The sequence below is a fragment of the Pinus tabuliformis genome, chromosome 9 (genome assembly GCF_031772625.1).
Source record: "Pinus tabuliformis cultivar Carrire ecotype Pingquan chromosome 9, CPIR1, whole genome shotgun sequence".
Taxonomy (NCBI): Eukaryota; Viridiplantae; Streptophyta; class Pinopsida; order Pinales; family Pinaceae; genus Pinus; species Pinus tabuliformis.
Genome location: NC_142307.1, coordinates 1668304098 through 1668376186, shown reverse-complemented (window position 1 = coordinate 1668376186; position 72089 = coordinate 1668304098). Strand labels below are relative to the sequence as shown.

The following is a 72089-nucleotide window of genomic DNA, read 5'->3' as shown; positions in this document are numbered from 1 at the left end:
CAACCTAGTCAGCCCATACAGCATTGTGATCATGTATACAGCCTTTGTATAATTAAATACTATGCGTATATGGCGTGGAAGTTTGCACATCAATTTGTCTAATTACAAATGCTTGTATGTTTTATTTCGTGCACTCCTCTCAATCAACTAGAGGAGTTTTTACTAGTAGTTTTTTTTAATGTTTAAATCCATGTTTAAACGATATTTTAATCAAAGATAAGCAAAAATTTACATTTCTCCCCATGTGTGTTAGCTGGGTGGAGGATAAAGGTTGGGTGGAGGATAAAGGTTAGGTTTCTTCAGTAAGGATTTTTTTTAAATATGGATTTAACACTAGTTAATTTTTTTATTTGCAATTTCTTTTATGAGTCTAATTTTTTTATTTGCAATTTCTTTTATGAGTCTAATGTTCTGTATAGTTATTTTTTTTTTTTTTAATTTTTAGATTTTAATTTTTGTTTATTTTGGTAGATAATCACAATTTCAACTTACTTTGATCACTGACGCACATCCTTACACATCATAATGGGTTGTCTCTCATCTCTATAATTATAATATGTATTGATTTCTTTGATGAGTATATTATTTTGAATTATTTTTTATGTACTGATATAATTTTGATATTTATTGTAATTACTAGTAAATTAAATGGCAAGTAAATGCTTGTAAAAATTCAAAATTAAATATCAAAACAGTTCTTTCATCATATATTTTAATCTTGTTAAAATTTAAAAAACTATAAAAAATAATTAAATTCTAGTTTTATTATTATATTTATTTAAAAAAATTATTTGCCAATATTATGGCTTATTAATGCTACATGCTCAAAAAATCATAACTATCTTCACTTCATATTACACTTATTCATATGGCATTTTCTTTTTAATTAATTAATTTAATTAAAAAAAGAAAATTGGACAAAACTACTTTGAAGATAAATCTTAAATATTTGAGGTTAAACTATCACCATCACTAAATTAAAATTATATAAACCCTATTCCAAAATAAACATGCCTATAACCTTAAATATTAATATTAATATTAACATTAAATTATTATTTTAGTATTAATTTTAAATTTTAATATTGATAAATAGTTTTAGTATTAAATTATAATATCAATTATATTAATTGTATTACTAATATTAATGCTACCCTTAATAATATAAAAAATATAAAATTAAAACTCACTAAAACTTAAGAATTTTGATATATAAAACTCATAAAATTAAGGATGTTAAGCTTAATAACAACGATACATTATTAGTGACCTTAATGACATTTATTAATGCAATAAGGATATATAGTAGCATTTTAATATAATGATGTTATTATAATATAGTATTTCTCTTATTAATGTTATACTATTAATTTTAAATTTTAATATGCATCAGTATTTTTAGTATTAAGTTATAGTATTAATAATATTAATAGTGTAACTAATATTAATGATAGCATTAATAATATAAAAATATAAAAATTTAAAATTCATTAAAATTTATGAGTTTAATTATATAGAACTCATAAAATTAATGATATTCGAATACAAACTTTTGTGATTCTTATCATTATGTATAAAATATTTTTCGGAAGAAGTCATATTGGAGATTTAGGTCGATGCTTTCGAACCAACAAGTGTGGTTCATCTTCAGGACACGATGAAGAAATAGATCTAGGAAGAAGGTTAAACAGGGAGACACGTCAACCTAACACCTAGAAAAAAAATGGCTAAATTTGACGAGGGAAGGAAAAAGGAAAAGTTTGATATTATTTAAATAGATTCTATTAATTTACTTATTTTTTATTTATTTTTATTAACTCAACGGTTATATTTGACTAGGATTTTAATAATATTTATTTATTTATTAAGCTATTTATTTTTATCTTATTTAAATATATATTAATATATTATCTTATATCAATATATTTAAATAAGGTAAAAATAAATAGCTTTATAAATAAATAAATAAATAAATATTATTAAAACCTAGTCAAATATAACCGTTGAGTTAATAAAAATAAATAAACAATTAATAAATTAATAAAATTTATTTAAATAATATCAAACTTTTCTTTTTCCTCCCCTGGTCAAATTTAACCATTTTCTTCTAGCTGTTAGGTTGACCTATCTCCCTATTTAACCTTCTTCCTAGATGTGTTTCTTCATCATGTCCTGAAGATGAACCACACTTGTTGATTCGAAACATGTCGACCTAAATCTCAAATGTGACTTCTTCTGAAAAATATTTTATACAAAATTAATGATGTTAAGGTTAATACCAACTTCAATACATTATTAGTAACCTTAATAACATTTATTAATGTAATAATGATATATAGTAGCATTTTATCACTCTATATTAATATTATTATATAACCACTTATAATTTTAATAATATTAATAATAGCACCATTATTATTATTAATTTTAATTAAATTAATATTAAAATTAATGTAACTAATATTAAAATTAATACTAATATCAATAATAGTAATATTATGAATATTATTAACATCGTTAAAATATTAACAATATTACTCTGCAATGAACATTCCCAAGAGTCGGCATTCACTCACCTCGATATGATGCCAGCTCAAATGAACGGAGGTTGTGGATCACATTATTTTTGGCACAATGTTCATACTTCCATCACTTCACCAATCATGCCATGAAGTCGGCACAAGGTTAAATGCTAATTGAATATTGTTGATGACATAGGGAGGTATAGGAGGACTCAACATGAGAATTCTATCAGATTGGCAAAGGTGGAGGAAAATGTTGACAGTATACACCACAAGATGACCATTTTAGTTAGGAGATGAACCAACATCTCCTTCTCCTCAGATGAGGGTAGTGACCAACCGATGTTGGTGCTTGGGTATTTTTCCCAAAAGCTATTATGACTCACTCACTTTTTGCTTTTAGCACTAGTAATTTGTTTTTTCTTCTCGTGTCGATGTATGTCAAGACCTGGCACAACCAACCTAATTTTATAATTTTTTATTTACAAGATGCTCTAATTAGATGAGGCCTTAACAACCTCAAGACTCTAAAATTCTATTATTGTTCTATTTTCCCTTCAAGAAGACCATTAGCAAAAACTTTTTGGTTTATGTAATCCTCATTTGTATAATGCAAAATGTCTAACTTTCAAAAAGGAAAAAGAAAAAACATTGAAATATTACGTTATTTAATGTAATATATTAATTATTACATAAAACCAATATTAATATCACTAATATATTATTATTATTATATGAACCAAATCATCTTATTCTTAGTATTAGTAGTAGTAGTTCTAATGGGAATTATATTAAAATCATAATATTAACATTAAATAACAATAACTTTAATATTAATAATAATTTTAGTAGTAACATCATTAATAACACTAACAATGTTACATTATTAAATGTAATACATTAACTATAATATAAAAGCACTATTAATATCATTAATGCAATAATAATATTATATATAAAAATTCATCGAATTATAGTATAATAATGTTTTTTTTGAACTAAGGTTCACGATCACTTAGAGGCTACTACATCCACGGGTAGTAATCTCAGAAGATCCACATGAAAGGATCTACTGAGCAATTTATCTATTCAGGCATAACCCCAAGGGTAATGAGGAGATTTGACCTCGTCACCTCCCAAATTGGCAAGGTACTTAGCAACAAGAACTACCAATTGAGCTATCCCTTGGGGCTTTTGATATAATAATGTTATTCTTATCATCAATGTTATTATCAATATTAATGTTACTAATAAACAATGTTGTGTGTGGACAAACATTGTCAAGCAGAGTTAATTTCAAAAAACATGGTCAACCATGATCAATAGGTCAACTATGGACAATTCATCAACCGCGATTAAATGTTGCCAAAAGTTGACATACCTAATTTGGATGGTCAATGTGTTAGTGGTTAATTATGTTGACTGATGTTAACTATTCTTTATAATGGTTATCCATACATGAACATGTTTTCTTATTTTTGGTTATGTTGTTCAATTGTTGAACATAGTTGACATCACAATACCGCCATTTCTTGTTCATAAAAAATGACATCACAATATGTTGAAAAACTACTATTATCACAATGTAATGAACAACAAATGCCATAAACATGACAAAAATAAGTCATTGCAATGTGAAAGACAATAAGTTCTAGTGAAATGCAAGAATAATATCCATCATTGCAATGTGATGAATGGTATATTCCATTGTAGTGGGAAGAACTATGAACAACGTCAAAATGTGACAAAGAGTGTCACAATCTAATGAATAATAAAGATTATTCAGATGTGTGGAATAACAAATGACATCACAACATGATCAACAATAAATGTCATTGTTGCAATGTAACCTCCATTAAACACCATTACAATGTATCCAACAACATATGGCATATGCATCATACTATGGGTTGATCATGGTTCATATACATTAACATGGTGTTAATTGTCAAACACGTTCAACCATGGTCAACAATTGTCAACATGGTCATACATGGTCACAAAATATCAATGTTACAATAGAAAATCATGATCGTAATGCTCAACCATTGTAACATGGCTGACCCTAGTCAAGATCACCACATAGTCAATGTAGTCAAGCATTGTAATCACTTTCCACACAACCAATCATAGCCAACATATCTAGTATAGAAAACATGATCGAAAGTAATCAACCATTGCCAATTTGGTCAAACATATTCAACCTTCTTCAACCATGCTTGTAACAACTCAACAATAGTTAATGAAGGTCACCTTTGTTAACCATGGCCACCATGATCATCCATTGTCATTTGTGGTCAACCACTTTGTCAAGCATACTTAACATACTCAACCATATTCATATATTGCTAAATATTACCAACCATAGTCAACCATGTTTACTCATAGTCAGCGATAATTGGCCATAGTCAAGTTGTCAACCATACCCTTATAATCACATCCATGCTCGAATAGGATCACCATGTTTAGACATGGTCAAGAAGTTAAAACCTATTTAATTATGGTCAATCTAGTTCAAAAATGGTCAACTATGATTAGCATGGTCATTACTTATCAACCATATTTCTAACCCTTGTCGAACCATTGTCAATCCTCTTCAACCTTGTCAACCATGGTTAGCCATCAACAACAATTTTCAACCATGGTTGACCCTCTTCAAACATCGTTAATCATGGTCAACCATAGTCAACAATGGTAAACCTAAGTAAACTATATACCAACTATAGTTAATCTTAGTTAACCATAGTTAACCACATTCAACCATATGTTTGACATAATCAACCATATTTATTGTTAGTTAGAAAGAGTTAACCATGGTAATCCATAGACAACCTAGGAAACCATGGTCGACTATGGTCAAACTTGGTCATCCCATTTCTGATAGGTGTCTACTCAATCATGATGGTTATTACTACTCAAGCATGGAAACATGGCTGAAAAAGGTTAACCATTATTAATATCAGCATCATGTGTGGAATAATAAATGACATCACACATGTTATTTCACATGATGCCATGATTGTTGAACATGGTCAACCATTGTCAATATGAGCATGCTGCATCATGTGTAGAATAACAAATGACATCACACTGTTATGAAAAATAAATGTCATTGTTGCAATGTCACCAACAATAATCATCATTATAATGTCCCCAACAACATATAGTGTATGCATCATACTATGGGTTGGCCATGGTTAATATCTACTAACATAGTATTAATTGTCAAATATGTTGAAACGTGGTCAATTTTTGTTAGTATGGTCAAACATGGTCACAAAATATCAATGTTACAGTGGTTAATTGTGTTCACAATGGCGAACCATTACAACATGGTTGACCATAGTGAACATAATCACATAGTCAACCATAGTCGACCACAGTCAACATATCTAGCATAGAAAACATGATGAACAATGATCAACCATTGCCATTTTTGTCAAACCTATTCAACCATTCTTGAAACAAGTCAACAATTGTTAACAAGGGTTAGCATAGTCAACCATGACCATCATGATCATCCATGGTCAACCACATTATCAAGCATATGCTATATGCTTAACCATATTCGTTTATTGCTAAACATTTCCAACCATGGTAATTCATGTTCACTCATAGTCAACCATACTTGACCATAGTTAACCATGTTCTCTCATACTCAACCATTCTTGTCCATAGTCAACCTTCCTCATATAACTATATCCATGGTCGAACAAGCTCACCATGATCAAACATGGACAAGAAGTCAACCATATTCTACCATGGTTAAACGTGCTCAGCAATGGTTAACATGGTCGTTAATGGTCAATTTTATTTAACCACAACCAAATATTGCTAATCCTTATCACGACAACAATAGTACGGGGGAAAGTGTTGGCTTGATTTGGGCTAACCCAGGTTTAATCTATACTACGCATCAACAAAACCCTTGATCACTAGCACTTTCGGAAATGGCATGCAAGCATATCGTACTCTCACCCGAAGTGACTATGGGACGATGGAGAACCATGTTTTTGTAGTCTTGAGGGACTAGGAGATGTGGTATTATTATGTTATCTTATCCTTAACATATATAAATCACTTTGCCACACTATATTAATCACTTAAACATGCCATATAAAATCATAAGCTATCATTGTGCTGAAGTAAAGCTAAACTATAATAAATGCTACTCTACAATATATAATAAGAAAATATACACATAAGAAAATCAAATTAACGTGGTTCACCCTAGTGTAGGGCTATGTCCACAAGAATTGTTGCTTAATATAATGAATCTTTGAATAAAAACTAGTTCTTGGCCTGCACACTAAGTTTCAGGCTATCTACACAATCAGATGAAAGCTCTTCCCTAGGCCTCTATGCACTCAGCAGCAGAGCCTCTCCTTTTCTACCAAATTACATATCACAATAATTCACCCATAACACTGATATGGATCAAGACTAGTTGATATCTCTTCTTATAATCTTACCCAATATATACTATTACATTGTAGGGTTATTTCAGAAAAATACCATGGACTCCTTAAAACAAGCAACTATGGCCTGAAAACCCTTTTATTCCTTACAAAATCGCGCACTTTTACGAAAAGGAGGGGCTTCTATCCACCCTTACGACACCGCACGATATAAATGTGCTCCATTGCATGCTCTATTGTGTGCTCCGTTGAGCGCTCCATTGCACACTCTGCCCCACAAAATGTAGAGTCTTTGCCAAAATCTAAGCCAAGTTGGGTTATGCCCAACAAGCCCCCAACACTCACATATGACTCGTCCCAAGTCAATTAGTCGATTTTCCTCTTATCTTCATTGCAATGTTGTTGTAGGCATTGTTGAACTCCTAGAGAATGTCTGTGACCTGCTTCTCTTCGCTGCACACTTCCTTTAATAGTGCTTTTGTCACCGGTCTTGTAGCCTTCTGCATCACTGCTTCCTCTCTCTGTCGATGATCTAGAAGATTTTCATCCACTGCTTGGGACATTTGGAGAGCCTCATCCCGTCGTGGTTGAGTTCTCTCTGTCAAATTCTACTCTTCCTTCCTCAGCTCCTTAGTCTTCTTCTACAGGGAATTTCCCTCATTGACTTTTGGGAGCTTCTGTGAGATTTGTAACATTCTCATAGTTGCTCGAATCTCATCCAACTATAGCTACTTCTACTAAATTTCCTCTTGTAATTTTTGTGCATTTGGATTTTCCTGCAGCAAATTCCAAATATGTAACCTCTCATCCAATAGCTTCCCACAATGTGCCAGTGCTGCGGAGATGCCGACCATTGACCCCTTCAGGTCGGCCTCTCTCTGCTCTCACACTTCCTTTGGTGCGGATGGTTGTAGCTGCATCTGTAGCTCATTGATCTTCATCTCATATGTAAATTCCACATTCGTGATCTTATCCTTGTATCCTTTTACTGCAAGGTTGAGCTTCACGACCTTGTCGTCCACTAGTTCCTCTTATCGGACATCAATGTCTGGAACCTCACGACATGTTTCTTTGACCACCTCCTTCACATTTTTGTTGTTGTTGTACTGCCTGATCCCTCTCCTAGATCACCTCATCGAGCTTCTACTTCAGCGAATCTCGCTCTCCCTCTACTTGAATGTTTAACTACAAAGTGACTTTTTCGCACTGCTTCAGCTCATCTATGATCTCTAGATGCAGCTTGTCTAATCTCTGAAGTGGGACTGCAGTGATGTTCATGTTCACGTACCTCCACTCTTCAGTCTGCTACTCAACTTCGATGGAGTCAAACTGCAGGGCTCTAGTAGGTATCGGTGTTATCCACGCCCCAATTGTAGGCTTTACTAGTGTTTCCTCTCCAAGCTTCTCCTCTACCTGCACTAGCTGTCTAACTGTCTGTGCTAATGTCTTCATTTCTGCAATGCGGTTCGCAACACTTGTTAGAAGTGTGACGTAGTGATCCTCTAGTTTGTTCCATGATTCTGTTGTTGCTTCATGAATTATGTCCCCAATCTGGTCTATGTCCCCATCAGTAAGGACCGATGACGTTATTTCCTTTGTCTTGTCTACATTTTGCTTGTTTTTTCTTGTTGTGGCAGCTTCAGCGTGTCCCTTCCTCTTCTCTGCAATAGATGGGTTTGTCTTTGTATTTTCAATCTCTCTGTTTTGCTCATCACCTCGAGGAGGATCCTAGAGACCCTCTTCGTATTACTCCTCTTGTTCTGACTCTTTCTCATCCTTAGCCTTCCCACTCTCTTCCCCAAACTACATCGTGTCCTCCTCTGTCGTAGTATCCTTTGTATGTGTCTCCAACGCATTGATTCACTTCACAGGCCACTGTTTTATCTGTGCTAGGATATTTTCCTTTGTCACTAAATATGGCAGGGGATACATGTATTCCTTGTGTCCCTGCGATCTTGTATGTAAATATTGTGGAAGTCAACCTTAAACTTCGCGACACAAATATACTGCTTGTATAGGTTTAGTGAAAGTGAGGGTGTTGGTTCACCAACATGTTTATATCTATCGCTAGATTCATGCAACCTATCCTCATAAATGCATCACTTTGCATGTTTTAATGGAAACTTTTCTTTTTAACAGGTCATATTTTCCCGAAAAACTTCGACGCATCCCATATTGTAGCGAAGAAACCCCTCTTACGTCGAGGCTCCTACAAACTTCGACATAACCTAGAATGTAGCAAAGTAACTTCCTAAGTCAAATCTCTCTCTGTAATGTAGTTTATAGTCCAATGCCCACTTTCAACTAAAGGTGGCACTAAGACTTTTCTCCTTTCCTTAGAGCGAAGTTCTAGGGGTAGGGTTGTCGCTGTGCAACTTCACATCAGGCTTAAGGGGAATCTTCATGACTCCAAGATCTCCTATTATATCCTTCATCTCTGAAAACTTGGTGGGAAACAGTTCTTGATATTCATGAAGTAACTATGTAAATTTACTTACTGTCTCCTCATCCCAGTGGTCTCCTATTGTTGTAAACTTGGGTTCCTTCTTTGATCCTAAGCTTACCTTATTGGTCTTCAGTGGCTTTGTTATATCTAGTATCTCTAGCTTAGGTCCAGTTACTTTGCAATATCCTTCTGACTCTTCTATGTTGATGTTACGAGGATCTTCTTCTTCATATGAAGTAAGGTTATAGCACTCCAGTGACTTTTCCATCTACAGAACCCAATCAGGTTGCTGCCATGTCAGTGGCGTTACATTCTCAAATATCCTCTTCCTGACTATTTGGAGGGCCAAATCTATGTATGGGACATCGTCCTCAAAGTTGAATGTTAATATGCATCCATTAACCATGTCTTCCCAGTTCATAGTACCATGTAAAAGCTCCATTTCTACATACTAGTTCTTAGGGATTGTCTCTAATGTATGAATGAATCCATGTACCCATTCTTGATGTGGAATATCCTTCCATGCTATAGTGCATAGCTAGATATGCTTCCTAGGATTAGTTTCACCATCATATTTTATCTCCATATATGTATCTATCTTTCCAAACCTTATCCCTCTCAGTCTTTGACATTCCTACCAACCTCCTATATTCTTCTTGTGTGCATTCCACCATCTAGCAAGGGTAGCTTTCAAGGCTATATCCAATGCTTACAACCTTTGATTTTCTAGAACTTATTCTTCATAATTATTAAGAAAAGAATTTACATCACCTAAGACATCATAAGAAGGTAGGCTACATACCTCAAATATCATACAACAAATAGATTTGGTAATTCTTTCACAACGCCTTATGAATACTTCATGCAGCCTATTCTACTAGTTCTCCACCTCTTCTTCTAAGTTTGAGGTACAAAATTGATCATGCTCTCAATTCAAATTTCCCTCTGCAGTAGGGTTAACACAATCTTGTTCTTTGACTATCATTCGATAGATATTGTCCATGCCAACTGCGCATTATTCTTCTTTGATTGGCTCTCTATATCTCACTCCTTTTGATGGATCCAAGGGAACAATTACTCTCATATTTTTTCCTTCAAATATCATCTATCTCTCCTTCAAATTAAATATTTCCATATTGTCTAATGCCTAGTAAATTATGAGAAATGCAGGATAAGGATTACTATCATCAACGATCTCTATTACTTCAAAATCAACAGTAGTGGGAACTCCTTCAATATCCACTGTGACACCTGGTAGTCTTCCAAGAGGGAAGATATTTTGCTGATTTTGCACCCTTAGCTAAATAGGGAAGCATTGTGGCTTCAGCTTACCCATTAATTCCCATGTGTGCTTCGTCAAGACATTAGCATCAGTTCTCAGATCCAGAATAATTTGATCCATCTCATACTCTCTTATCTGCACACTAAGCCTCATCTCTCTAGTGGTTCTCTTCTGTCTATGAAAATTATTGACTGCACACATATCACTTCATAGTGTTTCCTTGGATGCACAGGAATCTATCATCTCCCGACGCCATTCTACAACCTTTTGATCTCTTAACAATTTCATGCAATTCTTCAGAAAAGAATTTTAAATACCTACTTGATTTGTTGAATCTCGGTATTGTGTTGGAGCTCGATTCTGTGTCAGGGCTTGGTTCTGTATCGAATTTGATGACACATCACGGTTACTTTTATGATCGGGCTTTGGTTCTGAAATAGAGGTAAAAGCTCTAAAATACATAAAACTTCGCTTTGCTTCCATAAATACTTCTTTTTCTTTCTGAACATAAAAAAGAAAAACTTTCTCCACAGTATTTCTGACCCATGCAATCTCAGATTCTTTCTTTTCATCCACTTTATCACTACTACTGGCAACTCCAATTCTAGTGACAATACTAATTCGAGCTTCGTTGGCCCTCCTTTTAGCAGTCATCATTTGGATATTCTTTGTCGACTGTTGATTCGTTTTTTATTGCATCTTTTCCATAAGCACAAGACATTATTAAATTACATGGTCAAAGGTTTTACAGTACTTACATGTCGTTGCGGGGTTCTAGAAGTCTTTCCAAAAATGACCTGGTTGGCCGCAGTTACATTAGATGATCTGTCCACGTCCTCGACCACAACGTTGACCATTTTTCTCATGTTCATGCTCTTCTGCTTATATCTCATAAGTGTCAACACCACTCTCCATCATTAGTTTGTAGGCACGACAATTATTCTCATCGTGTCCTACTGATTTACAGAATTTGCAATATAGATTCTTCAGAGTCTGTAGATATTTTTGTAACAAGTAATAGTCTTTTGAATGATGTGGGCATGTATGTAGGAATTTACAGGGTAAGTTCCACAGAAAGAATACCAAAAGGACATCGCTCACAACCAGATCTCAAATCAATACACCAGTATTTTTGACGTGGTTAAAACCCTCAGAGTGCAAGGAGGGAAACAGTCCACGACCTGTCCCAACGTGGGTACTACAGGCAATTTATTAATCAAAGAATGAAAATTTACATAAGCTTCTCTCATACACGGATTACCCGAACAATGACCCTCCATGCGCTTTAAATAGAACTCATGGACCAATCGGGTGTCAAGCCACGGATCAAGTGTCGGTAATACCGAGGTGAGAGTCAACCGTCGGATCACTACATATCGTGACCGTCGGATTGTAAGTTACAAAATGTACAATGGTAAAGAAACACACTTTACCTAACTCTAACCTAACTCTATACTAGACCAAGTTGAACTTAACTATATCCTATGTGTCGGAATATCCTAACATCCCCCCTTAAGAACAACTTGGGATAGGATTGAAGGATTTACAAATATGACACAATAGGAGAAGGAAGGAGGCACTAGAGCCTATCCCCCCTTAGTGACAACTTCCTGAACTCCAAGCATATATCGAAGTTTAGTGAACTTCGCCTCTGTGAGAGCCTTTGTGAAGATGTCTGCAACCTGATCATCTGTTGGACAATATTGCACTTCAAGAACATGGTCATGAATGAGCTTTCTGATGAAGTGCATGTGTAGTTCAATGTGTTTGCTGCGCTGATGCTGGATTGGATCTTTGCATAGCTGAATGGCACTTTGATTATCACACCAAAGTGTGGTTGGATGCTGCTGCTCAAAGCCAAACTCTGATAGGATCTGACGAAGCCACAAGGCTTCCTTACTAGCTTCCACGGCACCACGATACTCTGCTTCTGCTGACGAAAGAGAAATGGCAGCCTGTTTCTTACAAGCCCATGTAATAGGTCCTGAACCAAGAGTGAAGACATAGCCGGCAGTAGACTTCCGATCATCAGGGTCACCAGCCCAATCAGAATCAGTGAAACCAACTAACAGAGGAGCTGCTTTGGCACTGTAATGAATCCCAAACTGTATTGTACCTCGAACATAACGAAGTATTCTTTTAGCTGCTTTCCAATGACTTTCACGGGGGTTTTGCATAAAACGAGCAACAAGGCCAACAGCAAAGGAAAGATCAGGACGAGTATGGGTTAAATACAAGAGTTTTCCGACAAGTTGACGGTATAAGGTAGCATCAACTTTAGGAGAAGTACAAGAGACTGAAAGTTTGACTCCAAACTGAAAGGGAGAAGGGGCTGGCTTACAGTCTTCCATGTGAAAATGACGAAGAATATCACAAGCATACTTGGACTGGGAAAGGAAAATACCCTCTTGGGATTGCAAGACTTGAAGACCGAGAAAATAGTGTAAATGTCCTAAGTCTGTCATTTCAAATTTCTTTTTAAGGCTGGACTTCACATGGTTTATTGAATAAAAACTAGTTCTCGGCCTCCGCACTAAGCTACAGGCTATTTGCACACTTAGTTGCAGACTCATCTTCACGCCCCTGCACACTCAATTTCAAAGCCTTTCCTTTCCTACCAAATTACAGATCACAATAATTCACCCATAACACTGATCTGGATAAAAATTTATTGATATATCTTCTTATTATCTCACCCTATATAATATTACATTGTAGGGTTACATCATCAAAATACCATGGAATCCTTAAAACAAGCAACTATGGCCCCAAATCCCTTTGATCCCTTACGAAATTGCACACTTTTACAAAAAGGAGGGGCTTCGACCCACCCCAAAGCCCTTAGGACACCACATGGTATAAATGTGCTCCGCTGCATGCACCACTCTGCTACACGCTCCACTCCATTGCACACTCCACTGCGTGATCCACCCCACAAAATGTGGAGTCTTTACCAAAATCTAGGCCAAGTTGGGTTGTGCCCAACAGAAAGACCATCTACCCCCTATGATAAACTGGGGTCCAAACATGGCTAGAAAAAATACCCCCAATTCAAGAAGAAAATCAAGCTTAATAACCAACAAAGGAGCTGACTCTCTCATTATAGTAGGTTGATCCAAGTAGATCCACTAGGTTACACTTAGGGGTATATCTTAATTTTATAGTCAAGGAAACTCTTTCTCGTTCTTGATAGGGCAATAGGCACAAGAGGAAAGTTACAAGGAGTTAGTTGGATACCAATGTAAATGTGTTACTTATGAAACTAAAACACAAAGTCTCGCCAAAAACCTCTCTTTTATAAGACAAAATATAGTTCACATTAGTTGGCAAGAGAAATCATGACCATACAATTTTATGATTCAAGATTTAACCTAAGGATTGTGCATGAATAGTTCTAGAGTCACTTATAGGAATAACTTCAAATAAAAATTTTAAGATTTTCTCTTAGGATAATGGTGGAACATATATTTTCGAATTTTCTCTAAGGAAAAATTACAAATAAATTAATTTTAAATTTAAATTTGACTTGAGAGGATACTCCTTGATTTATTTTATAATTATAATGGATCAACTCTTGTCAAATAATTTGGAGTACCAATTCTGAGAGTAGGTCCAAACCATTGTCTTAATATCCCTACCATGTGGATTTATAGCTTTGAATATTCTACCGTTAGTAGAAAAAGGTGGATTAGAGAAGAAATCATGATTCATTCCCAGAAGTGTGTCTTCCTCACTATATCACTAACCAAGATACAAAATCTATACTAATAAGGCTAGATACATCTTCCAACAATGATGGAGAAATTAACAAGGGGTCGAATATAGTTTAATTATGCAAATAATTTCCTCCTTTATCATTAGAAAGATCTTGAAAATTTTGTGAGGGTCACCAGAGATATTGAGAATATGTAATTTAATATAATAGTCATGCCTATTCCTAGAAATTGTGTTTCTTTAATGGGATGATAATGTCCTTAAACTGTGTATTCTACATGGAGTAAGTGAGAAAAGGTGGAATGATGAATTACTAAGTACTAATGGTTTGACATTGACATATGTTGTATGAATCCATGTGGAGGAGTATAGATGGGAGGAAACCCCAATATGTTAGTGCAATATGAGCATAATGTATGCAATGAAACCACACAATGTTGTCAATAATAATAATAATAATAATAATTGTTGATTTCATTCCATTATAATGATATAGATATAAAGAAAATGTTTAGGACCATTGGATTCCTCCTCCAAGGTCTCCTAGACTCCTCGTGTTGATTTGTATTCCAACCCATAACCTTTGTTGGTTATGTGTCAAACAATCCACCCCCCACCTTGCCCCTCTAATTTGAATGGGTGTATGTGAGTCCTAGTAGATAAAAAAATGATGGCAATTACTAACCTTGGATGCGATCTTTGGATCTCATGGGTTAAGGAAGACCTAAACCAAATGGGTAATAAGAGTAGAATTATTTTAATAAATGGTTGTTTAAGTGTGACCACCAACTCTACAGCTTAGCTATAACACTTAGTTCTTTAGCAGAATTTCCAAATTTGGCTAGAAGTTGATCTATTTTTTTTATGAGAAGTCCTCACAAATGGAGATTTGAATATGACTACAAACTATTGGAGGATATTTTTAGGGCTCAAAAATTCCCAAACTATTTCCTAATTTAGCTTGGATATTGTCTCTTATGTTAAGTGGAAGTTCTCTTAATTTGAATATGACCGTAAACTAATCTCGCTTCAAAAATAATTGAAAAATGAAACACACTAATGGCTTTTCTTTTGTCTACAACATTAATTCTAACTTGAGGTTTGAGACACCAGTTTTGCTTGTGGATTAGGTTCGCTTGTACATGTTTGATTCATAGGTATTCAAAAAACTAGAAGCCTTTTTGTTAATGGCTTGTATAATTCCTCCACATGATTCTTGATTATGCATGACACATGCATCTATCCTTTGAATAGTAGCTAAGAAAGGGAGAGTCAAAATCGATGCAATTGTATTATGGAGCACTATCAAAATAATTTGATAATATATGTGCATATATTGTTGTAAATATTATGATAATCCTCAAATCTAGTCTCTTGATAAAGCATCTTTTGAGACATGAAAAAATAAAGTATATTCTTAAGCCATGCTTGTGCTTGTATTTTTCAGTTAAAAGACAATACCATGTTTTACATACAATCCTAGAGAGAGTGGTCATGAAAGTACGTTATTTTTTATTCAATTGATCATTCAAATTTTTTGGTGGTAGGGAATAATTGTCATCCTTTATAACACTTTTCAAGGTTGCTTTTTTTAAGAAGGAAAAGACATATCAATCCCGTGCAGTTTTCCATGAGTCTCCTTGAATTTCACCATCGTGAGATTAATAATAAACATTTTCGTAGCGTTATTCTTGGTTGTTTCACTATGGAAGTCAAAATATCGATAAACTATTGACCATGGCTGAGAATGGGAGCACACTATGTCGTAGAGAATGCCACTAATTCCATATATAACTAAAAAATAGTTAGTGGCCCTTATAGTTAATGTTTGTTTGGGATTATTTTTCAGAAGAAATTCATAATTATGTGATTTGTCTCCAAAATGATGCCAAATTCGACTCCATTTCTCCAGGGAGAAGCCAAATTCCTTCTATAGTAGTAGAGACCATTAGCTATAGAAAACACTATGCTTGAATTATGGATGTAAGTGATGTCCAAGCGATATAGAAAGTGGCTACTGTAACAAGAAAACCAATTGGTTAAGAATGTAGAGAATGGATATGATAATGAGAATTCCTCGAATGATAAAGAGAAACCTTCTATTATCTTTGTCAATCACGACAAGGGAAATGAAATTCCCTTTGCCACTCATGAGCTACATCGATAAGGTAGAAAATGATGCATTTTTATCGAATCTAGCCATCTCGAATAGAATGGTTGCATAGAAGGTGATGACATTGATAGCGGAGAGCCACTAGAAGATATTACTAGAAAAATAAACACATTGAGACAAGTACCTTAGAACTATGCACATACAAACAAATGATTGTGGATAAAGATAAGCACATTTCAAATATGTAGACAAATGTAACCATGGAGGTGAGGTGCAATAAATAGCAATAAACACATAATAGTAGACAAAATGCCAAAACTGGTAGGGAAGATGTGAAACTATCTAAAGAGAGCCCAAGTCTAAGGCTAGTGACTTAAATCGATGAATTTGATTCCTATGTCTCATTGTAAACCAAAAATAAAGAATATAAATCCATTGCATTTGATTAGACTAATATAGATATAAGTACAATGTATACAACCATTGACTTTCTCTTTCAAGGTCTCTTTAAATCCTCATAATGGTTCATATTATACACCATAATCTTTGCAGATTAAGTGTTTAACATAATTTAATTTTAAAATCATAACCAAAACAATTACCAAATTAATATACATACTCTAATTCATTCAAAAGATATTTTATAAACTCCTAAAAAATACACATTCTTAATATTATTTAATCACAATTACACTATATAATAACATCACACTAATAAATATATATAGATAGATATATATATATATATATTATTTTTTATAATAATAACAATATTCAATCCTAATAAAGTAAATGAATTTTAAAACTAGCTTTCAAAAACTTACCATTAAAAAAAGAAAACCAAAACTTGTAATTTTTCACACAAACATAAAGCTTATTAAAATAAAAACAGCCTTAATGCTACAAATATGGATATATGATGCTTTTGAAATTACAATATATGCATACGGTATAGAGTTGTATGCATAAATGTATTGCGAACCTTCTATAAAACACTTTGAAGGGATGTCACTCACAAGGTTTATGGGGAGATGGTTTGTGAAAAAAGTGGGTGATTCTCAAAATCCATTTACAAATAACAAATTTATGCAATCATGCTTATGCCGCTTTGTTGGAAGTCATGTGCTCCATATTATTATGTTTCTTTCTTCATTTATTGGAATTATAGAATGCTTCCCTTATCTCCGTATTATTAGTCACACTGAGGGTTATTATAATTTGATATCGGGGATTTTGATCTTATTATTAGTCTGTGTCATTTGGCAATGGCATGGGACTATAGTAATCGAAATCACGATTTTTAGCATTAAGTCCTTTAACGAGTATGCAATTTATACACTGAGTTTGCAGCGGAATGCAGTTTATACACTGAGTTTGCAGCGTATACAACCAGTTCCATCTGTTAACTATATGGAAATTTATTTCATCATCTTAATTGGCCTCTTCCCAAGGAGGAGAGGCCAAAAGCATATGTTATTTTCGACTTCTGTTGTTTTTATTATTTGGGAAGTGGAGAGTAATGTTAGCATCAGTTTTACCATTATTAAATGTTATGAAATGTTGTATTATCGTATTATAAGTTAAAGTCTTTTGCGAGTTGAAGTTGCCAGGTGGGCTGAAGTTGGGAGGTGGTAAACTGTTGAAGTTGCCCAATGGCAAATGCATGTTGTTTTTGTGTCTGTTTAATGGTTGAAGTTGCTTGCCGTGGTGTCTGGTTTACTTGCGCACTCTTATCAGGTCGAAGAGAAGTAAGATGGTTGGCTTTGCCCGATCGAGTGGTATTGTATCCTGGAATTTGGCGTACGTTCCTATGGGGGCAACCCCCTTACATATGGATGCATTCATGGGCATCTACTGATGCTGGTGCTAGTGGACAACTTGCCATCACACTTCTTTCTGCATGTATGTTCTTACTCATTCCTCAGTTGCTCTTAGTCCTTAAGCCGACTTCCCTGGTTTGGTTTCTTTCTTCTTCCCTAGTTTCCTTTTGCATGTAGGTTCTTAATGTTAATAAATTTACTGCATAACATAAATAATTACTGAGAGGAATAAATATAAAAATAACCAGCAACAACCATAAACACATAAACACAAATGTTTATCCGGGAAAACCCCAAATCCGGGAAAAAACCCAACCTAATAAGATCTCATTAGCATTGGCCAAAACCCTAGCCAATCCAACCAAGTGAGCCTTCACCGCTCACCTCCAGGTCTTGCTTTACAATGAAGGCCTTCCAGCCTTTTATAAGATCCATTACATATAATACCACGGGCAGAATACTATGGGTGCACAATACCATGTGCCCCAAAACCATCACTGTTTAACCTGGTCAACTTTGACTCTATCCTGAGTCAAGTTTACGTAACAATTCCCCCCTTAAACTTGACTTGGGGTTCCTTGACTAACTCCAGCCAAACCTGTTAAGTGAGACAATCCTACTCACTCTAGCTCTTACCCCCCTCAGAGTTTTTACCCGGGGTATTGTTAACCCGACATCCCCCCTATCACCTAGGTTTAACCCAGAATTTACCGGCGATCACCAAGGGGCACACATGCCTTACCGGGTCTTACAGTAGTATGCCCATTTACATGCAATACACTACAACAAAACCAACGATTTGCGCCAGATTTAGCGCCAGATTTTAGTGCATTTTTTTTGTAATTGTGATGAGCAACCTGGCGCTAAATCTGGCTCTATTGTACAATTTTTAAAGCGTCCTTTTTTGCACATGATTTTGCATCCCTTTTCACGCTAGATTTTGCATCATTTTTTACACCAAACTATGCATCATTTTTTGCGTCAAATTTTGAACCAAGATTTGCATCTTATTTTATGACAGGTTTTGCTTCTAGTTTTGTGTCATTTTTTGCATCTATTTTTCATTCTCTTTTGCTTCCTATTTTGTGTCATTCTTTGCTTCCATTTTTGCACCATCATTTGCATCAAGTTTACACTGTATTTTGAATCCAATTTAACGTCTTTTTATGCATCCATTTTGTGTCAGTTTTTGCATCTAGTCTTACGCCAGGTTTTGTATCTAGTCTTACACTAGTTTTTGCTTCTATTTTTGCACCAGCTTTGGTGCCTATCTTTGCACCATGTGTTGAATTTGATTTAGCACCAAATTTTGCATCCATTTTTGTGCCCATTTTTGCATCTTTTTTTGGACCATTTTTTACATCCACATTTACGTTTGATTTGTCTCCATTTTTCCCATCTCATTTTGCACCATATTTTGCGTCATTTGTTTCATCCAATTTTGCATCATTTTTAACACCATCTCTTGCATATAATGTTACATCATTTTGAGCATCGAAATTTGCATTTATATTTGCATCTTATGTTGAGTCATGTGTTGTGTCCACCTTTGCATCTTATTTTGTGTCTAATGGTACATTCAATTTAGAGCCATTTTTTACATCTACTTTTTTATTTGTTTTTGCACCAAGTTTTGCATCCAATTTTAAGCTATTTTATGCCCCTTTTTGCACCATTTTTTTGTGTCTACTTGTGTCCAATGTTGCACCATTATTTACACCGACTTTTTCATCCAATTTTGCATTTTTTTGGTGCCTAGTTTTACATCGTTTTCACCATCCAAATTTGCATCTTTTTTTGCCTCATTTTGTGTCCACATTTGCATATAATTTTGTGTCTGAGTTCGAGCCTAAATTTGCATGTGATTAGGAATCATTTTTTACATCCAATATGGCATCCTTGGTTTCACCTTTTTTCAGCCCCATTTTGCATCTTGTTTTATGTCTTTTCTTACATCTTTTTTTTTTCCTTTTTTGCACCCACGTTTGCATCCCAAATTTACACCATTATTTGCATCATCATTTGGCATATTAATTTGTAACGTTTTTTGTTTCTTTTTAACGCTCAACTTTGCATCTTATTTTACATCTAGTTGTTGTCTTTTTTTGCATCTAATTTGGTGCCCATTTATGTGTCCTTGTTTTTGCCCAATTTGATATCCTTTTGTATGCCATGTTTTGTTCCCTTCTTTGTGTCAACTATTGCACAATTTTTCACTTCTAATTTAAAACACTTTGTATGTCAATTGTTTGCATTTTGTATTAATTCCTAGTTTAACATCCAATTTTACTTTCAATTTTGCATCCATGGTTACATCCGCATTTGACTTCTTATATAGAGTATATTTTTCTTTACATATATGACCCCCTTTATAGATTCATAGTGAAATATATGATAGTTTCTAAATATCATTAAGGCAGATATCACAATTCAAAATTATTTGTAAAGAAATTTAAGAGAAATTGACAACATCCATCCAAAAAAATAACAATGTGCCATTAACAATTTTCAAAACATGTATAAAATAGCAACATAATACTAATAAAATCAGTATTATTTTTAATCAAAACAACTAAAATTCAAATATGATTAACAAATCAAAATATTTCATGAATATCGTTACGATAAATTAACAACATACATAAATCAAACTCATCGTATGATTACAAAATCAAAATGTCTCATTGATATAGGGTAAATTCACAACACCCATCTAAACATAACAATGTCATTCTACACAATAATTTCTTCATAAAAAACAATGCATGTGCATGCCTAGCTACCACCACCAAGATCATCCTCATGATCATCTTGACCATCCTCATTACTCTGATCCACATCATCACCAACACCGCAACTATCATCATCATCTCCTCCTTCACCACCATCATCCTCATCCTCATCCTCATCATCTCCTGATATATGTTGAACATAATTTGGATCATCGTCTTGGCAATCATTACCTATAGCATTCTGACAAAAAAAATCAATATTACATGTTAGTATTAATTACATAACACAACGCATGTTTTTGTTATACAATGTTAACCATAAAATGAGGTAAGATATAATATCTAATAGTACTAAAAAATAAAATGAAAATATGGTTTAAAAGTATATTGGAAATCCAACTAAGATTACATACCATAGAGTCCATCCAAACAACAAATTCAACCCATCTCTTTTGCTGCAGCACCTCCTTTTCCAAATGATTTGGAGGTCTTCAGGGTAAAAATATATATCCCATGGTTTATATTTGGCCTTAAAAAACAGTAGAAAAAAAAAATTTGAGAACATAGGAGCAAGATGAAAAAGGAATTGCATGTCTAAACATTTTGAAGTCTCAAAAAGCATTCATCAACATAGAGAAGACTACAACACTACTCTTCACTTCCAAGTTTTCAACTAATGGATTTAACTGACTAGCAATGTTTTTTGCATGAACCATGCTCAAATGCTCAAGATGAGGTAATGAATGGATGTTATGCACCTATCTGTGAATTGCAACCACAGGCATACATGTAAGTGCAAATTTGTAAATCTCATACCCAGATTTACCCATCATCAAGCACACAACTTTTGCGGGATCCATTTGACATATCTTATGTTTAAGAAGGAATAACATCCTTGAAGAGACTCATGGCTTTTCTTAGGGAAGGATCTTTGCATGCAGAATCTAGATTAACTCTGAACATTTCAATCAAACTAAGGTAAATGAAAGGCAACAATCCATCGGTCAAACCTCACAGGTTAAAAGAACCCGCTGAGTTTCACACAAATGAGAAAGCCTAAGGGAAAAGATTTGAGACATGCATGCTACATGATTTCATGTAGGATAAGTACCTAAGCTTAAGGCAAAAGATTTGAGACATGCAAATGTATGAAGTACAAGATTCAGATAAAGAGAAAGAAGCTCCTTCATGCCATATTCTCACTGACAGTGAATCTCAGATTAGGTACTTATCAAGCATGAAATAATGTTGCATGCCAAGCATGAAATAATGAAGCACACACCATGATAAGATTATCTGACTCCAACTACTGCATCAAGATGAAAAATTCAGCACTCTAGACAGTCACATAAGAATAAAAAAACATTCAAAAGATATGAATGCATATTAGCCACTATAGAGGACCAAAACATAAAATTACGCCATAGACAGTGTGGTTGAACCTTTCCCTGCTTTTGCTTCAGCAACTTTAGTTCCTCCATCCTGTGTGCGCTTTGTCAAGGCTTTAATGTCCTCCTCAGATAATACAGAGTTTGGCTTTGGTGTTGCCTAAAAAAATTTATCAAAACAAAAAAGTGTATGTTCCCTTTTTAACTGTATTGAAGGGTAGGTAATTATGATCTCATTTTATCTTTGATAAATTAATCTTCTAATATCCAAGAGTAAAGAACAAACTCAAGATGAGGATCCAACAAATTCATATACATGTGAAAAAAGTGGAAGAATTGTAACACCCGCATGTCCACGTACAACATGAACATCAACTTCTGCAGACAGCATAGGATGACATCAACAACAAACATAAAACTGAGAATTGTATCTAATGTTAAAAAAAACATGATGTTGGTAAGATCCTGCAGCATATCATGTATTGGGTCTAGCCCAGATGGTTGTGTGCAAAGACTGTTATCCTTCCCACCCGGGTTCAATTCCCTCAAGTGACATCTTGAGCGGACTATATTTCTGATGGCCTTGAGCCCTATGATACCATCCTTGAAATGAGGAGAAGTGCCTGGCATGTTTGCCCAGGATGCATATTTCATGATTAAATTATAAAAAATAAAAATATTTTACAGAATACTAAATATTTGAGAGTAGCTAAGCATAACAAGCCATAATTTTAAATACCTTCAACAGGAACCCCTGCTTTTGAAGCATAGAACGTCTTTGCACGGACAACATCAAGAGTAGTAACACCAAAGAGTTTCTTTTCATTATAGGTCCCTGCCTTCTTAAAAACCTCAGCAACTATTGGTACAGTAGAATTTACAGGATTGCTGATCATATTTACAATTTCCTTCCATGGATATCAAGTCCTCAGCAATGCCATAAAAACCAATTCTAGATGATTTCTTGAATCCAAATATACCATTCCTGATAGAAGGAAAACATTATCCAGTACACTCTCCCCCCTCTCCATATCTCTATCTATATAATATGTAACAATATACTATACATACTGTACACACACACCAGTACATGAACAAAACAAATAATTGTGAAACATACTTCTTTATCTATTAACTTGCCACACTAATGGTAGTACATACTGATTGTATGTAATATATAATGTTATAGAGGATACCTCGTGATCAGTGGATTTGTGCACAGTTAAATAGAAGACCAAGGATATTTCTTATATTGATATTCATATGCCAATTTTCTCAAAAGTCCAAAATCTAAGTTACTAACTACAAGAGGAGAAACAAGAATAACAGGGCTTTAACAGTGGCTGCAAACTTGCATTGGACTACACAGCTAATTACTCTTAAGTTCATTTCAATTAGTATTTCCTTCTTATGGGCAAAAGTTAGCTGCAATTTGTCTAAATAAAGAGTCAATAATGAGTCAATCACCTATTCGTTTGACTCAAAGAAGTCTTAAAGCTTCGTTAACCTCTCCAGTAGAATTGATTATATACAAGAACAATATGTAAATCTAGATCAACAACTTGCTTAAAGATTCCTGCAAATATGTATTTGTATATATTGCCATCTCTATATATCTCAAACATACAAAGCCTTCGACAAAGCAACTTACAATGAATGTCATGCTTATTCCTATGAAATAGTCAATAAGAAAATCGCATGAAAACAAAAACTTCAAAGAAGATCATAAATCATGACAACTTACCTCTGGGCAGTATTTTGCAATTGCAGAGCAAAGAGATTTAACAATCCCTGCATTGATGTTGAAAAGATCATCACGGGTCATGCCAAGTTTTCGAGGCACACCAGCAGGAATGATCACAACATCTGTATTCTCCAATGCCGTGCCAAGTTGTTCCTCTCCCATATATCCTGCAACCTGCACCCAGGTCACACTGCTGTGAATTACTGACAAGGTCGTGACACAAGCATGATAAAATCAATATGGCAGTACCAAATTAAATGATAAATATGTAGACCAAAAAATAAGAAAAGAAATTATTATCGCAAAGTTCCAAAAGAAGTAAAACTTGTTATCCTTGTTCCATGACCCAAGCAATGGTATGTCCTCCTCATAGTGAACAAGAATAGGATTATTTGTATTCTATAGTAAAATCCACCTTTTGGCTTTTACTGAGGAGATAGAGCACCAAAAGCAATGATTATGCTCGTAGGAGATTGAAGACCTATACTAACCCACGTTTCAATCAGGGTATAATCTTGTCCAATCCAGGTATAAGACATTTCAATCAGGGTATAGTCTTATCCAATCCAGGTATAAAAGTGATGCTGTGATAAATAATTAGCATCTCACAAGCCACTTTAGGGAGTTTATTCAACCTTAGTTTAATTTACGCTGCGAAGACTATTTTGATTTAATCTACTCATGGATAAAGAGGCAAATCTAAACGACCCCAAAAAAGGTTGGATATAGAGGCAAATCCAATATGCAGAGGGTCATCAATTCAATCCTCACAAAATAACAAATTGACAATGCAATGAGACTATTCTAACTTCTAAGTAGTCATTAGGCCAAGTATGACTTAGATCCATCAGATCAAAAAGTCCTATTAAGCAGAGGCATATGATCCAGCCGTGGATTCTGCTAAAAATATAGATGCACTTTTCATCAAAAAAATATGAACTACCTCGTCCATTGGGCTGTGGTTGAGTGGCAAGTTGTAGGGTGCTTGTCATGAGGATGACCCAGGTTCAAAACCCAGGAGGCATATTCCCATGATAATGTGGCTGCCCATGTCATTCCAAAATATGAAGTCGGGTTAACGTGATAAACACCAGTTCAATGATAATGCAAAGGTGTTGTTAATGATGACCCCTGTGCTATTGAGCTTTGCACAGATGAGCCCATCTGCAAGTCATGCGTGACTTTGATGAATAGATGCAATTAAGGTGTTTCACCCACGCCAGTCAAAAGGCCTTGACCAAACAAAAACAATAATAGTGTGAGCCCAACCTCAATTTCAACCTTCTCCTATCAATAGCAAATACTACTACTGCTAATAATAATAATAAGCAAACCCAAATTTCAATCTAGCCATAAATGTCAGGCAGATTGTAGTCAAGTAGTTAAATCATAGCACTTTCAGTGCCCTCTTAGAAGTATGTTGCGACATTATCTCACCATCGGAGTTAACTACCATATTGAGATTCAACAGACAAGATCTGGTGCAAATCCTGCATGAAATTGGTGGAATAGAGATTCTATGTTTGTAGCATCTACAATGAGGGCAAAACCCACTATGTTAACAGAAAGACATTTGCCACACCTTCAATAGCCTGTCCAGGACATTTCAAGTTGCTAGATTCAATGAGACTTGAATAAATTGTAAGATGCCTTAATAACATATGCTGCATTAGCAAACATTAATCATATACCTGGAAGTACTCTATGACATGGATTGAATGGCAACCTAGTGGACCGCCATATATAATTTGACCACCTTGTTTCATCAACAGCAGCTGCAAAAAAAGAAAGAATGCTATTATAGTTGGGATTGTTTGGGAAAGTAAGCATCATTAAATATTTGCAAGGTTTTGTTCAATAAGCATTGCTTTACACACATGATTATCAGGTTTTACCTAGGTGTCCAAATGCATTGCCCTTCAGAGTGGGCAGTGAAAATTGTTTTAAATATTGATATTGGTGGGCTTCTAAAAGATCTTCCTTTCTAGAAATTTACAGAACCATCTACTTCTTCCTACAATCCTTCTTATAACCTTTTCAAAACTAGCCATTTTGCTGAAGACCTTTGATATTAAATATTTTACTCCATGGCCTTGGATTTGAAATTTAAATATAGCTCTCCGAACTCTAGATACATCACTACCAATTGGCACCCTATGATTATTGTCAGTGGTTTGGATTTCTAGTGAAAAATATTTTTCCTTCCATGACATGTGGTCTCATGCATGCTTTCATATTTTTTTTGTGGGTGTCTGATCACAATTTCAGATTTGGCTATATTAACAACCTGTAAGGAGTTAGAGATGTATCTTACCTCATCAAATCCTTCAAAAATATCTATACTTGGCTGATGGATAGTACAGACTACAATTCGGCCTGTGTCCATTCTATTCCTAACTGTATGCATCGCGATAGTTGCAGCTCTGTCATCCAGACCAGATGTCGGCTCATCCATGAATATGATTGAAGGATTTGCAACAAGTTCTACAGCAATGGTTAGTCTCTTCCATTACTCAGTTGATAGACCAGTCACACCAGGAAGACCCACCAATGTGTCTCTCAAGCTATCAAGCTCTACAAGCTCCAGCACTTCATCCACAAACATCTGTTAAATAGAACAATCTCAATCTTAGGAAACCCAATATTAAGAATGAAAGAAAGAAACTATATTAAAGTCCACAGGTGGTTCATAAGCGGCTCTCCAGTAAATAATTATTGAATAAAAACAATAAATTGAATCTAAAGGGAAATTCCAGTCCTTTACTATACATCTGTAACAATTTTTACGTGTATTCAATGTTTATGTGTATTTTGTCATATATTTTTCATACCAGCATTTTGAACCATACATTACAATGAATCAAAATAGTTGAATTTTATCATTACTATGAGAAAAAGCAGTGATGAAAGAACAAGGTTGGAAAGCGCTGTGGGCTGGCAATGGCAAGACCTAAGGGTCTAGATTCATCCTCTCCTCTCCTCACCAAGTCTATATAATGAAGCCACTCCAGAGAGAGATAATTACATGCTGCTGAAAAATCTTAGAGAGAGCTTTCTTTCTGTCCCTTAGGAGTGACTTCATTATATAGACTTGGTGAGGAGAGGAGAGGAGGATGATTCCAGACCCTTTGTCCTAGTGAATTCAAAGTTTAGTACGAGTTCCCAAGCGATTAGATGAGGTAATTGAAAATTCAAACCTCTTCAAAGTGATCCCCTAAAAAATGAACAAATCTAAAAGCTTGACCAGGTCATTGCTGCTGAAGGGCATTAGGCAATCATTGCTCCTTGCAGTAAGGACAAGGGCGATGCATTGCTCCTTGTCAGTGTACAGGGAGCAATGAACCTGCTAATCTTTGCTTTTAAGGGAAGAAAAGTGGTGCTTCAGCAAAGTGACATCGTGGGACCCATTTTAAAACAAATGAACCATATTAAATTTAATCCAAAAGAAAATCGAAAAATCTAACCTTAGATTACATCTTCAGAAGCTTACCTTGCATCATTTGTCAGTCGTTGCTCTCGTGGAGAGAGCTTGCAGTTGAGATGTTAAGTAAACCTTCCCTGCTGTTGTAGCTGATTTGGAGATGATTTCATAGGGGAAACCATTTCTATCTGAAAATGACATATACATACTTGTACAGTTATCAGCAGAAACCCGGGATCCAATTTATAATTTTAGCATATGACCCTGGAAATTATGCTCTACTGCGGTGTAACCTGAGGATCAAAATTGCAAAGCTCAATGCCTGTTAAATGACATTACAGGTGTCATGATGAAAGGTTCCAGATATTTTATCCTTAAAATGTAAAACTATCTTTAAATGTTTTCTGTTTTAAATGCCTTAAGAGGACCGAATCTGCAGAAATAAATATTATAGTTCTCCTCTCTTGAACAACCCACAATCTAAAGAAAAGCATTGTTCTTGTTTTAGCAATTGACAGAGTGCATTCAAAGCAATCTTGGATTTCAACTGTTCTCTTCTCCCATCTGAATTCTTGTTGATGATTTCTAGATCAACATTTCCTAGCAAGCAATTTAATCTGGGTTGAACTTTAGTGGTGAAATTTTAATTCGTTGATTGGATATTTAAGCGTCATTTTCCATTTTGATTCCCTAGAAGGAGGTCTTGTCATCTATATCTGTACCTTTCTTCAGACTGTTATTAACTTTATCTAGCATGCAGGGCATTGGCATTGTGTTTTGGCATTTTCAGGCAACAGTTGTAAGCAACATGATGGGAAAGGCACACCTTCTGTCTGCATTCCTTGACTACAAGATTTGGACAAGTGATTAGACCCCTTTGGGCTCATTAAGAGGATCCATAAAAGAATCTGCAACTGTATCAAAGGTAGTTGCATCCATGAACAAACTTGCAGACCTTTGAGAGATCTACAAACTTTTGAGAGGGGTGCCAGTCTCTTAGGGATATATATTAATAATCAAACTTTTAAGGTCACAGCCAACCGAGACATCAAATTCATGTATAAGATCTTTTTGTTTGTATGACAAGGGACCTACCTTTAAGTAGCCATTGGATCCTTCAGGCAGCCATTGTACTACTAAAATATACAAAAGCATACATAATCCACACTACTCTGTATTTTAACAGGAAGAAACGCATGTTCTTAAGTTCTCACTGATCTTCTTCTAGAGCTGTACGTGGTGTCAAGTTGGCAGTCGCAGCAATCAACCGCATTTTGTACACAAGTCACCAAAAAAGAAGCCAGAGTCCCAGATAGAGAAAGTAGGTTGGCAAGCAGTCCCTGAAGCATTTTCTCAGGGAAACGGTTAATTTCCTGTTTTCTTGTTTCACACAAAATGTAATACTCAACCGTTAACCCTTTACATGCTTAATGACTCTTAACCAGTTTGTCTACCAATGTTTTGTACTTTCATCTTCGAAGTTCGAACTACAACATCTGGAAAATTTTACAAGCTAGGAATCAAACCCAACCCAAGACCAAAGCTGCTCTTTGACCGTGCTACGCGCCATTTTCATGAAGACACGCTTAATAGTTAGTTGTAGGAATGTGAATTGCATATTCAAAAATACCATCTTCCTTGCAATTTGAAGGCAGAGGAAAAGGGCCAACTTTTATAAAATAATATTAAAGAAGGGACTCAAGACACCAAACTTGATCATTGACAACCACTCTTTCAATAAAAGGACCATGGCATAAAACCATAAAGTTCAAAAAAGTTCTTGCTTTACTAAACTTTATTAATCCCTTTTGCATGATGAATCGTTTCTGCTCTTAAGACATTACATAGTTTACACTACCCCGTAGCAACAATAACATGTTGCACAAGCTAGTAGCCATGGAGCTTCAAAGCCTACGATGGAGACTCTTTTTCGACAGCCAGGGTCAACACTTGGTCTAAAGACGATCTCCCGTACATAGTCAGGGATGCTTACTCAAAGCATTTAAATAAGAAGCCATCTCTTACAGTTCTAGCTGTATTGTGTCTATTTCCCTCTTACATAGACAGCCTGAACCTTTCTAGCTGTATTGTGTCTATGACTATTTCCCTCTTTCTTAGAGGCTGTAAAGCTCAGCTCATTGGATTTCGAGTAAAATTGACAAAAGCCAAAACACTATGTTATTTGGATAAACTGGAAATATGCATTTGGGATTTCTGAAGCTAAACTGGAAATATGTATTTTGGATTTCTGAAGCTGCACACTGAGTCCAGTATCCATATTAAATCATAAATGTACCAAATGCATGGATTTGATTCAATACATGCTTGGTGGGAGCAGGGGGCGTGGGGCAGTGGACACAACTCAGGTTGTAGAATACACCTCCATTTTGTTCTTGGAACTATCAAGGGATTCAGGAACCTACTTAGCTTAATGGGTATTTTCTTTTCAAATCAAAGAGGTTTTAACTACTTCAGTAGGATTCCTTTGGTTCATAGGTCTAACACATGGAATTCAGGCATGTAAAATCAGCCAGGAATCACACCATCATTAAACACAATACCATAACCAAGCTCAGGCAAACAAAATTAACTTGGTATGAAGGAGAAGAAAGAGGAACCAGGACGAGTATTACCAACAGTTGAAAATATACAAAAGCATACATAATCCACACTACTCTGGATTTTAACCGGAAGAAACACATGTTCTTAAGCTCTCACTGATCTTCTTCTAGAGCTGTACGTGGTGTCAAGTTGGCAGTCGCAGCAATCAAACGCATTTTGTACACAAGTCACCAAAAAAGAAGCCAGAGTCCTGGATAGAGAAAGTAGGTTGGCAAGCAGTCCCTGAAGCATTTTCTCAGGGAAACGGTTAATTTCCTGTTTTCTTGTTTCACACAAAATATAATACTCAGCCGTTAACCCTTTACATGCTTAATGACTCTTAAGCAGTTTGTCTACCAATGTTTTGTACTTTCATCTTCGAAGTTCGAACTACAACATCTGGAAAATTTTACAAGCTAGGAATCAAACCCAACCCAAGACCAAAGCTGCTCTTTGACCGTGCTACGTGCCATTTTCATGAAGACACGCTTAAGAGTTCGTTGTAGGAATGTGAATTGCATATTCAAAAATACCATCTTCCCAACTTTCAGGTGATGACTCTGATATGCAAAATGATGAAGAAGCTATTGTCTATAGAGGGAGCTTCAAGAATGGATACAACATTGGAAATACTCCAAACCAAATTTATTGTAAAAATCCAAAGCATGTTTCGATGGATTTGACAAAAACTTCTCATGTGGTTGGAGAATATAACCCAAATTCTTTCATAAGAAATGATAATAATGTTATAGTGCATTCATGGTCAACACAATATCCAGCTCCTATTTCAAGGACTCTACCCACTCATGTAGGTAAATCTTCCTCATTGCAAAGGATTCAAACAACTAGTGTCATATTGTCTGCACTTGATAAGCCTATGCAGACATTATCTGTCAGAGATTCTGGTCAACATGGAATGCCTTCTAATGAAACAAATGCAGGACAAACTTCATATTTTTGGGTGCAACCTAGCGATATTCAAGGTTTAAAAAGACAACTTGTCCACATTCTCAATATATATAGAGGAAGTATGCTTCTTGTACATGTTCCATCTGAATATTAAAAGGTCTTTGGCAGACCTCTATATTTATTGGAGTATGGTTCTTATAATCTAGTTAATTTGATAGAAAAGATGCATGATGTCTTCACCACATCATTGAAAGAAAAGGAAACAATAAGTTTGTGTCTTTAAGAGAGTTATCAAACAAGTCCATACAAGGTAATATAAAAATGAACTCTTCTACCAATGATTCAAGAGATGTGCTTAGGAAGAAAGAACATACTGGAAAGTTAGAGAAGGGAAAAGTTTAAAGGAGTCCAAGAATTCACAGATTTAGGTGCTTGTAATGACCTATGTGATGACTTTGATGCATATGGCATAGAAGTGAAAATGGCTTCACATTGAGATGGAGGTTCAGATGATGGAAGTTGAAGTGAACAAGATGACGAAGATGGGGATGGAGAGATGATCCTCCAAGGAGATTTGAATGTTGATGAATATGCAGCAGAAGCAAGCCTAGAAATATTCAAACGAGAACTGCATGGGATTTTGGTAAGCCATTCCTGTGCAATTCTGCTGCCAAATTTTTCAACACTGGACTAACAAAGATACACCGAAGATCTTGATTACAATGTATTTAGTGTTTAATAACTTGAAGCACTAATTCAAAAATTTATAGATGTTGCAATTGTGATGGAGGAACGCGGCATTAAAAGGAAATTCGTTGTTGCTGACGGTGGTTCTAAAGTTTATTAAAATTAAAAATCCACCGATGTTGCAGTCACCATTCTTTGTCTAGATGTAAGTATCAAATCTTAATGTCTCAGGATAGATGATTTCAAACTATTTAGAGCATTGTCAAAATACATTTTTTAAAGAGTTAACTAAACAAGTAATTGACATCTTGATTCTCAACAGCATTTTGAAGTTCTTGGCTTCTCAAGAGTTTGAAGCTGTTTCTAAAAAGAAAATGCTAGAGTTATGGAACAAAGCTCTAAATGATATTGAGAATTACAGGTTTGTAATTTATCTATAGCGACATATAAATATGCAGAGTAGAGGTTATGGTTTGCATTTTGGAAGATGTAATTTATATATTGTATTGAGGAATTCTTATTACAAATATATAAGATGAAATGAGAGCTTTTATATTGTGAGAAAGTTGAAGGCTGACATAATGATTTTGTTTTTTAGTCTCTTGTGATGTGATTCTAGAAACATGACTTGTTTGATTACTGATCAATTTTATTTCATGACTTGTTATTAACTAATGCAGGATGTACAGGACATGTGACCCCATAAAGATGATATTTCCCATTTTCTGAACAGATTATATAAACGTATTTGAAAGGAACAGAATTTCCTGATTTCCAAATAAACCTGGACTTTGACCTTCTGAGGATATATTTGGGGATTTTCTGTTTCAGGTCTCCGCAACATGGTTTCGGTTTCCTCTCAGTGCATAGGTCCACATTAGTATTGTTCTAGTAGTGGGCATGTGTTCATGAGACAAAATTGTCTGGGGTCAGCTTGTTTAAATGCATCTTTCGGGCAATGGCATTTTTGAATGTGCAAGATGCGTAAAAGTTATATTGCAAAATAGATATGGCTCGTCTTTCAAGCTTGATGAAGTTCCTTAAGAAAATTGCAAATAATACTATCCCATGTGTTACTGGTCACTGAATAAGTACTGGTTAATAAAGTCGGAGGATATTTCTAAATTGGGATATTGAAAATTGCCTTATTCCTGGGGAAGTCCATCCAGAGGATGTAGCAGGTAATATTAGGATGGCTTTTGGGTTGCATCCAATGGTTATAGGTGTTGTCACTATGCTCTCGGCATTATGGAGATTTTAATAATTTTCCTCCAAGACTGAGAGAAGGCTGTCAAAAGACTGGAGTCAACCTCATTGACCTTCCCAATGGAAGGAAAGATGCAGCATATAAATCGATTTTAGTGTATATGTTTTCATTTTCTCTTGATAATCATCTTCCCTCTACCATTTTATTGATTTCATGAGATGTTTATTTTTCTCTTGCTTTGCACAAACTAGGGAAATGGGGGTATACAATTGTTCTTGCATTTCCAGATGGAGTTGGTGTCTCTTCTTCACTACACAATGATGGTCGATTTGTGTGGGATTAACCATGTTTGGCTTGAGGTGAAGGTCTTGTTCCAGCAAAATCCTTGTCTCTAGCACCCGATTTCACTTTTTATCATGTTGGTTGTCTTTCAGGTGATGACTCTGTTATGCAAAATGATGAAGAATCTGACCATGGACAATATCAGAAACGTAAAATCAAAGAACTAATAACAGGTAAAACACTAACGAAAAGTAGATCCTACCAAGTGGGTCGTCGTACGATCGATCCCAATGGAGATCCCTTGAAACTAAAATCAAAACATCTCTATCGTTCGCAGAGAGAACAGATCCAGCATACAGAGAACGAAAAAAACGCGGTAGGAAAAGAGGAACCCACCTCAGCACGGCTGTTGATGTGGTCGACATCTGCAGCCACACCTGGAGTGCCAGCGATATCATAGAGCGCCAACTTTGACACCAGAGGATTGAGTTTCATCAGAAGAGCCAATGGCTGCCCGATACCCCCAGCAGCTCCCAACACAACAACCTTGCGTGGCGGACTTCCACCACTCGAATAAAACCTTCTCGGCATAACATTAGTTTTGAAAGAAGAAGATGATGCATTCTTCAGTGCAGATCCCACCAATCGTCGCATTGCAGAACTCATTTTTGCCGCTGGTAACACTAAAAGAATGCAAGCTGAAGGCAGATGAAGAAGAAGCGGGAGATTCCAGAGCTTAAAGGCCGAATCAATGGAGATGTGTGGATACGACTTTGTTAAAAGGGATTTTAAAGCCTCACGGTACTATGCAGGGCTTTGGTTTAATCTATTTTATTGCGAAATTCTTAGTTATTGACAATCAGACAGCTCGTGATAGAAATCCCTCTTTTGGGGGGACGAGGTTCGGGAATGGAACATCATGTGATCGAAATTTTCAGTTGGTCAAATGTTAATTAAGTTATTATAAAATAGAGATATTTTTTATTTTATTTTTTTAAATAAATTTAATAATATTAGGAGATTTTTATCAAACTCTGGTTAGGGGTCACAATAGTTTACAATGTATTTAAACATTGCAAATCTCGGTGTGTTTAAAAGGAAAGTGTTTTTTTTTTTCAGGGGTGTTAGTTATTTATGGAATATGTCATATTGTGGATATTTTGATTGATATTGGACCATTTTAGTTGTTTGTTATGTATGTCGAATAGTCCAATCCCAAGGAATCCTCGAAAGTGGTGAATCTTTGCAAAGAATCTTTAAAAGTGGTGAATATGATGTTAGGGTGTTTTTTAAAAGGGAGTGATAATTGAGATAGCTATATATTTTAAAAGAATATGTTTTTAGGGGTTATAAGAGTGCGAAGGACCATTTTCCATTCTAGGGAAAGGGAAAGGTTTATATTTAGGGATTAGGATAGTTTTTAATTTTTATTTCAAAGTAATAAGATCATTGAGGAAAGATATTATAAAAATATAATTGTTGATGGAGATTTATAATGATAATTAAATCTTTTTATAAAGGTATAAGGTAGGGTTAAAGAATGTTGTTATAAATAGTTTACAGGATAAATAAAGAGATAGAATTGTTTGAAAGAATGGAGTTATTTCATGCGCTTAGCGCAGTAAATAACAAGGTAGTTGGGTTAATGTAGCAAGTAAGTTAGATAAACGAGTATTTTAAAATAAAATCTCGTAAGTAAGGGTATTAATCCCATAAGAGTTCAGCCTTGAGCTAATAATGACATATTTTTGTAAGATTAGAGGATTTAGATTATATTACTGCGAGAAAAAACGTGATTATAACATAGATGGATTGGTTTGGTCTATCGTTAGGGAGGTCAAAGCAATAGCACATAAACAAAATTTTCATATTGCTCGCATTCTTTCTGACCTGCGAGTCTGGGAATTTAAACCAAAAACAAGGATATACATAGACAAAATTACATAAACTAAGAGACCAAAATACATTCTGAAACAAGTAGAAGAATAGAGACGGTATAGAGAGAGTTATCATTTTTCCTAGAGTTGCACTTGAGTTGTCATTCTACAGGGTATTAAGTATGAGCTCGAGGGTGAGAGTCATCTCCTGTGGTTGATGGAGGCTGGGTAGTAGATAGAATTTGGTTGAGGTTGTCATCCATGTCATTCAGCATGTTCTCCATGTTGTTCATTCTATCCAAGAGTTCTAACATCAAATAAGGAGCTCTTGTTAGGTGTCAACCCTGTCAGTAAGTACCCGGCCCATGAGTGTCTCAGTATGCCATTACAGGTTAATATTCTTAAGCAGAGGCCCTCGCCCTGGTGGAGTTTCTGTTATCATGAATATAATCTTGTGTTTCTCGCTCCACGTGATGATTTGGCACGTATCTTCTAGCCTAGCGAACTTGCCCTTTGATGTAAGCGATAGCTCACTACATGACCTCAAGAACGAGACATTGATAATGGTCCACGATGGCTCCGGTGGAATCCTAAGCATGGGAGGCATGCAGGGAGGGAGGAGTAGGAGAGGGGAGTTGACTCGATCTGCCCTTATGTTCTGCCTCTGTGGAGATGGTGGTGCAACATCGAACCATGACTGAGTGAGAGGTAGGGGCGGCAGAAAGTCGATTGAAAGGAGGAACAAGTCGATGGTGGGTAAAAATAAACTAGATAAAGGTTAACCTTTCTAACTGAAAGTGGGGGGGGGGGGTTTAAAATTGTGAGGAGGCTCAGGTGAGGAAACCTGCAACAAAAATAAAGTCAAGCATGGGGACAGAGACAAGATCCGAAATTCCAAATCGGAGCAAGAAGAGAGGTTGTGGAAAAGAACCAATCTTGAAGTGAGTTGCAAGGGGAGTAAAGGAGAATACCAAACTTGATTGATAGAGATCCTTGTAAAGGAGAGGCATGGATGATAACCGAAAGTGGAGATCCTAAGGGGTTGATTGCAAGTGCAAACGTCGGGGATTACATGGCGCTTGCAAGCTAGATTCATGGATAGAGTGTTGCAGGACCCCATGACCATATGCCCTATTTTAAAGGCTTCGAGAATTGGCTGTATTTTTCTCTTAATGATCCAACATGATATGCTTTGCTTCTTTAAATGACAGTGGTGTACTCACCTACACAAAACCATGAATGTGTGCTCGATTCGAAGAGTGTGAGATCTATGAAATGATAGTAGCCCACCTCCTTTCGTACAAATGCCTCTAATACCATAAATATCATCCTCTACTGAGAATTGCGATGGTGGTGGCAGATATGCCATGCAGGTCGCTGGGTGTGGGCATCTTGCCTCCCTCTCATATGATTACTACAGATCATGGTCAATCAGGAAAATTAATGTTGTGCACCCACCTTAGGGAACTTTGTCTTGTTCAACAATGTCCTGACATTCATGCTTCCATTGAGCAACAAAAATTTGTTCCCATAGAGATTCCATGACCTCTAAAGTGAAGTTGAGTCCTTCATTGGCAAGCATGTTTACCAACTTGTTGCCCTTTCTTAGTATGTGTTGGAAAGCGAGTGCATTGAAGTTTAGGAGTTGTTTTGTGATATTCTCTAGACTAGCCAAAAGTCTCCAACTCCTTTAGCTCGAGTAGCCCCGCCTACCACCATCTATTTGATCTCTGCAAAGAAATGTAGTAAGATCATTTCACAGACTAGGAAATTTGTTTTCCTTATGATTCACCCTCAGGACAAGAAGAAGATTGTGGCCACAAATTCCAAACATGGCTCCTCCGCACAGTAGTAGCAGATGGACAAGGTCATGGAGGAGTACAAGGACATTTTCACCTCACCTGCGGGGGTACCTCTCCATTGTCAGGTCAAGCACTCCATCGATCTGACCCCAAGCGCGTCATTCCCAATGGATCAATATATCGACGTTGTGTTCTGGATAAGAATGAGATCAAGAGGAAAATTCAGGAGTTTTTGCAGAAAGGGCACATTAGGAAAAGCTCATCACCCTGTGGGAGTCTGATTGTATTGGTACATAAGAAGGATGGGACCTGGAGACTCTATATTGACTATCGGGTGCCAAACAAAATCATTGTCTATAATAGGTACCCAATCCCATGGATTGATGACCTTCTGGACCAGCTCAAGGGGGCCAAATATTCCAGCAATATTAACTTGAAGTTTGGTTAATTCTGATGTGTGGAAGACTGCCTTCAAATCCAAGGAGGGAATTTTCGAATGGTTGGTCATGCCTTTCAAGTTGACGAATGTTACTGCAACCTTCATGAAGTTGATGGATGACATCTTGTGACCCTTCACCAATGAATTTGTGGTGGTGTATTTAGATGACATCTTAATCTTCAACCAAAGTTGGGAATGAACAAGAGGTTAGTCATGATGATAATACATGGAATGAATACTTTGATACAATTGTTATACTTTGTGGGTGTTATAAATAAGTTCAGTTATAAATTAATGGACGATATAAGTACATCATATAGTCTAATCTCTAACCTTGGAAAAAACAATGCATGTATCAATTATTTTAGGTTGGCAATGGAATCAGAACAAATGAGGAGTTTAATCATTTTGATAGACCAATAAAAATACCTGCATATGGACGTGGCCTATGCCGTACAATTAAATCACGCAAAAAGAAATGGGTGGAAGAGGATATGACAATGGAGTTTGTAAATGAAATAGAAAATCAACACAATGAACAAGAGGTTGGTCATGATGATACTACATGCATAGATGAATAATTTGAGACAATTGTTGTTTTTGGATGTTCCTAAGGTAGAAAATCTAAGAATATGAAATTAATGTGGCTTGTTTTTAAAATAATGTGTTCAAAAATAATATTTTTAATTTATTGTATACATGTATAATGTTGTTTTGTTGAGTAATTTATTGTGTATATCTTTGAAATGGATCCATGTTCTATACAGTAATTGCTATCTAACATTAAATAATGGTTGCATTTAATTATAGGTAAACGATGTTGATGATACACCTATTAATGATCAAGATCCAACTAGACCATTAAGAATTCAACGAGATGATCCAATTCATCCTTTAAACCATACTAGGAGAAGAAGAGAAGCATTGAAGAGAGCACTACCACGTGAAAAATTTGAGGAATTGATGAAATTAGCATACATTGATGACATGCCATCCACTACTCAAAGTAGAGATGTCGATGGAAATGTAATGCATGAAGAATGATAGTAATACGTATCCAGAAGATGGTATTGAAACTAGTAATTGTTCACGAATCCATAAGATTGTAAGGTCATTCTCATTATCATAATCATTGTCATCATCATCACCATCATCCTTGTCATTGTTATTGCCATCATTACATTATCATCATAATCACCATTCATGCCATCATCATCATCATTATGGACATTGTTTGCAATTGTTCATAATTGTAGATGTTGTAAGAAATATCATCAACCCAAAAAATGTGATCAGTGCTAGAAAAGGGTTGTTTAGGACACATTGATATACGTAAGATAAATAACAACTCTATTTTTGACAGATGATCGATGATGATCATCATCACCACCATTATCATCGTCATTGTCATTTTTATCATCCCCATCATCATCATTAATGTAATTTCTATCGACATTGTTGTAATCATGCATCATCATCATTCATGCCATTATTGTTTTTGATGATGACCTAGATGAAAATTATGATCATGACACCAAAGATAATTCTTATGATTATGACAATGACAACATCTAAAATTGGGAAGATTCGCCAACGTCATTAGCATCGTCATCATCATAATCATTGCCATCATCATCATTGTCATTGTAACCACTATCGTCTTTATCATCATAATCACAATTCATGTCATCGCCATCATCTTCATTTTCATCATTGTCAATATTATTGACATTGTCATCAATTGTTCATAATTGTCAATGCCATAAGGAATATCATCAATGCAGAAAATATGATGAGTGTTGGAAAAGGGATGCAAAAGCGAACATAGAAATGGGGGCAACAATAGAAGTAAAATTGGATGAAAAGTGGATACAACATAAGTAGATGCACAACAACATGAAAAACCTGACACAAAAGTGGATGCAAAAGTAGATGCAGTTGTCAATGCAAACTTGGATGCAACCATGAAGGCAAAAGTGGAAGTAAACATGGGTCCAATGGTAGGTGTAAAACTTGGCACAAATTGTGGTGAAACAAATGTGGATGCAACAACGGAAACAAAAGTATATGCAAAAATGGATGAAACAAAAGTGGATGCAAACGTGGAAGCAAATGTGGTTGCAATGGTAGGCGTAAGATATGGTGCAACAAAAGTGGATGTAACAATAGACAAAAAATATGCAAAATAAGATGCAAAAATGGATGTAAAAGTGGAAGCAAACATTGATGCAACAGGCAAAACAAAATTGGATGCAAAAAATGGATATAATGTAAGTAGATGCAAAAGTATATACAAAACGAGATGCAAAACCCAATGCATAAACCTGACATAAAAGTGGATGCAAAAATAGATGCAATATTTGATGCAAAAGAGGATGTGAACATGGATGCAAAATTGGAAGCAAACGTGGATACAACAGTGAGTGCAAAACATGGTGCAAATTGTGGCATAACAAAAGTGGATGTAATGATAGATGCAAAAAAAGAATCAAAGTATGATGCAAATGAAGATGTAAAAAGGGATGCAAAAAGTGAAATTTAAAATGGGTGCAACAGTGGATGCAAAATTGTGTGCAAAAGTGGATGCAATAGAAGTCGATGCAAAAGTAGATGCAAAACGAGACACAAAACCCGATGCAAATCCCGGTCCAAAATTGGATACAAAAAGGGATGCAAAAATAGATGTAGTAGTTGATGAAAACCTAGATGTAAATGAGGATGCAAACGTGGATGCAAAATTATAATCAAAAGTGGGTGCAAAAGGAGGTGCCAAACTAGGCGCTAATTGTGGCACAAAAATATTAGATGCAATAGTGGGTACAATAATAGATGCAAAAGAGGATGTAAATATGGATGCCAAACAAGAGGGAAAAGTGGATGCAACAAAAGTAGATGCAAAATTTTATGCAAAACTAGACACAAAACTCGATGTAAAACTTGGCGCAAAAGGGATGCACAAATGGATGAAAAAATGGATGCAAAAAATGATTTAAAAAAGGATGCAAAAGTCGATGCAAAAGTTGATGCAAGTGTAGGTGCAAAAAGTGGATGCAAAAGTATGTCAAACAAAATTAGGTGCCAAACTTGATGCAAAACCTGGAACAAAACCTGGTGTAAAGGATGACACAAAACTTGGCATAAAATTTGGTGCAAAACGTGGTGCAAAACCTATTGCAATACCTGGTGCTAAACTTGGTGTAAGATTTGGTGCAAAACTTGATGCAAATTTTGTGTCAAGTTTTGCACCATATTTGATAAATGGATGCAAATAGCACCAAAAATGGGCTCTAGATGCAAAAAAAGAAGTAAAAATGGACGCTAATCACTGGTTTTGTTGTAGTGAATAATTTTGACTTTATTAATTTTTTTTTTTGTTTATTGCTGCTGCGATTCTAATCTATCCTCTCTCAATTTGATTTGCTCAAGAACTTCTATCAAATTGCCCCAACTGCAAGCTCGACGAGAACCTTGTAGATTCCAGCATCGGTGGCCTCACGTAGCAAAAAATGAACAATTTTTGAAGCCGCATGAATCCCGAACAATTCGTCAGCATGTTCCAAACCGGTAAATATCGCAAATGCACTACGATCCTTGGCAGTTACGGCACTATCTTCTGCACATTATCCTCGAGGTTCTTCCGCGTACGATTGTTCCACCATTATTTTCCAGACCCAGATTTGAAAAAATGCTGCATTGATCTCATCAGGCACTATAAACCCCTAGCATCAAGGAATCCCTTTGAAACCAATATCTGGCTCTGATACCAGTTGTTAAGAAATTTACTACATAACATAAATAATTACTGAGAGGAATAAATATAAAAATAACTAGCAACAACCATAAACACATAAACGCAAATGTTTATCTAGGAAAACCCCAAATCCGGGGAAAAACCCAACCTAACAAGATCTCATTAGCATTGGCCAAAACCCTGGCCAATCCGACCAAGTGAGCCTTCACCGCTCACCTCCAGGTCTTGTTTTACAATGAAGTCCTTCCAACCTTTTATAAGCTCCATTACATATAATACCACGGGCATAATATTATGGGTGCACAATACCATGTGCCCCAAAACCATCACTCTTTAACCTAGTCAACTTTAACTCTATCCTGAGTCAAGTTTACCTAACACTTAATCACACAGAGAGAAAGCAGGTCAGTGTGCATTGAATGAATGATGAAAGTAAACAATTCAGTGTGTATTAGCAGGTATTTATTAATGAAAACCTATGTATGCATAAGAACTGGAAAGATTACTCAGTGCTCACAAGCTTGCATATATATAAATATATATAAAGAGTGCATAAATAATCACTTCATTTATATATCAATAATTTGGGTTGATTTGTAAACTCAGAGAAATAGGCAATGCTACAATTATATATCAATAATTTGGGCTAATTTCTAAACTCAGAGAAATAGGCAACACTGAAAATATATATCAATAATTTGGGTTGATTTGTAAACTCGGAGAAATAGGCAACATTGATACAAATACACTTAATAATCAAATTTTTGGGTTGATTTGTAAATTCAGAGAAATAGGCAGCACTGATACAAATGTATAGGAAACACTGATACAAATGTATTTAACAATAGACTTTGGACATAAACATCTATATGATAAATTGTTAATTAATACACAGTGAGTGAACAAGAAATTAAGAGAACCTGGTGAAATTAGTAGCCATATAAATTTGTTTGAGAATTCCAACCAGCTCCAGCAAGCTTCCTCCAGCAAATTGACAAACATTCAAGTTTGATATATAAATATACTCGCAGAAATGTACAATAGATTGTTCCAGGTAATAAACCAAAGCCACACATCCTTTATAACTTCATGAACAATGGTACAGGTTGTCCCTTCTGTTCAGCTTTATGCACAAGAAATAATTACAAGGAAACTCGTCTCTCCTCAAATCTATTACAACCCCAACTCGCCCTCAAGCATTGATATGTCCTCACAGCTGCGATAGGGCCTCTACCTTCATAGGCCCTTCGTATCCCTCCCTGTTACTTAGCACCTTCCTATCCTTCCATGTTACTTAACACTTGACCCATTAATTCTTGCAGTGCCCAAGAGAAAATAGAAAGTTAATCTATTGAATGACCTTTGATTTTTCCCCTTAAATTCCTTTGGAGGACTTTCTGAAGCCAGCCTTTACCTACCCAAGGGTGATTTCAACTTGTAGGGTAGTTTTAGCTTAACAAGTTTCAACTTGCAGGAAAGCACTTTGAATTGAAAGGGTCAATTCAACAGGACAGTTTCTTTCCACGCACGATGTGATGGATGTTGTTGTTGTGGATTCGTTTGAGTTTTTGGAAATTCATGTTCTCAGGAAAGCTATCCAGTGATGACCCCCACCTTCGATCTTTGAGTTTTGGGCAATTCAGGTTCTTAGGAAAGCTAGCCAATGATGACCTCCACATTCTCAAGAAAGCTAACCAGTGCTGACCTCCACCTTCAATCAGTGTTAACAGGAAAAATGGCTGGCTATCGTTTACCAACTTTAACAGGAAAAATAACAATAGACATACATGTAGATCATCGTTGTGGACAAGTGGTCTAAGCATAAACCCATGTGGTGTACTTGTGAAAGTATGCAGGCATGGTTACCATGTCTTGAAAACATCTAATAGCATTGTGTACTAAGTTTTGAGATTCAGCTTGTAATTCATATTTAGGTGGATTAATAACAAGAAGGATTTCAGACTCTAATTACTGCTATTTTGATGGCGCAGAACCACTGATCGTATTCCTAAGCACTCTCACCAATGATCTCTTGATCTCCTTCAGTTTGGAGTAACTTTGTTTCTCCAAGTTAGGCATTTGGAACTTGGCATTTCTGTACAAATAATTTCTAATCTATTCTGCTTTTCTCTGCTTTGCATGTTCTCCCCACCCAAATGCACTAATGTCCACACTATTTTGCAATTACACTAAATCAACAGGTGGAGGTTGTTTTCTTCTTAGAGATTGCAGGAATTCCCAAGTGCTATGTAGGTGGGTGGTGTTTTCTTCTTCAAGACTACAAGATTTCCAAAGTCTTTTCTAGATTTTGGTGGGATTGGCTTTGTTGGGACTTTACACAAAACCATTGGGCCTTTACATAAACCATTGTAAATGCATTGCTCCCCGAGTCCCATTATTACCCTTCGTTGTTTTTTCTAGGTCTATGCAATATTCAATGTTTGAATTCGAATTTTCAACTACCCCATCCTAATTGACACAAGTTCCAGAACCTAATAAATGGACATCTTCTTTGATCGAAGTTTATTTACAAATATACGGGTTTTATGGTATTCACCATGAACCCATATGAGCGCTTGTGAATACCCAGTTCATTTTGCCTTTTGTTTACAACTCATTACAAGCATGTAATTTGATTATAATGGGCTAAAGATAAGCATAAGGTTGAACCCGAGAATTTGTAACCAAAGGGGGAAACTTTCGGAGTTGTGTTATAAAAGGGGTGCATGCATAATACAGATTAGGGCTTCGGGTTCTACAATTTTTACAGGTTTTATTTCTATCTGAATACTGGGATTACCCATTTTTGTATATAGTTGAGATTGCACAGACTGTAACCGGAAATGAGTTCCAAAGAAGTGCAAAACCAAGTTGAGCAGAGGATTTTTAAATTATTGGTAATTTATTTGTCCTTCCGGTGTGCATTGCTTGAACTGTTATTTGTTATAACTACAGGTTTCAACAACTGCTTTCAACAAGGTTTTAAGCAGAGGTCGTCCTCTAAACAAAATAGCTTGGTCTCTTTGCCAGATTCACTAGGAATTCTGAAGGATTTCAGACTCCAATTACTGCTATTTTGATGGCACAGAACCACTTATCATACTCCCAAGCACTCTCACCAATGATCTGTTTGATCTCCTTTAGTTCGGCGTAGCTATGTTTCTCCAAGTTAGGCATTTCGAACTTGGAATTTTTGTTTGGAATTCAACAACTGCTTTCAACAAGGTTTTAAGCAGAGGTCATCCTCTAAACAAAATAGATTGGTCCCTTTGCCAAATTCACTAGGACTTCTGAAAAAATTAAAATTCTTCAATGTTTTAGGAACCAATACGTCTAATATTTCATGTTAGTTATGAAGTCGATGGATGTTCCTACATCCCTTGCTTTTGCAAGTGGTGATGTGAAGGCATAAGCTCCTGTTCCCACTAATGAGGGCGTGCAATTGATCTACAGGATGTAGAGTTTGCTCTTTATGGTGAGGCTGCACATTTATTTATGATTCTATGCATCCATGGGCTTAGACTATCAATAGTACTCGTGGATAAGCTGCTGAATCAACAACATCTACTTTTGGATATAATGTCTCTGCTACCATAGCCCTTCTTGTTGTTTCTGTTGCACCTGCTCTAGTCTCTTCAGGATGCTAGCTACAACCAATTGATCTATTTGCCAATTTGCCAACCAACTTGATCTCTTTGCCAACCAACTTCTGTAGTTTCAGTAACTACAAATTTGAATAAGATTTTAAGCAAAGTTTGTCCATTAAACAAAATAGCTCCCCCAAATTAAACACTCTTTCAAAGCATAGACTTGCTACCGCAAAACCCTCCTTGTTATGGATAAGATTTCACTGTGGAATATCACAGTATTGGTTTAGGGGAGAGAGGGAGATAATGTTAATTCACGTATTGGTTTATGGGAAGAGAGGGAGATAATGTTAATTCAAATGATTAGTATGTAATTTTTCTCAATATGAAAATTTCAATTCAGTTTTAATTTCTTTTATTTTCAAAAATATAAAGTAAAGTTTTATTTTATTTTATTTTTAAAATTATATAACTAGATTTATGTTTATCAGTTTGTTTATGATATTCAGAGTAAATTTTTGATTAAAAAAGTATTAGTCAAGGGCATGCTAACCATATTTTTCACGGGTTAACCGAATTCATGATATAATTAGATATTTTTATATATACGATATTTTAAATTAACCATTTTTATATAAAAATTAAAAAAAAAAATAACTATTTTTATATAAAAAATTTAAGAAAACAATTTATCATATAAGGTTTATATTTAATAAATTATATAGGAAATTTAAAATTAATTAATTTTTTTTGTTAAAGTATGTAACTATTGAATAAATTTAAATGTTTAATTAAATCTGACCAAATATTTTTTTAATTAGATGATATATTTTTATAGTTATATATAAAAAAATTTAATATTATAAATAATCTTTAAAATATTCAAATTATATATAATTCATAAATTAAATTATGATTCCAACAAAATTTTATGAAGATTTGATTAAATTAAACCACATAAAATTTTAATTCAAACCAATTGTTTAACTCTAATAAAAAGTTAGAATTCCAAAATTTCCACGTTTAACCACTTTTTAAGTAATCCATAAACAGATACACTGACTGTCAAAATTCTTATCACTGGAATAAAGCTCGAAAAAATCGATTAAATCAAAATTATGATAGTTGAACTCTAAATGCCGAATTTTCCACATTTAACATACTTTTCAGGTGGCAAATACCTTAACATACCAATACGAGGGTTGACTTTCAAATAAATCCTCTCCTTCGCTCCTCGTCATAATACGGAAATGTCTCCGCCTTCAATCGTTTTCAATGCTCCCTTGCGACACCCTGGCCTTTTAATGATGACTTTGCCTTGGTTACCATGTTACTATATTTTCAAAAAGTCAATATTCTGATATGTGTGGTTACAGTTGCCTATGGACTGGATCAACTGGATCAAAAACTTACAGCCATTGGTGTCTGCGATGAAAGCTGAAATATTTTATTGATTGGAACATGTGGAATTGCAAACTATTTCTATATTTGACCGACCGACAACTGACTGCCTAACCTTGACAGAGCGAGTGCGTTGACTGTTGGGTATTTTTGCAATGGGGAAAAATACCAGAACCAAACAAACAAAACTCCACAGAGCCAATGCTCTGTTTCATTTCTTCCAGAACCTTTGCACAGGGAAGCTATTAAAACAAATATACTCATAACAGACCATTACACAGCCATAAAAACATTCCTATTGATTAAAATATAAAGCCGTGATACAAACTTCATCCTCTTTGCTGAGAGGGATTCACCAAAATATTTCAACCAATAAAAACTACTCTGTCTCCTCCTGAGAATTTACTGTGCTGGGTTTACTGCTGTAAAACCCCTTTTACATTTACTGGTGTAAAAACCTTCTTTTACATGCTGCTGTAAAAACAAAATTTACACATGCTTACCCAAGAAAATTATATGCCTCCCCTGCTTGCAGTGTTTTACTTTTCTTCACTTCCAGTTAATAAAAAAAACATTTACAGATGCGCTCCCACCTTTTCTTTTCTTCATGCACTGCTGTGCGTTTCCTTGGCTTTGCCTCTTGCTTCGTTTTTACAATATATTCAACTGCATAAAAAAAATTACACAAGAACATATGCGCTCCACATTTTCATTTACGGATAGCACTGCTGTGCAAATATTTTCATTCTCACACTACTGAGTTACATTACAATGAGCAGCATTTCTTATGCACTACTGTGCATTTCTATAACAAAAGCATTCTTCATTTTTGTTCGCACGAGATGTGCTTCACCCTTAGTTTTCGCTGCTGCTCCATCTCTCGAATGGTCAACACAATAAAAGGCTTAACTATTTTCAATGTGTATGCCATACATTAAAATATAACACATAACGTGTATACCAAAGCAAAAAAATGCATGCTGTATAAGAAAAAACTTAAATGGCTTACCCACTTTCTTAAATTTGATTTGACTCTTTTGCAGACAGGAGTGGCGGTCAACCAGACTTTTTTTTTTTACTCCACGTAAATGTTTAATGTTGCCCGTATGCAGGTTTGGACAATCAATGGTGGAGAGCGCCGGAGCAGATCGGACGGCGGAGATCAATATCGGGAGGCAGTTTGCAGCCGAACTTTAACGCCCGATAAAGTGACTTCTGCTTACGTATGCTGAGAGCCACGCGTCTGCACAAGATTTTCTCGGGCCCTTGTGTACGGAAACCACTCTCTGTAGGAAGGCGGTCCGAGATCGTTAAGCGGGTTTCCGGTTTCGCTTTGGCGGTTTTGGGTGAGGTACGCACGGAGTTGAAATTAGATTTCAACACTCCCCTTTAATTTCAACTGCTGGGCGTTCAAACATACCCAAGCACTTCCTCACATAGAGGGATTCCTCAGTACTGCTGTTACAAAGATATCTTCCTCACATAGAGGGATTCACCAACTGCTTCTGATGCAGTTCACAAACAAACAAAGTTGTCTTCCACTTAATAGAGGGATTAACCTGAAACTGTGCTTAAGAGCACCTTCCTCATGACAGAGGGATTCACCTGTGACTATGCTGAAAAGCATCATCCTCTTGATAGAGGGATTTACCATGTGTATGCTAAAAAGCATCTTCCTCTTGACAGAGGGATTTACCATGATACTGTGCTGAGAAGCACCTTCCTCTTTAACAGAGGGATTCACTAAGAACTTCACTTCCTCTCACGGAGGGATTACTGCCAAACACTGCTTTAGATGCAGTTTCAAAACAAAACATTCATTGCACTGTTGTGCATACTCATTACTTTGTTCTTTTATGCTGCTGCATGTTCTCTGCTGCACTGTTGTGCAATTTTCTTTACTGTGTCTACCCCACACTGCTATGTCTACACTTGCACTGCTTGTGCACTTTTCAAAGACAAAATACTCTGTCTTTTCTGGAACAATTACACTGTCCCAACTTACAAATTTACACTGCTGTGTGTAAATATTTCTTACATTCACTGCTGTTGCATATATTGCATTTCAATTCAATGAACAACACATTCACTATACTTACATTTACTGCTGTAAAGAAAAAAATTTCTTTTACATCTGCTGCTGTCCATTACCTTTCATTTCTTCAACAAAAAACTTCATGCTGCTGCATTTTCTTATTTGCATTGCTGTGTGCTTCTCCTTCTTGCCATCATGCTGCTGTCCATAACTTCTTGCTGCTGCATTTTTCATATTCACTGCTGTCCATACCCATAACCATAGACTGTCATCCCTGGGTTTTTATTTGCTGCTGCGTTGCCTCTGCAATTTGCACTGTGGCTGCCCCTGTTCCTTTTTACACCCTTGCTTCACACAGTCTTCGTCTTCATTTTTTTTATTTACACAATGCACTGTTGTGCAATTCCTTTCGTTTTTCTGCTGCCATACACATTCTCATTCATCCCATGTGCATTAAAAATATACGCTGCCCCTGTTTTTCTTTAGGCATTTCTGTGCATGTTGCATTGCATACAAAAAAAAATATTACATTTTTCACTGCTGTGTGAAAAATTTCATTGCATTCTCAGCCACTGGGCATTTACGCTCTGCTGCGTTTTGCCTTCTTCTCATTTTCTTCTCACTGCTTTGCATTTTCATTCCCAATACAAAACATTTCCATCTGCTGTGTATTATACTCACTCTGTTGTGAGTATATTCTCTCATATTACATAAAAGGAAAACTACATTCCATTGCTATCCATTTCAATGCATGTGCTCCAAAAAAAATTTCCAAACTGTTGTTTTATGTTCTGTCTTCCCACTGCTGTGAGGGTCTTCTTGCTTTGCATACTTTTCTTCTCTGCTTCTATGGCAGATTTGACTTCATATCTTTCCCTTATGAAAAGGTCTTCATCAAAGAGTGACTGTTAATACAGTTCAACAAAAAAAATTACAAGCTCCCCTTTAGTGTATGCTTTATCTTCTTTCAGCAAGGTTTTCTCAAAAGAGACTTAGATCAGCTAGGGAGCTCAAAGGGCTTTCAGGCTGTATTTCTTTCTTTCTCCATACTTGTGTAACTTTCTTCTTTTGCATGGGTCTAGCTTGTGTAAGAGCCCATGTTAAGTTACAGTCACATGCCATATGCCCAATGTTATGACACTTGAAGCATTCAACTTTATTCACGAATAAGAATTCATGATTTCTTCTTGTGAAATTATTTCTTGGAGATTGCCGGGGACCACAACATCTATCTCCATGACATGCTCTACAATCTTTTGCCATATGACCAAAGTTTGAACAAGCATAACAATAACCAAAAAATGAACTTTGGTACCTGGGAGATGGAGGTTTCCTTGATGTACATCTGAAGCCTTGCTGCCTTGAGATTCTTTGTTGATAACCATTGCCTCTTACCTCTTTGACATCAGCTACATTTCTTCTTGGAGCTGGTTTTCTACTTGGAGCAGGATTTCTTCTATTGCAGCCTTCATTTTTCTCCTTGCCTTTGCTGGAACTAGGAGCATCACACCTTCTTTCTGGTTTCTTCACATCTCCTTTGCTTAAAGCATCCTCATCCTTGTTTGAGGGTTCACCTACATACCCAAGTCCTGATTTATCAGATGGAGATCTGTGATAGCTGACCATGTCATCCAAAGCTTGGGAGCTCTTCATGATCTTGTTCATCCCTTCAACCTTCTTCCTGAGGAGGACAATCTCTTCTTCCAACTTTTCACATTCATTATTTTTCTTTGCTAGTTGTCCCTCAGTTTCTTCTTTGCTACGAGTAGCTTCAGCTGCTACTATTTTGAAGGAGATAATATCTGTCTTCATTTTGGAGATTTCTTCATCTTTTGCTTGAATGCTCTTCATTTTCTTTTCAGCTCCTTGTGCCTGCTTCCTGGCTTCTTGTAGTTCTGACTTAAGGGAGGAGACCTCTACCTTGTACTGTCCAATCTCTTCCACAAGCTTATTCACTCTCTTGTGTTTTTGTTCAAGTTGACTTGTCAAGGCATCTGCCTGCTTCTTTGCACTATTCAGCTGATTTGTCATGAATATGACTTCTTCATGATGTTTCTTCTTGCATTGGTCAAGCTCCTTCTTAGGCTTGGCAAGCTCTTCATTCCTTTCTTTTACTTGAAGCTTGATGAGGTCAAGCTTTTCATTCTCAGCTTCTATGATGGGTTCTTCTTGACTCATTGTCATGGTCAGTGCTCCCTTTGCATGAAGGTCATGCAGTCTGTCCCATATATCCTTTGCGGATGTATATTTTCCTAGATTCTTCTTTACTGAATCAGGGAGGCCATCCAAGATAGTCTTTGTTGCTTGTGCATCATACTCCATGGATTCTTTATCCATCTTGCTGTCATCAATCACTGACTCCCAGACTTCAATCCCCTCAGACATTAGGAAAGCCCTCATCATTATTTCCCATACATCAAAGTTTCCATCAAACTTTGGGGTTTCAAATAAAATGTATTCAAATGGATTGCCTTCTATTTTAGTAGAGGAGGGAGTCACATTTTTAGCAGGCTTGGAGGCTTTCTTCTTTGACCTTGCCATTCTTATCTAGGCTTTAAATACTTGACTGTGTTTTCTTTTAAATCACTGACTATTCCTTCAATAGAAACACAAAGGAAAGCTTGAGGAATACCTTAATCCTTTTGGCTGAGACTTCACACTGCTGGAGAAGTTTGACTGCTACAACAACACCTTCCTTCAGCTTCTTTGAGTCTTCAAAGAGCCTGGACTAGCTCTGATACCACTGTTGGGTATTTTTGCAATGGGGAAAAATACCAAAACCAAACAAACAAAACTCCACAGAGCCAATGCTCTGTTTCATTTCTTCCAGAACCTTTGCACAGGAAAGCTATTAAAACAAATATACTCATAACAGACCATTACACAGCCATAAAAACATTCCTATTGATTAAAATATAAAGCCGTGATACAAAATTCATCCTCTTTGCTGAGAGGGATTCACCAAAATATTTCAACCAATAAAAACTACTCTGTCTCCTCCTGAGAATTTACTGTGCTGGGTTTACTGCTGTAAAACCCATTTTACATTTACTGGTGTAAAAACCTTCTTTTACATGCTGCTGTAAAAAAAAAATTTACACATGCTTACCCAAGAAAATTATATGCCTCCCTTGCTTGCAGTGTTTTACTTTTCTTCACTTCCAGTTAATAAAAAAAACATTTACAGATGCGCTCCCACCTTTTCTTTTCTTCATGCACTGCTGTGCGTTTCCTTGGCTTTGCCTCCTGCTTCGTTTTTACAATATATTCAACTGCATAAAAAAAATTACACAAAAACATATGCGCTCCACATTTTCATTTACGGATAGCACTGCTGTGCAAATATTTTCACTCTCACACTACTGAGTTACATTACAATGAGCAGCATTTCTTATGCACTACTGTGCATTTCTATAACAAAAGCATTCTTCATTTTTGTTCGCACGAGATGTGCTTCACCCTTAGTTTTCGCTGCTGCTCCATCTCTCGAATGGTCAACACAATAAAAGGCTTAACATTTTTCAATGTGTATGCCATACATTAAAATATAACACATAACGTGTATACCAAAGCAAAACAATGCATGCCGTATAAGAAAAAACTTAAATGGCTTACCCACTTTCTTAAATTTGATTTGACTCTTTTGCAGACAGGAGTGGCGGTCAACCAGACTTGTTTTTTTTACTCCACGTAAATGTTTAATGTTGCCCGTATGCAGGTTTGGACAATCGATGGTGGAGAGCGCCGGAGCAGATCGGACGGCAGAGATCAATATCGGGAGGCAATTTGCAGCCGAACTTTAACGCCCGAGAAAGTGACTTCTGCTTACGTATGCTGAGAGCCACACGTCTGCACAAGATTTTCTTGGGCCCTTGTGTACGGAAACCACTCTCTGCAGGAAGGCGGTCCGAGATCGTTAAGCGGGTTTCCGGTTTCGCTTTGGCGGTTTTGGGTGAGGTACGCACGGAGTTGAAATTAGATTTCAACATTGACATTAACAATTGTGCAGGAAAAGAAACAACTATATAGTCATAGACGCTAAGCTTCAATTATCTGTATATTGAAGCCTTCAGATAACAAGCCTGCCCTGAAGCGTGGTCGATCTGAATAACTAGTTATCTAGCTGTATTGATACCAACGTTACTATGTTAAGCTTCAATAACTCACCACATGATTGTTCGGAGGTGGAGGTGCCTTCTTACTTCAGGTGCCCCATATCGATGGAGCTTATGAGAGACCCCGTAACCGTTTCCACGGGCATGAATTATGATCGGGAAAGCATAGAGCACTGGATTTTTTCGTGCAACAAGAAAACGTGTCCTGCTACCATGCAGCCGCTAGAGAATTTCGATTTAACTCCAAACCACACGCTGCGTCGCCTCATTAATGGATGGTGCCTTGCAAACAGCTCCAAGGGCGTAGAGCAAATCACCACTCCCCGGGCGCCCGTCGACTCCGATCAAATCTCCGCGTTACTTGGAGCTGCACTCAGACCTCCAGCAGTTGAACGCATCAGTGCATTGAAAAAATTGCGGTCCATTGCGCGAGAGAGCGAGGGAAACAGAAGGTGCATGGCGGCCGCCGGTTCGAGTATCGTTCTTGCATCTCTGATAAATTCGTCTTGCTGCGACGACAATGAGAATGAAGTTCAGGGCTTGTGAGGAAACTTTGGGTATATTGCATCTGCTTCCTATGACCCAGCAAACTGCAAGATCTTTGTCAGAGGCAGCGTGCATTAGGTCCATGGCCTTGGTCTTTCATAAGGGAAACGCTGAAGCTAGACTTCACGCGGTCGTTTTATTGCAGAAGGTTTCCACTTGGATATCTGATTGGGAATTTATCGGCAGGGGAAAGATTGATATTTTCCAAGGTCTCCTAGAGATCATAAAGGGAGAATCCTGCCATCAGGCGATCATGGCTGCCTTGGTTGTCCTCATAGCAATATGTAAAAAGTCCAGAAAGAACAGATTAATGGCTATAGAGGCAGGCACAATATTTTGTCTGATTGAATTACTTCCAGAGGCCGAGAAGCCCAAGTGTGAAAAGATATTAGATCTAAGTATGGGGGTTTTACGCAGTGCATTATATTAGAAATTAGTCAGTTACGACTACATCTCATGGAAATGGTCATACGTGAATGATCTTACTTAACGCAGTTGAATCCCAAAATGATATCTAATATAATGCAATGCGTAAAACCCCCATACTTAAATTCAAAAAGAGTCAAGGGATCTCTACTTGAATGGTTCATGAGGCACAATACTTGCTAAGGTTTTGCAAATGGGGTAGCAAGCTAAGTGGGCTTGATTGTGGGGAAAAACTCCACAGTTAAGCGCGCTTGAGCCAGAGGAGTTCTGGGATGGGTGACCTCCTGGGAAGTCCTGGTTACCGGGTGCAAGCCTCGGAAGTGATGATTGATGCTATGTGATTCGTTCTCCACATTTCACTGGTTTCAATCCCACTTCTTCACCCCTGTGAGCATCACCCGATGCAATGAGTGCTAAGTGAACTATTCAAAAATCATGAGAAATTAGTCAGTTACGACTACCTCTCATGGAAATGGTCATACGTGAATGATCTTACTTAACGCAGTTGAATCCCAAAATGATATCTAATATAATGCACTGCGTAAAACCCCCATACTTAAATTCAAAAAGAGTCAAGGGATCTCTACTTGAATGGTTCATGAGGCACAATACTTGCTAAGGTTTTGCAAATGGGGTAGCAAGCTAAGTGGGCTTGATTGTGGGGAAAAACTCCACAGTTAAGCGCGTTTGAGCCAGAGGAGTTCTGGGATGGGTGACCTCCTGGGAAGTCCTGGTTACCGGGTGTAAGCCCCGGAAGTGATGATTGATGCTATGTGATTCGTTCTCCACATTTCACTGGTTTCAATCCCACTTCTTCACCCCTATGAGCATCACCCGATGCAATGAGTGCTAAGTGAACTATTCAAAAATCATGAGAAATTAGTCAGTTACGACTACCTCTCATGGAAATGGTCATACGTGAATGATCTTACTTAACGCAGTTGAATCCCAAAATGATATCTGATATTAGATCTGTTGGACATGCTACTGGACTATGCAGAAGGAAGGGCTGCCATGGCTAATCACGCGATGGCCATTGCTGTAGTCTCCAAGAAGATTATTAGGGTTTCAGAAATTGCCACTCAGAAAGCAGTTCGAATTCTTTGGTCGCTTTGCACATATTCTTCAACTGCGTCGATTCTTCGGGAGGTGCTTGAGTGTGGAGCTGTGTCTAAACTTTGCATGCTTCAACAACTCAGTTGCGCAGAAAAAACGAAGCAGAAGGCGAAGGAGGTATTGAGATTGCATGCAAATACTTTTAGAGTCTCCCCTTGTCTTCCGTACCTAATGAGAACTATCATGCACAGTTTCGAAATTTGATCTGATACACCCATGCAATTAAACAGAAAGATGGTCTGAAAAAGGAAGGCATTTTTGTTTTCATGTCAATTTTATTGAATGGGTCGGACTTTAATAATGTTACCTTTAAAAAGCAAAGAAACTTGGCCGGCCCATATAGATTCGATGCGTATGAGCATCATTATTGTTATCGACATGTATATAGGCATTTCTATTTCGAAGAGGGAGAGTGCAAGATTATATATACTGTGGATATATCAAATAGTAATGATCTTTTTGGCCCTTGGGGAGATATTTGATTATTATGAGATTATTGATGAATAATATCCTTAACCAATGAAGTTGTTTACAAGCTCGGTGGCGAGCGGTATCAATTTACATTATGAAAACTTAGCCATCATCCTCTTACCAAAAGAAATTATCAATTCACTAACAAATTTGACACCACAAAAATATATGTATTAAATTATAAAAAAACAAAACATTAATTATAATAAGAATATAGTAAAATAATAAAAAAATTTCACAGTACTATACTGCTTGAAGACTATACATATATTATTAACATTTATCATTTTACTTATTAAAAAAATTATCATTTTATTTGCTAAAAAAATTCTATTCCTTACTCTAAACACCTAAAATAATGTCAATTAACAAAATATTAAAATAATATATATATAATTACGATGATTTTCCCCATAAACATATATTATTCTTATCAATTTTATGAGCAACCTTACATTCAAAATATGTAATCATCTCTTCCTCTAAACCATTTTTTTTGGTATTCTTTTAATAGGTCAATAAGTGATTTAACAATGGAGAATTTCCAAGTGTTAGTTCGGAGCATACATCAAACACAACAGATTTATACTCAGAGACTTAGACGACAATAGCAAAGAATAATTTAAGAGACAGACAAATGGAGAAACAACAAGATTACTTAATCAGAAACAGTGGAATTGATAAAACAATCATTGGAGAACATAAATCACTTTGCATTACATAATAGGCCTCGACCTTGGCTTGCTTTCCTTGGCCAGAGAAATTACAAATTTATAGAGGTTGTAGAAGGATCTAGAATCCTGCATGTGTTTTAGATGGAGATCTAGAAACTAATGGCAGTGTATAAGGATCTAGAATTCTGCATGAATTTGGCTTCACACTTAACATTCTCCCACTTGAAGCCAAATAAGAGTCATGAATAAAGTCACACCAAGTCCTACCAGGTCTCTACATAACTCATGTTTATTCCGTGGTAGAATCTTAGTGAGGATATCAGCAGGGTTACTATCTGTATGAATCTTTTCCAAGGATATTTGTTGTTCCTCCAACACAAGCCAGAGCCAATGATACCTTAAGTCAATGTGCTTGGTTTTTGAATGAAATGCTCGGTTTTCCACCAAGTGAATGGCACTCTGACTATCACAATATAACACATACTTGTCCTACTTTATTCCTATCTCTCCTAGGAATCGCTGCATCCACAACATCTCTTTACAAGCTTCTGTTGCAACTATGTACTCTGCTTCTATTGTAGAGAGGGCTACTATTCTTTGTAGCCTTGACACGCAAGATACTGGTGCACCTACAAATGTATACAAATAACTTGTTGTGGACTTTCTGGTGTCCATATCTCCACCATATCTGCATCTGTAAATCCTTCAAGCACAGTCTCATCATGACCAAAACATAAACAATAATGACTAGTACCCTTGAGATACCTCAGAATCCATTTTACTGCTTGCCAATGTTGTTTGCCTAGATTGGCAAGGAACCTACTCATTACTCCCACTAAATATGCAATGTCTGGCCATGTGCATACCATGGCATACATCAAACTACCAACTACTGAAGCATAAGGAATCTTTCTCATCTCTTCTTTCTCCTTGTCATCACTAGGACATAATTCAATACTCAGATTGAAGTGGGCTGCAAGGGGTGTACCAACTGGCTTGGCATCCTTCATATTAAACCTGTCAAGCACCTTCTTGATATACTTTTCTTATGACAGCCACAACCTTTTGTTTTTCCTATCACGCATAATCTACATGCCCAATATCTGTTGTGCTGGTCCCAAATCCTTCATTGCAAATTTGCTACCCAAAATTTTCTTCAACCTATTGATCTTATTCTTATCATGCCCAACAATCAACATGTCATCCACATATAACAATAATATGATATACTTTCCTTGATCATATCTCTTGCTATAGACACAATGGTCAACTTCCAACCTCTGAAAACCATGTTCCAACATGAATGAATTAAATTTCTTGTACCATTGTTGAGGTGTCTGTTTAAACCCATAGAGACTCTTCTTCAACCTACAAACAAGGCCTTCTTTGCCTTTTTCTATGAAACCTTCTCGCTGCTCCATATAAATTTCTTCCTCCAATTCACCATGAAGGAAAGTAGTTTTTACATCTAAATATTCACATTCTAAGTCTAAAGCAGCAACTAGACCAAGAATGACTCTAATGGATGACATTTTAACAACAGGTGAGAAAATTTTAGTGAAGTCAATACCTCTTTTTGGGCAAAACCTTTCACTAGCAGCCTTGCTTTATACCTCTCCTTCTTTTCATCACCTTCATGCTTAATCCTGTAAACCCATTTGTTTTGTAGAGCCTTTCTACCTTTTGGGAGGTTTACCAACTCCCAAGTTTTATTTTCCAGCAAAGAATTCATTTCTTCTTCCATTGCTTTCTTCCATTTTTCACTGTTCTCAACTTTACAGGCTTCTTGAAAACAATTAGGCTCACCTTCATCAGTCAACAAAATATAGTTTGAAGGAGGACACCTTTGTGAAGGCTTATGAGGCCTACAAGATCTGTGAACCAACTGTGGTGGTGCATTATCGGGTTGAATCTCCTGTGAAGGTTCCTACAAGATTCCTTCTTCTTGTTGTTCATCATTTTCCACTTGTTGTTCTTTATGCTCTTGAATTTGCTATTCATTTTCTTGTATTGGTGGTATGTTTTCCTACTGCTCTTCAAACCTGTCAATAACGTTCTTAACCTCCAACTCACCTACAGTGCTCTTGAACATTTCTGACTCATTAAATATAACATCCCTGATTCTAATAATTTTATGTTTGACTGAATCCCATAGACGATAACCAAAATCTTCATCCGCATATCCCAAAAATATGCATTTCATAGATTTATCATCTAGGTTAGTTCTATTTTCTTTGGAAATATGTACAAATGCTTCACATCCAAAGATTTTCAAGTGAGAATAATTCAACTTCTTACCAGTCCAAATTTCTTCAGGGATACTACCATCCAAGGCTGTAGTTGGAGATCTATTTAAGAGCTAGCAAGTGGTCCTGACTGCTTCAGCCCAAAAATTCTTCTTCAAACCAGAATTGGACAACATACTTCACACATTTTCCATAATGGTGCGATTCATCCTTTCTGTGACACCATTTTGTTGAGGAGTACCAGGCACAGACTTCTCATGCTTTATGCCAAACCTGTTACAATAATCCTTAAATGCATTTGAGCAATATTCTCCACCATTATTTGTTCTTAAATGTTTTAGTAATTTGTTAGTCTCTCTTTCAACGGCAACATGGAATTTTTGAAATATTCCAAACACTTCACTTTTATTTTTCATAGGATATGCCCAAACCTTCCTTGATGCGTCATCTATAAATGTTACAAAATATGATGCTATTCCTAATGATTTGATGGTACCTTAAGTGAATGTGCTTGGTTTTTGAATGAAATGCTGGGTTTTCCACCAAGTGAATGGCACTCTGACTATCACAATATAACACATACTTGTCCTACTTTATTCCTATCTCTCCTAGGAATCACTGCATCCACAACATCTCTTTATAAGCTTCTGTTGCAGCTATGTACTCTGCTTCTATTGTAGAGAGGGATACTAGTCTTTGTAGCCTTGACACGCAAGATACTATTGCACCTACAAATGTATACAAATAACTTGTCGTGGACTTTCTGGTGTCCATATCTCCACCATTTCTGCATCTGTAAATCCTTCAAGCACAGTCTCATCATGACCAAAACATAAACAATAATGACTAGTACCCTTGAGATAACTCAAAATCCATTTTACTGCTTGCCAATGTTGTTTGCCTAGATTGGCAAGGAACCTACTCACTACTCCCACTAAATATGCAATGTCTAGCCATGTGCATACCATGGCATACATCAAACTACCAACTACTGAAGCATAAGGAATCTTGCTCATCTCTTCTTTCTCCTTGTCATCACTAGGACATAATTCAATACTCAGCTTGAAGTGGGTTGCAAGGGGTGTACCAATTGGCTTGGCATCCTTCATATTAAACCTGTCAAGCACCTTCCTGATATACTTTTCTTGTGACAGCCACAACATTTTGTTTTTCCTATCACGCATAATCTACATGCCCAATATCTGCTGTGCTAGTCCCAAATCCTTCATTGCATATTTGCTACCCAGAATTTTCTTCAACCTATTGATCTGATTCTTATCATGCCCAACAATCAACATGTCATCCACATATAACAATAATATGATATACTTTCCTTGATCATATCTCTTGCTATAGACACAATGGTCAACTTCCAACCTCTAAAAACCATGTTCCAACATGAATGAATTAAATTTCTTGTACCATTGTCGAGGTGTCTGTTTCAATCCATAGAGACTCTTCTTCAACCTACAAACAAGGCCTTCTTTGCCTTTTTCTATGAAACCTTCTCGCTGCTCCATATAAATTTATTCCTCCAATTCACCATGAAGGAAAGTATTTTTTACATCTAACTATTCACATTCTAAGTCTAAAGCAGCAACTAGACCAAGAATGACTCTAATGGATGACATTTTAACAACAGGTGAGAAAATTTTAGTGAAGTCAATACCTCTTTTTGGGCAAAACCTTTCACTAGCAGCCTTGCTTTATACCTCTCCTTCTTTTCATCACCTTCATGCTTATTCCTATAAACCCATTTGTTTTGTAGAGCCTTTCTACCTTTTGGGAGGTTTACGAACTCCCAAGTTTTATTTTCCAGCAAAGAATTCATTTCTTCTTCCATTGCTTTCTTCCATTTTTCACTGTTCTCAACTTTACAGGCTTCTTGAAAGCAATTAGGCTCACCTTCATGAGTCATCAAAATATAGTTTGAAGGAGGACACCTTTTTGAAGGCTTATGAGGCCTAGAAGATCTGTGAACCAACTATGGTGGTGCATTATCAGGTTGAATCTCCTGTGAAGGTTCCTGCAAGATTACTTCTTCTTGTTGTTCATCATTTTCCACTTGTTGTTCTTTATGCTCTTGAATTTGCTGTTCATTTTCTTGTATTGGTGGTATGTTTTCCTGGTGCTCTCCAAACCTGTCAATAACCTTCTTGACCTCCAACTCACCTACAGTGCTCTTGAACATTTCTGACTCATTAAATATAACATCCTTGCTTCTAATAATTTTATGTTTGACTGAATCCCATAGACGATAACCAAAATCTTCATCCGCATATCCCAAAAATATGCATTTCATAGATTTATCATCTAGCTTAGTTCTATTTTCTTTGGGAATATGTACAAATGCTTCACATCCAAAGATTTTCAAGTGAGAATAATTCAACTTCTTACCACTCCAAATTTCTTCAGGGATACTACCATCCAAGGCTGTAGTTGGAGATCTATTTAAGAGGTAGCAAATGGTCCTGACTGCTTCAGCCCAAAAATTCTTCTTCAAACCAGAATTGGACAACATACTTCGCAGATTTTCCATAATGGTGCGATTCATCCTTTCTGTGACACCATTTTGTTGAGGAGTACCAGGCACAGTCTTCTCATGCTTTATGCCAAACCTGTTACAATAATCCTTAAATGCATTTGAGCAATATTCTCCACCATTATCTGTTCTTAAATGTTTTAGTAATTTGTTAGTCTCTCTTTCAACGGCAACATGGAATTTTTGAAATATTCCAAACACTTCACATTTATTTTTCATAGGATATGCCCAAACCTTCCTTGATGCGTCATCTATAAATGTTACAAAATATGATGCTCTTCCTAATGATTTGATGTTAACGTGCCTAAACACATCTGAGTGTACCAATTCTAACACATTTTTCTTTTTGTCATGGCTACCTCTAAGGAATGAAACCCTTCTCTATCTACCATATATACAATGCTCACAAAGATCAAGATTGTAGGATTTCAAACCTGGCAATAGATTTTTATCAACAAGGATTTTTAATCCCTTCTCGCTCATGTGACCCAAGCACTTATGCCACAGATCCCTCTCTATTTTAGCAAGACTAGCTGCTAAACTGCAAGGGGTTTGAAGTTATGTCTTTCGATCTCCTCCTCAGCTCGGGACATTGTAGAGGCTAACATAAACGAGTGTGCTACTCTCCCTATCATGTGGTTCTATAGCATTGGATATTCTATCACCTCTAGGAAATGGTAGATTATATGGGAAATTCTATCTCTATTGCTAGAAGTGTGTCTTCCTCACTCTATCACTAAACAATCTACAAACTCTACATTAATAAGGTCTTTACATCTTCCAACAATGATGCATGACATAGCAAGGGGTGAAATATAATTTCTGGATGAAACTATAATTTCCTCCTTTATCATTATAAATTTCTTTAAAAAATTGTAAGGTATGCTAGAGAGATTGAAAATACAGAATTTAATAGAATAGTGATGAATATCCTTGGGAAACTACTTTTCTTCAATAGGTTGATAACCTCCTCAAACTATGTGTTTTACATGGAGTAAGTCAGAAAAATTGGCATTATGAATTACTAAATACTAATGGTTTGACATTGACATATGTTGTAGGCATCAATGTGGAGGAATCTAGATGGGAGGAAACCAAAAAATGTTAGCACAATATGATTATAATGTGTGCATTGTAGCCACACCATGTTTTGTATAATTTTTACATATTTAAGTGAATATTTATATATGTAGACTAATAATAATAATAATAGAAAAATAAATAAATAAATCATAAGAGTTTATTTCATTTCATTAGAATGATATAGATATAAATACAATTTTTATGACCATTGGAATTGGAACCTTCCCCTAAAGATCAAATGTTTTGCGTGGCTGGCTTGAAAGAACAAGATTTTAGCATGGGACAATCTATGTCGTAGGGGTTTCATTGGACTTGGGATATGTTTTTTATGTAAGGGGGCACTCGATGACGTGGTCCATATTTTCCTGTAGTGTCCATTTGTTGTCTCCATTTGGATTGGAGTTCTACACATCTTAAGCATTTATGAAAACTGGAATTCTACATCTATGGAATCTTGCTTGTGGGACTAGATGTTGAGTTAGAAGGAATATTGGGCCCTTCATTTATACATTATAGAGGGAATTTGGAGAAGTATAAATGCAAGTATTTTTAAAAATTCTTCATTGGACGTCAATCACATATGCATCAACATATGTGCTTACCTAAACAAAATCAGTCCCATGTCCAATAAGGGACCACTGAGATGCATCCGGCTTATGAATTTTTAGAGAAAATACCCTATGGGTTTCTTTGATGAGGCTTCTAATAAAAATAGCTAATGAAGAAGGGCTTTAACATAATGAAATTTTAATTTCAACCATACTTAACCATGGTAAAACTAGTTCAACAATAGTTAACATGATCATTAATGGTCAACCATATTTAACCATAATTTATCATTGTTAATCCTTGTCATGGAACAAGACTAAGGGAGAAATCACCCCTACACCCCAATGAGGAGCTGGGGTCTAAACATGGTTAACAAATAATACCTCCAAATCAAGAAGATAATTAGGCTCTACAATCAACAAAGGATCCGACTCTCTCATTATTGTTGGATAGTTGGCATTGTATGAATAATTGGAAAGTGTGTTGGCATTAATTCCTACAACATAGGTGATATGCATTAAAAAATTCGCATAGTATTGATGGTTGGTGGCATCCAATGTGTTGGAATTTATGTTAACATTGATGTCAAGCAAGATTAGCATTGATGGCTAAGTGGAAGCAAGAAGTGAGGAATTGATGTCAACCAAACCAATATTAAGGTTGTTGTTGTTCGAGGGGAGTCGCCTGGTTGATGCAGTGTTTTGTGGAGAATGATCATAGTAGTAGGCTTAGTGGGGAATAAATAAAAAGATGACTATGATGGTTGGGAGGCCCATGATTTTGAGGCATTTATGCATTATGATATTTACTCAAATTATCTTGGAAATAGCCTAGTTGGAAAGTTATTGGAAACATCTTTCCAATCGTATACTAAAGTATGCAAATCACCCTCTCGTTCAAAATTTATTGACAAGTCAAAGTCACTTATAGTTGCAGTGTCTAGATGCCTAGAACCCCGGGAAGCCGAGAAGCCCAAAGTAGGATAGCAGTGAGTCGAGGTTGCGGGGATATTTCCTGGAATCCTAATGGGGCAGAAGTTCGAAACCGCAGAAGGTGGAAGCCAGAAGGTTTATTTTAAAATGTTATGGGTTTGTAATGAGCCAGTGTAGGGGAAAGCCTGGGACTCTAGAACCCTAAAAGGCCCAAAACCCCAAAGGTTTATTTAAAAGGTGGTCCAATATGGCAAGGAACTCAACTAGGAGGGGACAATATTTGATGGAAAGTCAATTCACAGAACCCGTAACAAGAATTTCCAAAAGTCGAAAACCCAGAAGCACTTTCAATGGATTTCTGGGAGACATAGAGTTTCCTATAAGTTGAAATTTTCATCAAATGACAAAAGGCACACTAAGGTCAAGGTTATGTAGTGGTTTTCATTTGTTTTCATGACCGAGGGCCTCTAGGCTATTTATGAAGAAAAACCATTGCACATAAGTGTGTTAAGGACATCAGACCAAATACGAAGAAAAGAGTGCAAAGACAAGGTAACATTAGAAGTGGTGCACACTAGTAGGCCAATAACTAGAAGATTACCAGCCGTAAGCTTTATGAAAGCCAATTTAAAAAAACGTTAGAGCCACATGGCATCAACGCTCCAACTCAATAGTATAGGCATTGTAGTGGGGCCAACAAGTGGAGGTCTACAGAAGCTGGCAGACAAAGGTTTTCAAAGGCAATCAGGTGGCTGGTGGGCCAAACACGAAGACTGCAAGACCGTAAGATGTAGGTGATCCATTTTATAAGAAGATTTAAGCATCACCACATCCGAGCTCCATCTCGATAGTGGTATATGTTTAATGGCATGGAATGAGTCACAACTCATGGGAACCATGTGCCATATTTTAGAGATATGCCTGTTTGGCTATTTTCCATAACTGGGTTCAATAAATAAATGTGTTGAGGACATATGTTCAGTGACTGGACAAGTCAAAAACTATTTAAGAGCTTAGCTCCTTAGGCATGGATAAGTCGACAACTTTGGACAGAAGTCCTCCCTATCTTGTGGTTATGCCATAATTGGCCATGGACATAGTGGGATAAGAAGAAGCATGTGATAGCTAGGTAAATGCACACATAATAGTTGGTATCACTAGAATAAAGGAAGATAGTGAAAGTACCGGTGCAAGGCAGCAAGGACGATAATTGCACAAATTCTTTAATGGAGTCAATGGTGATAATTAAAGGATGGAGACTGAGGTAGAGAGGACAACGATTCCCAGAGGCAACATGTAATTCTTAGTATTGAGAATTACACAGGTTCCTATTCTCTGAATTAATCGTGCTACAATTGCATTTGTTGAGTAGCATAGTCAAGAAAATGCTTAAGATCTCATGCTAAGCATTTAATATGGTAGTAGTGGCAAGTAACCGGATGTTACAACAGTATGGAGGGCCATTCATAGAGTATAGTATCAGGAAACGTGTTTGGCTGTGGAGATAACATCAACCATTGTGTAGAAATGAAACAAAATCTAGGACAATAATTGAGAAACTGCAGGAAAGCAACAATGTTGCTTGTGAGATGTGTAGAGAGGTCGGTCTGTCAGTGGTTCTAAGAAGAGGCCAAGTGTGCCTCGGTTGCAGAGAAAGGATGAGTTCCTGTGTAGAAGAAGAGAGTCGAGAGTAAAGAGCTTCGTATGAGAATGTATGCTACTATAGAGTAGACAGAGTGTTCCGTTGGATGAATGAAGAGAAGGCTCCAGAAAAGCACTGAACTAAAATTAGGCAGAGTGGCTACCAATTATAGTGAGTAATAGCTTCCTTTTTGAGTGTGGGACGGACCTTGCATACAGGGATTTGGTGCTTCCATTTGAGTGGGTGTCTAATTAAAGCTTGGGGGTTGGTGCCTCCTACAAGTTGGTGCTTGCATAGATCCAAGGAGCTACAATTTGTTGCTTGCAATAAATCCATGAAGTTGGTGCTTCAGTTGGTTATTCTTGTAGGTTGGTTAGGTGAACACAAAAGAAGGGGGTTGGTTATTCCTTATAGTGGGTGCTAGCAAAAAATCAAAGGGATGTGGTGCTTCCTGTGAGTGGCGGCCCACAAACAATGTCATGTAATAGAGTAGGAGCTCTTTTTTACATCAAATAACAAACAAGCTTTGGTGGTTTTTCTCCTAGAAGGGTTTCCATGTTAAAACTTTGTGTTTCATGTGTTTGTTACTCATTATGTTTATTCTTGTGTTGATTTATATGGATGTTTTTATCATTCATTAATTGTTGTACACAGAGTGGGCTCCCTGTTTGAATGAGAAACTATAAATTAGCATAAAAGGTTTAAATTAGCCTTAATATTGATCCACCCCCCCTCTCAATATTAAAATTGTTTCCAACAATTATAGTAGATTGATCCAAGTATATCTAATAGGCTACACTTAAGGAAATATCTCAATTATATAGTAAAGAAAACACTTTCCCTCTCAAGCAAGGACAAAAAGGACAATAGGAAGGTTATTAGAATTTAGCTAAATGTTGGCATAAGGGTGTTACTTCTCAAACTAAAACATCAAGTCTCACCAAAAACCTTTCTTTTATAAGACAAAATATAATGCACGTTAGTCATCAAGAGAAATCATGGCCATATAATTATGTGATTCAAGACTTAGCTTGGGGATTGCACATGCATATTTTTTAGAGCCACTTTTAGGAATGATTCCAAATAAAAGAACTACAGATTTTCTGTCACGAATAATTCCCAAATAAATATTTTTGGATTTTATCTTAGGAAGATTTCCAAATAAATTGATTTTAAAGGTAAATTTGGCTTAAAAGGTTATTCCTTGACTAATTTTCTAATTATGATGGCTCAACTCTAGTCAAATAATTTGGAGGGCCAATTTTGAGTGTAGGTCTAAACAACTGTGCTACTCTCCCTACCATGTGGTTTTATAGCTTCAAATATTCTATCATCACTAGGAAATGGTGGATTAGACGGCAAATTCTATTTCCATTCCTAGAAGTGTGTCTTCCGCACTCTATCCCTAACCAATCTACAAACTCTACGCTAATAAGGTCTCTACATCTTCCAACAATGATGGAGACCATAGCAAGGGGTCAAACATAGTTTCAAGATGCCACTATAATTTCCTCCTTTATCATTAGAAATATCTTGAAAATTTTGTGAGTTACATTAGAGAGTTTGAAAATATAGAATTTGATAGAATAGTCATGAATAAACCTTGGAAACTATTTTTCTTTAATAGGATATTAACCTCCTCAAACTATGTGTTTTACATGGAGTAAGTGAGAAAAAATGGCATTATGAATTACTAAATACTAATGGTTGTACATTGACATATGTTGTAGACATCCATGTGGAGGAATCTAGATGGGAGGAAATCACAAAATGTTAGTGCAATATGATTATAATATGTGAATTGAAGCCACACCATGTTTTGCATAATTTGTAGATATTTAAGTGAATATTTATATGTGTAAATTAATAATAATAATAATAAAATAATGATAACAATTGATTGCATTTCATTAGAATGATATAGATATAAATGAAATGTTTATGACCATTGGATTCCTCTTTAAATATCTCCTAGACTCCTCATGTCGAATCATATTCTACACAATAACCCTTGCAATTTATGTATCTAACATCCCCCTTGCCCCCCCCACCCTTCAATTTGAATGGGTGTATGTGGGTCCTAACAAAGAAATGAGGACAATTGCTAATGGTTGGATGTGATATTTGAATCTAGTGGTTTAAGGAAGACCACAACTAAATGGGTAACAAAATAAGAAGTCTCTTACTAAATGGTTGTTTAAGACTAACCACAAACTCTACCACTCATATTTAATACTTAGTTCTTCCTAAAACATTTCCAAATTTGGCTAAAATTTTATGTCCTCTAGTGATTGAAAGTGCTTACCAATACAAATTTGAACGTGACCACAAACTATTGGAACATGGTTCTATGGCTTAGCAATTCCAAAAAGATTTCCTAACAAACCTTCATGTTTGTCTCTTCTACTAAGTGGGAGTTCTCTCAAATGTTGAGTTTGGGATGACCACAAACTAATGTGTATTTAAAAATGACTACAAAATGAAACACATTGAAGGATTTGTTTTTTTCTACAACATTGATTCTAACTTGACATTTGAGGCTCTAATTCTAGTTGCAAATTAGGCTCTCTTGTACATGCTTTATTCATAGGAATTCAAACTAAAAGCCTTATTGTTAAGAACTTATATCATTCTCACACATGATTATTGATTATGTATGAAACATGTATCAATCATTTGAATAACAACTATGAAATGGAGAGTCAAAGTTGATGCAATAATAGTTTGATGCACCATCAAAATAATATGATATTAATGTATGTGCATTTGTTGTTGCAAATATTATGATAAGCCTCAACTCTAGTCTCTCGATGAAGCATCTTTTGAGAAATGATAAAATAGAGTATATTCTTAATCTACATTTGCATTATATTTTCCAACTAAAGAATGATACCATTTTTTACATAAAAACCCACGGAGAGTGCTCACGAAAGTATGATGTGTTTTTTTTCAATTGATAATTGAAGTTTCCTACCAGTAGGGAATAACTGTCGTCCTTTTGTAACAATCTTCAGGGTTCTTTTTTAGGAAGATAAAGAAATATTGATCTCGTGTAGGTCTCGCTAAAGCTCCTCAAATTTATCCTCCGCGGGCTTAATCATACGCATTTCCATGGCCATTTTCTTAGGTCTGTCACTAGGGAAGTCAAAGTGTCAATAAAGTGAATGACCCTGACTGAGAATGGGGGCACATTATGTAGGATAGTGTGCCATTGCTCCTGAATATGACTCTGAAATAATTAGTGGCCCTTATAGCTAAGGTCTTTTGTGGTTCCTTTTCCAGAAGAAAACATTAAAGATGGGATTTGTGTCCAAAATGTTGTCGAATTCAATCCCATTTCACTAGGGAAAAACCAAATTCCTTGTACATTAGTAGAGATAATCAACTATAGAATATCCTATGCTTAAATTTTGGATCTAAATGATGTACAAGTGTTGTGAAAATGCTTATTCGAACAAAAAAACCAATTGGTTAAGAATGTGATTATGATGATTTATCAAATGATAAAGATGAACCTTCTACTATATTTATCAACCGTTATAAGGGAAATGAAATTCACTATGCCACCCATGGCTGAATGTTGCATCTTTGTTGAATCTAACCATGTTGAATAAAATGGTTACATTGCAGGTGACGATATTGATAGCGGAACGCCACTAGAATATGTTACTAGAAAATAAATGCGTTGAGACAAGAACCTTAGAACTATGCACACACAAACAAATGAATGATTGTGGAAAGATATAAGGGAATGTCAGATATGCACACAAATATTACCATAGAGGGAAGGTGCAATAGTTAAAAATCAACATAAAATAATAGAAAAAATGCTAAAGCTAACAAGGTAGACGCAGGGGGATCTACAGTGCACCCAAGTCTAAGGTTAGTGCCAGAAATCCATGGATTTTTTACCAATGTCTGGCTATAAACAAAAATAAAGAACAAATATCAATTTTTTTTTCATTAGAATGATATATTCCGGATTGGCTCCGGTAAAGATCGTAGAGAACCTCAGTTTAACACAGTCGCGACTCGCCCTCCCCCTCCGTCTAAACCCGGCGGCGCAGATAAACGTAATCGTCGACCGTCAAAATTCGTATTATGGAATAAAATTATAGCTTGAAAAAATTAAATAAAAATTAAAATATTTGAACTCTAAAATGTTGAATTTCCACATTTAACTTACTTTTCATGTGACAAATACCATAATATAAACGTGGACGTATAATGATTGACTTTTAAATAAGTCTTATCCTTTGTTCCTTGTCATAAATAAAGATTCAGAGGAATCTGATTTGAATGTCTTAGGACATTTAGAGGAATCTGATCTGAATGTCTTAGGACATTTAATCGTTTTAAACGTTTTAAATGCTGCATTGCGCTAGGCTGGGCTTATAATGATGACGTTGCCCTGGTTTCCATCCTGCTAGATTTTCAAAAGTCAATACCGTCATATGTGTTGTTACAGTGGCTTATGGACTGGATGAAAAGTTAACGGCCGTTTGTGTCTGCGTTGAAAGATCGAATAGTCTGTTAATTGGAACGTGATGGTGGAAAACTCTGACCGAATGACAGTTGGCTGTAAGACCAAACTAGTCAGCCCATACAGATGCCATATATATGAGCATTGTGATCATGTATACAGCCTTTGTATAATTAAATACTATGCGTATACGGGGTGGAAGTTTGCACATCAATTTTTCTAATTACAAATGCTTGTATATTTGATTTGGTGGACTCCTCTCAATCAACTAGTGGAGTTTTTAGTAGTAGTTTGTTTTAATGTTTAAATCCATGTTTAAACGATATTTTAATCAAAGATAAGCAAAAATTTACATTTCCCTCATGTGTGTTCGCTAGGTGGAGGATAAAGGTTAGGTTTCGCCAGAATAGATTTATTCTAAATATGGATTTAATACTAGTAGAGAGATCTAATTTTTCTATTTGCAATTTCCTTTATGAATTTACATTGTTTTTTAATGAGTCAATATTGTTTAAACGTTTTGTAATAACTTATTTTTAGAGCTTAATTTTTGTTTATTTTGGGAGATGAGCAAAATTTCAACTTACTTTGATCACTGAAGCACATCCTTACACATCACAATGGGTTGTCTCTCATCTCTATAATTATAATATGTATTGATTTCCTTGATGAGCATATTATTTTGAATTTTTTTTTTAATGTATTGATATAATTTTGATATTTATTGTAATTACTAGTAAATTAAATGTCAAGTACATGCTCAAAAAATCATAACTATCTTCACTTCATATTACACTTATTCATATGGCATTTTCTTTTTAATTAATTAGTTTAATTAAAAAAGAAAATTGGACAAAACTAGTTTGAAGATAAATCTTAAATATTTGAGGTTAAACTATCACCATCACTAAATTAAAATTATGCAAACACTATTCCAAAATAAGCATGCCTATAACCTTAAATATTAATATTAACATTAACATTAAATTATTATTTTAGTATTAATTTTAAATTTTAACATTGATAAATAGTTTTAGTATTAAATTATAGTATTAATTATATTAATTGCGTTACTAATATTAATGCTAGCATTAATAATATAAAAATATAAAATTAAAACTCACTGAAACTTAAGAGTTTTGATATATAAAACTCATAAAATTAAGGATCTTAAGGTTAATAACAACGATACATTATTAGTGACCTTAATGACATTTATTAATGCAATAAGGATATATAGTAGCATTTTAATATAATGATGTTATTATAATATAGTATTTCTCTTATTAATGTTATACTATTAATTTTAAATTTTAATATCCATAAGTATTTTTAGTATTAAATTATAGTATTAATAATATTAATAGTGTAACTAATATTAATGATAGCATTAATAATATAAAAAAATATAAAATTAAAATTCATTAAAATTTATGAGTTTTATTATATAGAACTCATAAAATTAATGATATTCGAATTCAAACTTTTGTGATTCATATCATCATGTATAAAATATTTTTCGGAAGAAGTCATATTGGAGATTTAGGTCGATGCTTTCGAACCAACAAGTGTGATTCATCTTCAGGACACGATGAAGAAACAGATCTAGGAAGAAGGTTAAACAGGGAGACACGTCAACCTAACACCTAGAAAAAAAATGGCTAAATTTGACGAGGGAAGGAAAAATGAAAAGTTTGATATTGTTTAAATAGATTTTATTAATTTACTTATTTTTTATTTATTTTTATTAACTCAACGGTTATATTTGACTAGGATTTTAATAATATTTATTTATTTATTAAGCTATTTATTTTTATCTTATTTAAATATATATTAATATATTATCTTATATCGATATATTTAAATAAGGTAAAAATAAATAGCTTTATAAATAAATAAATATTATTAAAACCTAGTCAAATATAACCATTGAGTTAATAAAAATAAATAAACAATTAATAAATTAATAAAATTTATTTAAATAATATCAAACTTTTTCTTTTCCTCCCGTGGTTAGATTTAATCGTTTTCTTCTAGCTGTTAGGTTGACCTATCTCCCTATTTAACCTTCTTCCTAGATGTGTTTCTTCATCATGTCCTGAAGATGAACCACACTTGTTGGTTCGAAACATGTCGACCTAAATCTCAAATGTGACTTCTTCTGAAAAAATATTTTATACAAAATTAATGATGTTAAGGTTAATACCAACTTCAATACATTATTAGTAACCTTAATAACATTTATTAATGTAATAATGATATATAGTAGCATTTTATCACTCTATATTAATATTATTATATATAACCACTTATAATTTTAATAATATTGTAATAATCGTGTTATAATAATATTATTATTAATTTTATTATTAATATTAATATTATTAATTAAATTAATAGTCACAACATGTTGATATTAAGAATAATATTAATAATAGCATCATTATTATTATTAATTTTAATAAAATTAATATTAAAATTAATGTAACTAATATTAAAATTAATACTAATATCAATAATAGTAATATTAGGAATATTATTCACATCGTTAAAATATTAACAATATTACTCTGCAATGAACATTCCCAAAGAGTCGACATTCACTCACCTCGATATGATGCCAGCTCAAATGAACGGAGGTTGTGGATCACATTATTTTTGGCACAATGTTCATACTTCCATCACTTCACCAATCATGCCATGAAGTTGGCACAAGGTTAAATGCTAATTGAATATTGTTGATGACATAGGGAGGTATAGGAGGACTCAACATGAGAATTCTATCAGATTGGCAAAGGTGGAGGAAAATGTTGACAGTATACACCACAAGATGACCATTCTAGTTAAGAGATGAACCAACATCTCCTTCTCCTCAGATGAGGGTAGTGACCAACCGACGTTGGTGCTTGGGTATTTTTCCCAAAAGCTATTGTGACTCACTGACTTTTTGCCTGTAGCACTAGTAATTTGTTTTTTCTTCTCGTGTCGATGTATGTCAAGACCTGGCACAACCAACCTAATTTTATAATTTAATATTTACAAGATGCTCTAATTAGATGAGGCCTTAACAACCTCAAGACTCTAAA

The 72089-nt window shown here is 35.7% G+C and overlaps 1 protein-coding gene, 1 long non-coding RNA gene and 1 pseudogene across 2 annotated transcripts; 1 reads left to right on the top strand and 2 right to left on the bottom strand.

Annotated features, from left to right (window-relative positions):
• Positions 1 to 20921: 20921 nt before the first annotated feature.
• On the bottom strand, positions 20922 to 21596 carry LOC149155277 (uncharacterized). Its single transcript, XR_016263401.1, has 2 exons — positions 21461 to 21596; positions 20922 to 21288 (listed from the first exon to the last, which is right to left on the bottom strand). It is a non-coding gene; the product is annotated as an uncharacterized LOC149155277 (long non-coding RNA).
• Positions 21597 to 22463: 867 nt separating this feature from the next.
• LOC149155276 (malate dehydrogenase, mitochondrial-like) lies at positions 22464 to 33952 on the bottom strand. The gene is made up of 7 exons (XM_089444379.1): positions 33683 to 33952; positions 26693 to 26784; positions 26494 to 26602; positions 24180 to 24353; positions 23175 to 23343; positions 22752 to 22813; positions 22464 to 22595 (listed from the first exon to the last, which is right to left on the bottom strand). Exons 1-7 carry the CDS (start codon positions 33950 to 33952, stop codon positions 22464 to 22466), a joined length of 1008 nt encoding a protein of 335 aa, XP_089300505.1.
• Positions 33953 to 52323: 18371 nt separating this feature from the next.
• Positions 52324 to 54585, top strand: LOC149155275 (E3 ubiquitin-protein ligase PUB23 pseudogene; annotated as a pseudogene).
• Positions 54586 to 72089: the final 17504 nt, after the last annotated feature.

What these genes read in the sequence shown, in the direction of transcription:
- LOC149155276 (XM_089444379.1), bottom strand. Translation starts at nt 33,952, where the DNA reads ATGAGTTCTGCAATGCGACGATTGGTGGGATCTGCACTGAAGAATGCA. An exon ending in TTGCAAAATACTGCCCAGAG is followed by an intron (nt 23,344 to 24,179) that starts GTAAGTTGTCAT and finishes TATCCATGGAAG; the next exon opens with GAAATTGTAAATATGATCAG. An exon ending in AGCAGGGGTTCCTGTTGAAG is followed by an intron (nt 22,814 to 23,174) that starts GTATTTAAAATT and finishes TGCTGTCTGCAG; the next exon opens with AAGTTGATGTTCATGTTGTA.